At 30.7% G+C, this 71,516-nt stretch overlaps 9 protein-coding genes across 12 annotated transcripts in view; 5 read left to right on the forward strand and 4 right to left on the reverse strand.

Annotated features, from left to right (window-relative positions):
* Positions 1-11,784: 11,784 nt before the first annotated feature.
* Positions 11,785-12,633, reverse strand: LOC149498491 (uncharacterized). The gene has a single exon (XM_089717336.1). The coding sequence runs from the start codon at positions 12,631-12,633 to the stop codon at positions 11,785-11,787; it is 849 nt and encodes a 282-aa protein (XP_089573462.1).
* A 5,828-nt stretch (positions 12,634-18,461) lies between these two features.
* Positions 18,462-22,554, forward strand: LOC105646618 (auxin transporter-like protein 2). The gene is made up of 9 exons (XM_012232501.4): positions 18,462-18,971; positions 19,201-19,415; positions 19,505-19,690; positions 19,874-19,986; positions 20,104-20,287; positions 20,367-20,464; positions 20,840-21,047; positions 21,222-21,479; positions 22,191-22,554. Exons 2-9 carry the CDS (start codon positions 19,245-19,247, stop codon positions 22,425-22,427), a joined length of 1,455 nt encoding a protein of 484 aa, XP_012087891.2. The 5' UTR covers positions 18,462-18,971; positions 19,201-19,244; the 3' UTR covers positions 22,428-22,554.
* A 5,140-nt stretch (positions 22,555-27,694) lies between these two features.
* PSRP4 (plastid-specific ribosomal protein 4) lies at positions 27,695-28,455 on the forward strand. The gene is made up of 3 exons (XM_012232500.4): positions 27,695-27,952; positions 28,058-28,122; positions 28,203-28,455. Exons 1-3 carry the CDS (start codon positions 27,787-27,789, stop codon positions 28,329-28,331), a joined length of 360 nt encoding a protein of 119 aa, XP_012087890.1. The 5' UTR covers positions 27,695-27,786; the 3' UTR covers positions 28,332-28,455.
* Positions 28,456-30,815: 2,360 nt separating this feature from the next.
* On the forward strand, positions 30,816-31,744 carry LOC149498492 (uncharacterized). Its single transcript, XM_089717494.1, has one exon. The coding sequence runs from the start codon at positions 31,154-31,156 to the stop codon at positions 31,742-31,744; it is 591 nt and encodes a 196-aa protein (XP_089573620.1). The 5' UTR covers positions 30,816-31,153.
* A 237-nt stretch (positions 31,745-31,981) lies between these two features.
* LOC105646616 (uncharacterized) lies at positions 31,982-33,571 on the reverse strand. Its single transcript, XM_012232499.4, has one exon. The coding sequence runs from the start codon at positions 33,326-33,328 to the stop codon at positions 32,048-32,050; it is 1,281 nt and encodes a 426-aa protein (XP_012087889.1). The 5' UTR covers positions 33,329-33,571; the 3' UTR covers positions 31,982-32,047.
* Positions 33,572-42,888: 9,317 nt separating this feature from the next.
* On the reverse strand, positions 42,889-45,705 carry LOC105646615 (actin-7). The gene is made up of 5 exons (XM_012232498.4): positions 45,569-45,705; positions 44,691-44,760; positions 44,214-44,607; positions 43,512-44,125; positions 42,889-43,425 (listed from the first exon to the last, which is right to left on the reverse strand). The coding sequence occupies exons 2-5, from the start codon at positions 44,748-44,750 to the stop codon at positions 43,360-43,362; spliced, it is 1,134 nt and encodes a 377-aa protein (XP_012087888.1). The 5' UTR covers positions 44,751-44,760; positions 45,569-45,705; the 3' UTR covers positions 42,889-43,359.
* Positions 45,706-58,375: 12,670 nt separating this feature from the next.
* On the forward strand, positions 58,376-61,890 carry LOC105646614 (uncharacterized). The gene is made up of 2 exons (XM_012232497.4): positions 58,376-61,177; positions 61,358-61,890. The coding sequence occupies exons 1-2, from the start codon at positions 58,471-58,473 to the stop codon at positions 61,795-61,797; spliced, it is 3,147 nt and encodes a 1,048-aa protein (XP_012087887.1). The 5' UTR covers positions 58,376-58,470; the 3' UTR covers positions 61,798-61,890.
* Positions 61,891-64,965: 3,075 nt separating this feature from the next.
* LOC149498493 (uncharacterized) lies at positions 64,966-67,014 on the forward strand. Its single transcript, XM_089717817.1, has 5 exons — positions 64,966-65,301; positions 65,376-65,415; positions 65,484-65,644; positions 65,726-66,343; positions 66,491-67,014. Exons 1-5 carry the CDS (start codon positions 65,095-65,097, stop codon positions 66,848-66,850), a joined length of 1,386 nt encoding a protein of 461 aa, XP_089573943.1. The 5' UTR covers positions 64,966-65,094; the 3' UTR covers positions 66,851-67,014.
* A 954-nt stretch (positions 67,015-67,968) lies between these two features.
* CPL2 (carboxyl-terminal domain (ctd) phosphatase-like 2) overlaps positions 67,969-71,516 on the reverse strand; it is a 9,070-nt gene continuing 5,522 nt past the window's right edge. For 2 of the 4 annotated variants that reach the window (XM_089717815.1, XM_089717816.1), the window contains exons 12-16: positions 71,458-71,511; positions 70,621-70,717; positions 70,190-70,350; positions 69,510-69,586; positions 67,969-68,370 (exon numbers count right to left, since the gene is read on the reverse strand). In XM_089717815.1, the coding sequence (XP_089573941.1) occupies positions 68,265-68,370; positions 69,510-69,586; positions 70,190-70,350; positions 70,621-70,717; positions 71,458-71,511 (495 nt within the window). In that variant the 3' untranslated portion in view covers positions 67,969-68,264. Of the gene's footprint in view, positions 68,371-69,509; positions 69,587-69,937; positions 70,351-70,620; positions 70,718-71,457; positions 71,512-71,516 lie in introns of all 4 variants that reach the window. The other 2 variants (XR_016319524.1, XR_016319525.1) reach the window with 2 other exon arrangements.

Raw genomic sequence — 71,516 nt, forward strand, 5'->3', positions numbered from 1 at the left:
TTATCTAAATTACAATAAATTATTGAGTAAATTGATCATATTATCCATAATTTAATATTAAGTTTTTAAAAAAATTATTAAATTGAAATAATTATTACTATTCATACAAAGGGTAAACAGAGAAAAAAAATATTTATTATTCATTAAAATCACTAATGTGACAAGTATTTTGGAACAAATAATTTTTTTAAATATGATAAATATTATAGAACTGAGGTAGTAATTTATTTTAAGGAGATAGAACACATAAGTTTGAGAATAGGCAAAGTCAAAAGGATTATTATGATTTTAAATAAAAAATTTTGACTATAGCATCATTAAATTCAATGTGCCGCCGTTATAAATGTAACAATAGTTGCTTGGTATTGGTGAAATCCAAGCATATGTAATCACGTTCAGGTGACAAAATCATAGGCGCCGCCCTTTAGGCGGTTTTGCGGCCAAGCAAGCTACCGGATCGGCCATTCTTTAAATTCCTTAACATGCATTTCACTTTCTTTACTTGTCCTAGGTGTTAACAAAGTTATATGTGGAGTTTGAATTCTACGCAACGTGCACAATTTGTCTGGAATTAGTTAAAAGTAATTTTCAAACCATTTATGTGTATAAAACATAAATTTTTTCATCAAATAATTTTAAAGGTTATCATTAATTTTGAAATTAAGAATCAGGTGAAGTTTTTATCGGTCTTTTCACTTATATCGAAAGTAAGAGATCATATTGGGAGTAAGAAATCACAGGTTCGAGATCCTTCAATTACAAAAGATTTTATAAGAGATTATTCTGTTATATAATGCATGATCATCTTTCAATCCGTTTAGGTTCTTAATTAATAAAAAAAAATCGAAGCGCAATGCTTAAAAAAAGTATTCCTAGGATCCTTCATATAGGAAAAAAAAAAAAAAAATTGCAATAATGAAAACGTTGGTTCATGCTAACAGTTGCTTTTATCATTAGTATTATTAGGGTCCAAACTCTGAAGACAGTCGGTAAATAATTGAGTAACTTAATCAAAGCCAAAAATAGTATTTGATGGCAACTACTTAATAATTTCTGAAATAGGTCCCACTAATTTCCCAATTGTATATCATTTTAATTAAATAAAAAATATTTATCAGATTTAAGAAAAAAAGAAGTCAATTAATAATTCTTTTTTCTATTTAATCATCACTATCGTGTGATAATACTAATTATCATGTTCCTAAACCATGAAAGCCCTTGTCTTCTTCCTTTTTTTTTTTAATATTATTCAGTCGCTTTTGAAATTAATTAATTAATTAATTAATCAATCAAGTAGTTCTTCCATAGAGAAGACTTGAGGAGAGTATCATGTCCTAGTCCTCTTCCTGCCCCACCAATAAAATAAATTCTAAAGAAAAAGGAATGAAAAGAAAAACCAATAACCTCAAACTTTCACTTTATTAATAATCTTATATTAAAAATTAGTTTGCAAACTATCTAAAAATAGTTTTTTTTTTCTATTTTTATTTTGCTAAGTTACTGCATCTTAATAAAATTCTTGTTTTGTAATACTGGGCATATTCCAGAAAATTAATGTTCTAGCGTTTAGCTGTTTGAATAATTTTTCATAAAACGTTAAAAATTAAAATATTATATTACTGATAATATTATCTAATGCAAAATTATAATATATCCATTGTACAAAATATATCTCACGAAAAAAAAAAAGAAATGAGAAATATAAAGCAACGAAGAGCTTTATGGAATTTGGATTAGAAAGGCACAAGTTTCACCTTTTAGGTTCCACTTATTGGCATAGCTATGATATTTCTAATAGATTAGACATCTTCCATGTTTGTATGATCACCATCATCATGATTTAGAAGAAGAAGAAGAAGAAGAAGAAGAAGAAGAGGAAATTCGTCATGCTGATGCATTCACATAATTTATTTTTATGAGAAGAAAGAATATGGAATTTCCAGAGAAGTGGCGAAGATGCTACTTTTTTATGTGGCTAGGTTTTCACATGCTTGTTTTGATTATTTTGGGACCCTTTCGGTCTTTTCCCATTTGATGCCTAGACATCCACTACTCATTTTATGCCACAAGAATTTTATACCTTCTAATTGTTTTACCGTTTTCCCCCCATTTTTTAACAAATTCTTCAAATTAAAAAAAAAAAAAAAACCATGCATATGGCAAAGCATGAAGGTTGATGATGTCCTTTTTACTTATTAATTGGACATGATGGTATCATTTCTTCAATTATTGTATGTATGTATATATAGTATGCATAAATAAGGTATCTTACATCTACACCATAATGTCTCTACATAGGCTAATTAGGTTCATAATTTATGATGCATTCATGTGTTGGCTTTCCAAAATAAAATGAGACAAAGAAGCACAAAATAATGAAGAAGTTTGGTATTCTAATTTATGGTAGAGAGATATTGTTTGCACCATTAGCTAGCTACATGAGTTAAATTTTTTATGCTACAATTCACAAATATTTAATATATACTTCCTATGTGAATATATGGTAAATGCTTTACTAAAATTGGAAAGATTATATAAATTAATGTAAAATATTTTTTTATATATTCTTAATTTGTAAGTTTTCACATGGGCTATGCTAATCATTTCACATGTTAATTGTTGTTGAAATTAAGGAAAACCATTAATTTAAAATGATATAAAAAAATAAGAAAACACATGAGGAAGTGTATTGAATTCATATAGCAGATTAACCCTAGTTTGAAATTTTGATTTTTAGAAGGATTCAATTCAATTAAAATAACTTTTATTTTTGTCATTAAACATGGAATAACTTATAAAAATAAATACTTTTGGAGTATTAAGGATTTATTTGGAAGGAGGGGAAAGAAAATATTAGAGGAAAGTAATTAAAATTTAGAATAAATTCTCTAAAAAAAAAAATTAAATTCGCTTAATTTACATAGTATTTGAAATTTTTTCATATAATAATTCTAGACGAAAGATATGTAACAACCTACCATTTTCTGTTGACTAGCTAACTGCACACATAGAGGTCATAATGGAGATGGCAAATACATATAGGAAGTGATATTGAAAACCTACCCACCCCATATTATCAAAATAAATATAGGTTTCGCTTTAATACTTATTAAAAATATTATATAATTAGTCAATCAGGTATGGTTTAATTGATCTTTTAAAGTATCAAGTTCAAAAATTACTTAATTATGAAAAGATGGATTGATTAATTAGGATGGTTTCGAATTAGAATTTAAAAGTTCAAAATTTAATTAAAAAAAGAAATGGAAAAGCAAATATGGTCCAATACTCATCATTTATGGACAGGTAGATGCAGCAATCTAAACATTAAAAACCAGAGAAAAAGAGGTGAAGTTGAAGACCTGAAGCTAATAATAGTAATTGAAATTGGAAAAGATGATTGCTGATCAAAAAAAAAAAAAAAAAAAAAAGGAAAAGATGAAGCAAAATGAAAGGACACGGTTGGTCTGAAATTGAGTGCAGGTATCTTCGGTAAGTAACCATTTAAGGGTTTGATGTTAGGATGGGGACCAAAGCCGACACTTGACTGTGAGGCTTTGGAACAAATACTATAAATAATATCAATTGTGGGGCTTTTCTCTTTCATATTTCTATTTTCTTTTTAAGGGGTCCAATGCCATTTCCACTACCACTCTTATCCGAATTCCCTTTTATACGTATGGTCATTTATCACCAATTATTAAACCCTAAAATTATATATATATATATATATATTATTTTCTCGTCTTCAAATTTTACTATCTTATCTGTAAATCGTAATTGAATATAATATTAAATATATTTTAAATATAATTATACTGAAAATGTATTTGATTACATTATAGTTTATTAAATTAACGGAAATTTATGAATTATTTTGTATTCGTGTTGAAATTAAAAATTTGGGCGAAGAAAGCAATGTGAAAGGTTTTGGGTACCAAACTTAATTTAAAGGAAAGGGAGATATGGGAATTATTGGAGATATTGAAAGGGATTGATAAATTTTATATATATATATATATAACATCAAAGTATGAATGTCCCATCTTATTATTCTCTATTCAACAATTAATATTTGTATATATGCAATAAATACATCTTCTTTTTCTAATCATTTCGTATCTTCAGCACCATATATATTGAAATGCAAATCCTCCACACATAATTTTTATTAATAATATGTGTTTTTTTTTTTAAAAATATAGTATGTAGATGCTATAAGTTTCTTAATTATGTGTGGTTTTTTTTTTTAATTTAAGAATCGAGAGAAAGATTAAAAATTTAAACAAACACAATTTAAACATCCTCAATTTGTTATGTAATTAATAAAAAGTGGTAATATCGTTCGGACACCAGTGACTTAAAAAAAATGAAACGCAGAAGAAGGTTGTTATTTTATCAGTAGTAAAATAGATAAACGGGTAAAAAAGAGACAAATGAACACAGATGTTCAGGAAGTGAAGATAAAAAAAATGATTTTTATGTTTAATATGTTATTCGCATCTGCTATTCAACAAATTACGTACTGTTATTTAAATTGATATGGGATAATTTTTATGTTATAAATTGAAGTTTAAAAATTAAAAATAATAAAGTGCAATAATGATAATTTGAGAAATATAACAACTGAAGATTAGCCTTAATTGTGAAAATTTAAATTTCAAATTTGACAGTTTAGGTATCTAATTTTCTGGAAAATGAATTCATTTATCTTTTTAATTTGAAAATGACTAATATAAATAACATATTAATTATGTGAGGTCCATAACAGCGATGATTAAATAATAAGCAATTAAAAGATATTCTCAAAAATCTGAAATCCATATAAGAATATAATATTGTTTGCAAGAAAGCATGACATGATGCATCTACCTGCCATTTTGGCATGGATTAGCTGTATGATAAGACAATAAATTATGTAGAGATTGCATGTTTAACCGTGTTTGGAAACTAAATTTACAAGAATTTTACTTTGTTATTTTTTGTTGATACCTTGTTAAGTATAAATTTTTCGATCTGCTCGTGTGTAGAGGATTGAAATCACAATTGGCATCAAAATAGCAGATTGAAAGTATTGTCTGAGAATATATGTAAACACTCATATGCTTAAGTTAATTATAATTAATTGAAAGTATTTTTGAGATAAGATTTGAGATTCTTTATATAGAAATTTAGATAATTCTATATTAATTACTAATTAGGAGTTACTATTTGGTTTTCTGACATAGTTCATACTGACCGTGGAATAGAACTTGCCTTATAAGTTATAACTTAGGCAGGTACGGAGCTGTGATTAGAAGAAAATTAAACATCACGTAGGTATGTAGGTATGTGTGTATATATATACGGTGTTTTGATTTGGATATGGTAGCCAAGTGGACCAAGGGATAAGCTAGTTATAATTATTCTCCACATCCATTTGACGATCCACCACATCACAGGAGCACAAACAGCAACACTCCACATCCATAAACTGTTCACTTCCTATCAGGCTTAACCCTACTGGACCAACCAATGGTCCTGCAATATTTGCCTTTGATTTCCTCCAATTATTTTGTAATTATATACTTTATGCATTGCTAAATTTTTACATGTCATAATTCCTAATTAGAGTTAGCATTTGGTTTGGTCAATTTGATTAATTCGATTAATTCGGTTGAAAAAAAAATTAAAATTTCGGTAATTGGTTAAAAGTTTAGTTAAAACTTAATTTAACCGAATTAATCAAATTAACCGACTCTCAAAACTACGTCGTTTTGATCAAGTAAATAATAAAATTAAAAATTAAAAATATTTCAGTTTTTACTTTGATTAAATAGTGAGTAATAACTTCGGTTAATTTTTATTTCGTTTAAAGTCGATTAATCATAAATTTCGATTAATTCGGTCGGTTAATTAAGTTTTTATTTTCTTTAACTTTGATTCGGTAATAATCAAAATTAATTCGGTTAAAACGGTTCGATTAAATTCGGTTAAGTCAAAAAAAAATTTTGGTTAAAAATTTTACTTAAACCGACTGAATTGGCCGAATGTTCATCCCTATTGCTAATTATCTGCAAAAATAAAGAAATAAATGAAAAGAATAGTACATGCTGTCTATATATATTTGAGGAGCTAGGCAATAATGAATTCTTCAAATTGCATACAAATATAAACATGTATGCCCTAAATTTAAATTATCAAAATAAATTTAGGTTCTTTTTAGAAAAAATAATGAAACTTATTTCACATTAAACAATATGATTTTCTTAATTCTTTTATCATTTTTTTTCTCCAATTTGAAGAAGTTCTAATTTTTATGGTTTCTGGAAAAAAATAGTGCATATTTTTTTTATTAGATATTCTTCTCACCCTCTCGTATAAAAGAAAATCATTTCCCTTAATATTTTTCATCTTATTTTTTTTTTCCTCTAAAAACAATCTCCTTTTTCAAACAAATGGTTAGAGATTATGATATAAAATTTACATAGGTAGAAGTACAATAATCTTGCCTATACGTAGGTATAATTTTTCCTGCTCTTCAATAGCCTATTTGCTCTTGCTTCTTAACATACCGCAGTCTCATATTCTTTCACTTTTAACTCTTTCCGGTTAAGTTGAGTGTATTGAGGATTTATTAGTTCATAGTTAGATTATGTAGCCCGTTAAGTTTTTCTTGATTTTAATAATAATAAAAAAGATTTTTTTGGCTGTTAAAAAAAATGGCCTATACAAAAAGTACATATTTGTATTAATTTACTATGAAAAATACATCCTTAAGATCCCTTGGAAAAAAAGTACAAAATAACATAAAAAAAATAGTAATTTTTTAAATGGTAATTAATTATTGTTTTGATATTTGGGTGAACTCATAGATGGTGAGTAAATAAATATTTTTCTTGCAATATAAGCACATTACTATTAAAGTATAATTCTTTACTGTATTTAGATGAAATTTATCAGCAATATTAAAATTTAAAATCTGAAGCCGCCACTATTAGAAGGATTTTACTTAAATAATATTGTCAGTCTCGACATGGAAACACGTGTAAAAAAAAAAAGCACAATTATTTAGTTTTTATCACTAGTTGAAGTAAAATTGTTTGTTTACCCTAAAATTGTGAGATTTGAATCAAGTAATTTTCTTTTTTTTTTTTTTTTTTTTTCTTTTTGAGTGAGTGGAGGCATCAAAAACACAAAAGGCAATTTCCGCCTTTGAGTTCATATATAAATGGGCCCATCCACCACTGACCCAACCGTTTCTGGCTACTTCTCCTTATCCTCTATCTACTATTATAAAATTAAGATATTTATTTTGGAAATTAACTCATTAATTTCATCCAAAAAGCATGCCCTTCCAACAAAAGTATTGTCCAAAAAGATCCACTAGCTATTTCATGATTACATTATTACCTCCCATTAATGTTGTCTTTTGTTAGGATTAGTACAAGAATTTTACTTTTAAGAAAATTTAATTCCAAAACTTTATTTAATTCATAAGTGCATTTGTTATATATATATTTTTTATCATTAAAGTTTCAATCTTGATGTTAGATCATAACAAAGATTTTTGCCTTCTTTTTTTTTTTTTTTAATTTACAAATCCCCTAATTTGAGCATGAATGTTCCACTTTTGATTGTTTTTTAATAATTTGTTACAATTGATTTATAATATTTCCGATTGCAATATTACAAATAATAATTTGTTTATTTTTTTTTATCAAGGTAATTAAGGTCATGTTGCAATACAGTAAATTAATTAATTTACTTCTCTTATTTAAATTTAAAAAATTCCCCATTTATGTTTAAATATGTAATTTCCTAAAACATGGGTTTATAACTATAAACCCTAAAGAACAAATGTGGGCTTTGTGGCTTTTTCCTTTTTCTGAAAACTTATAGCAATTCATTTAATAAAAAAAAATATTTTAAGTATATTATGATATTTCCATAGAAATAATAAATACAAATATAAAAAATTGAAATTTTTTTGTTTGAAGATGAGTATCGGCAAAGAGATTAATCTTCTTGGTACAATATTATTCTAAATTTTATCCTTTTAAAAATTTATCGCAATTGACACCCGCAAGGGAGTTTAAAACTCTATTTATAAAAGAAATTTATCTAAACTTGAAGATCTAAAATCTCTAACTATTGTTAATTTTAAGCAGAAAAACTGATTGAACAGAGAACTCAAACAATTAGATTTCCAGTCACCATTCATTGAAATCAGACCTGGCAATATATAGCCTTACAGGAATAGCACAACGATAAAAGAAAAAATACAGCAGAAAAATCCTAACAATCCCAAAGAATAAGACTTCCTAAAGAATAGGACTTTTATTTAAAAAAACCAAACAAACAGCTCCTAACATTCCCTCCCTTAAACTTCTTCTTCTCTAGACAAGAATTAGTTTAAGTCTGAAACATCACACACACCAAGTTTCTTGCGCAATCTCTGAAATGCTTCCAACTTGAGAGGCTTTGTAAATAAATCAGCAAGTTGATCATGAGTGCCACAAAACAATAAGTTAACTGTTCCTTCTTTGGTAAGATCTCTAAGAAAATGAAACCTTACTCTGATATGCTTAGAACGTCCATGTAAAACTGGGTTTTTTGACAGTTTGATAGTTGAAGCATTATCACACATAAGTTTTGTTCCTTCCGCTTGTAAATGTCCAATCTCTCTGAGTATTCTTCTCATCCAGACAGCTTGACATGCACACGCAGCGGCGGCAACAAATTCCGCTTCTATGGTTGATAAGGTGACTATAGGTTGTTTTCTGGATGACCAAGCTACTGCTCCTTCACTCATCATAAACACATAGCCCGAAGTACTTTTGCTATCTTCCATATCGCCGACATAATCACTATCAGTGAAACCAATCAATTCACTAATTCCGCCCCTTTTATAGAACACACCAAAATTAATTGTGCCTTTCAAGTACCTTAAAACTCTTTTCGCTGCTGCAAAGTGCAGTTGCATTGGGCAAGCCATAAAACGACTTATTAAGCTTACCACAAACATTAGGTTAGGACGAGTGGCAGCAAGGTACATCAGACTTCCCACAATCTGCTTGTAAAGAGTTGCATCCACCTGGACACCATTTTCATCTTTGCTGATTTTTTGTTCAGGAACAATAGGATTACAAACAGAGTTGAAATTTTCTACCTCAAATCGCTTCAAAACCTCAGCAGCATATTTCCTTTGACATATAAAAATGCCATCTGAACGTTGTATGACTTCAATTCCGAGAAAAAACCTCATTTGACCCAGATCAGTCATATCAAATTCCCTTTTCATAAAACATTTGAACTCTCCCAATAATAGTTCATCATTACTAGTAAAAAATAAATCATCAACGTACACACTTACAATAAGAATATTACCTCCCTTCCTTTTAACAAAGAGTGTGTGCTCACTAGAACTGCTTTCAAATCCTTCCTTAATGAAGTAGGCTTCAATTCGGCTAAACCAGGCTCTAGGTGCCTATTTCAACCCGTAGAGAGCCTTGTTAAGTTTGTATACCAGCTGCTCATTCCCTCTCTTGACATAGCCTTTTGGTTGTTCTACAAAAACATCTTCTTTCAGTTCTCCATGAGGCTGATTTGACATCTAACTGATAAAGTGTCCAGCCATTCTGTGCCGCAAATGCTATGATCATCCTTACAGTGTCCATTCTAGCCACGGGCGCAAAAACCTCAGTATAATCAACTCCATGCTCTTGTGTGTAGCCTTTCACCACCAACCTCGCTTTGTATTTATCAACCTCACCAAGCTCATTTAGCTTAGTTTTATAAATCCATTTAAGTCCTATTTTCTTCGCACCAGCAGGTAGAACGACTAGATGCCAAGTCTGATTCTTCTCGATGGAATTAATCTCCTCATACACGGCCAGTTTCCACTTTGAGCTCTTGACTGCTTCTTCATAGTTTACAGGATCTGAAACCAGTAAAAAAGCCATATTAATATCATCTTCCATGTTAACATCTTCTTCTTCAGACAATCCTTCACCGGACACATAATCAGTTGACCATATAGGTGGACGTCGACTTCTGCCGTCCCTTAAAGCCAATTCTGATTCGTTATTTGGTGCATTAAATTCATCAGCAGATGAGGCAGTAACAATAGGTTCGACAGTAGTTTCAGTAACATCATGTGAAGCAGAGCCTGTTTGTTTTGTGTTTTCTCCTTTTGCTGGAATTTCGATGCTTTCTTCCCAATCTAAATCAGCTTCATCCTCAAAACTCTCCCAATCCCATTTATGATCTTCATCAAAGATTACATCACGACTCACTATGATTTTCCTTTCAACTGGATTGAACAACCTGTACCCTTTTGATTCGCCGTTGATTCCGAATAAAACACAAACCATGCTTTTGTCTTTAAGTTTTTTTCTCTTAGCATCTGCGACATGAACATATCCCACACATTCGAAAATTCAAAAATGGTCCATTGCTGGTTTCACTCCACTCCAAGCCTCTTCTGGTGTCAATATCTTTTACTGTAAGTGTTGGAGATCGATTCAAGACATGATTTGCCCACATGACAGCTTCAGGCCAAAACTTCTTGGGTACCCCTTTTTCTGTTAACATAGCTCTTACCAAATTCATCACCGTGCGATTTTTGCGCTCAGCTACTCCATTTTGCTGTGGAGTATAGGCTGTGGTCAGTTGTCTCTTTACTCCATGTTGTTTGCAAAAGTCATTGAATTCTGCAGAATTGAATTCTCCTCCTCTATCTGTTCTTAAGCATTTTATGGGCATTCCAATCTCTTTCTCCACCAGAATTTTTGAAACATTTAAAAAGATAGAATGTTTCTAATTTTTCTAGAAGAAAATACATCCATGATTTTCTAGAAAAATCGTCTATAAAACACAACAAATACCTTTTTCCGCTGCTTGAAGATGGCGTAATTGGACCACATAAATCCGCATGAACAAGACTCAATTTTTCAGAAGCTCTCCACTGACTTCTTTTTGGAATGGGAGTCCGATGTTGTTTGCCCTTCATACATGCTTCGCAAGTGATGCTTGGATCAACATTTTGTGGCAGACCTACTACCATGTTTGTGTGTTTCAAAATACGGAGGCCTCTGTAACTGAGATGGCCATAACGATAGTGCCAAAGTGTTGATTGATCCGTATTTAAAACTTGTAGGCATTTTCCTTCACCTGTTGTGTTTGATGATTCTGCCAGCAAAATAAACATTCGGTTTGCACTCATAATCGATTCTGCGATTTTTCCCTTTTGTGGATGATAAATGCTACATGCTCCACCTTTGAACAGCACTGCTACCCCCTTTTCTTGAAGCTGTCCAACGCATAAAAGGTTGTTCTTGAGTTTCGGTGCCCAATACACTTCTCCAACAGTGTAACAGTTTCCCTGCAAAAACAGTTTCACAGTACCCTTTCCAGTAACTTTCATTCTGGTATTATTTCCAAGTTTGACACTGTGAGTAAAGGTTGTGTCTAAACTTGAAAACATACTTTCATCACCACACATTTGATTTGAGCAACCGGAGTCTAGGAACCATGCGTCTCTTCTCTTTGCTTCATGAAGTTCAACATAGGCCATTAACAGCAACTCATCTTGTGACATCCTGGACATCAGGAGGCATCACCTTAGGTGAGTCCCACATCGGCTACGGACGAGGTAAACGACCTGTACATAAAGAGGGGTGGTATCTGAACTGGTTAGCGCGCTTTTGGGCTGGCAGAGTGGGTGACCCCTGGCCCAAGGGACAAATCCGTGAGGTGTAGGGGCATCCGGGCCATCCGGGGACTATGCCGAAGCGGACAATACTAACCAGGGCAGAGCCATGACACATCTTCTTCATCGAGCTCAGCATAATTTGCTCCGTTATTCTTAGGACATTCATACTGAAAATGTCCTAAGTCATGACATCTATAACATTCAACAGTTGCCTTGTTGAAACTTGTTCTGCCTCTTCCACGCCCCCTTCCTCTGTAAGCTCCTATTCCTCTGTTGCTTGTGTTCGATCTACCTTCAACTTTCAAAGCTTGATCCTCATTATTGTTACTGGGTCGACGAAATTTTTGTTCATGCACCACTAATGAACTCTGTAACTCATCAATGGACATAGTATCAGTGTCCTTTGATTCTTCGATGGATACTACAACATATGTAAACTTGTCAGTTAGGGTGCGTAGAATTTTCTCCACAATTTTCTTGTCTGGCATTTCTTCTCCGTTGCTTCTCATTTTATTAGCAACTAGCATTACTCTAGCAAAATACTCTGTGATTGTTTCATCATTTCTCATCTCCAAGACTTCAAACTCTCTTCTTAATGCATTAAGAAGTGATTTCTTCACCTTTTGATTTCCACCAAACTTTCGCTTCAATGAGTCCCAAACAATCTTGGATGTGCGACGGTCCAAGATTTGTTCAAAGACGGTTCGATCAATTGCCTGGAACAGGTAATGTTTTACCTGATAATCTTTGGTTCTATCATCATCAAGCTGCGTCTGTTGAGCCTCGGTCAATCTCGTCTCTTCTAGTGGTTCCGTAAAACCTTTCTCCACCAAACTCCATAAATCTTTTGCTCTGAGCAGATTTTCCATCAATTCACTCCAATGATCATAGTGACCATCGAAGTGAGGAATTTTTGTTAAGGTTTTGTCATCTGACATTCTCTCTGTGTTTGATTACTTGAAGATTGCAATCTTCCTTCTTTTTCAGAAATTCAGTGGGAGCTCTGATACCAATTGTTAAGTTTAAGCAGAAAAACTGATTGAACAGAGAACTCAAACAATTGGATTTCCAGTCACCATTCATTGAAATCAGACCTGGCAATATATAGCCTTACAAGAATAGCACAACGATAAAAGAAAAAATACAGCAAAAAAATCCTAACAATCCCAAAGAATAGGACTTCCTAAAGAATAGGACTTTTATTTAACAAAACCAAACAAACAGCTCCTAACAACTATAAACAATCAATAATTTAAACTAAACATAGTATTAATTTATATAAAATAATTAGTAATTATTAATACATGTAATTCTGATAAAAAAATTATGTAATATTTTTAAAGAAATATTTAAATTGTTAATTTTAATTTTAATATTAAATTTATTTTTAATATATAGTGGATAAGTTGTTTTTATAAAGACATTATTTTATTGCCCATAGATCTAACAAAATTAAAGTATATTTAGGAGTAAGATTATAAAAAGAAAATATAAATTTAATTCAAACTAATATTATGTAAACATTAGCGTGTACAGACGTTAAACTTGAAGTATAAAGAAAATTTCAGAACTCGCTGTTTGACCATCTTTATATTTTTATAAATTTAAAAAAAAATTGCTATTTTCACTAATTATTAACTTTTCATTAAAACACTAAATGTAGGTAAAATTTGTTGTTTTTAGTAGATATTATTTGTCTTTAGATTTTAAATAGTTTTTCACCGCACGTTAAAGAGAATAACATTTCTTAATCCGTTTTTTTAAATTCTAAATATTAATATAAATATTATCTTACCGAATAAATAAATAATAAAAATAATGTACTGATTTTAGTCAAATGCGAAACGCGACATTAAAAATAAAAAATTAATCCGCTTTAGCTTCGTGGTTTGTTTACGTAACAACTTGACATGATAATCTTTACACTGATGTCCTAATCTTTTATCTCTTTATGCTTGTTAACCAAACATATAACTGTATACTTAAAAAATAACAGTATTTTGATATTTAACGGTATACTTTAACAATTTATTTTTAGATTTGATTTATAAAATAAAAATATAATTTAAATCAAAAAATAAAAATAAATGACTAAACCAAACACTCTCTACAAATAAAAGATAAAAATTAATATTTATTATTAACACATATTTTATTAAAATACTTCCATTCATTTTTAAATTTATTTTTATTTGAAACAAATATACAACCCAGTATTTAAAATTTATTTTTTATCCATAAATCAGTGTCAAATTACAAAAAAAAAAAAAAAACTTTTTCTTAATAACAACATAATTTACTAACAAAAACTAATTAAATAAAATCACGAGTTTACGAATATTAATCAGTTGAATAACTAATACCAGTTGCGTATCTTACCGAATTAAAATTTTACATAATTTAATATAAAAAATGAAAATGCTGATGTTAGAAATTGAGGGGCCCATGTGTAACACAACTCCGAATTTTTATCCTCGTGGAAAAGACCTGAGGCGTCAAAATCCATTCACTAATCATTACATCTGCCACTAAAAAGTTTAATTTAAAGACAAAAAAATAAAAACAAAAATAAAATTTACATTTTTTTCAGTTTGACATAATCTAAACGGCTCTCTCTCATTGGCTGTGCCACCTCACCATGTGCACTTTTTATTGGTCAAAATGTTAAGTCACCAACTCCAAATCCAAAGTCATCGACACGTGAAAAAAAAAAAATTTTTTTAAAGCATAAATTACTTTAAAATCCTAAATATTGACCAAAATTAATTTTTCATCCTTACTAGTTTGAAAATTTACCATAGAATTTATAAGTTTTACCCTGTTAAACCTGATTAGTTGTTAGCAAATAATTTTATTTTTGCTATTAAGTGAGTGACAAAATAATAATCTAATTTTAAATGACTAAATTATAACAATATATTAAGTAAAAAGGGTTAAATAATTCAATATTACAGAGATATTTAACAATAAAATTAATATCTTTTGATTTAAAAAAAATAATATCTTTGAAATAATTTAATGATGTCAAATATTAAGAGTTTCATAATAATTTTTCAAACAGAACAAATGAAATGGTAGTTAAAATAAAAAAAATTTCAGGTAACTCGCAAAATTTTAAATCAATTTATGTAACATTAAATTTAACTATTGTTTAACGATTTTAAAATAAAAAAATAAGAGTTTAATTTTAATTGTAATAATTAATAAGTAACATATTGGGATTTTTATTTTTGTGTTATTGGGTTAGAAGCGGGCCTCGATTGGAACCCTCACCAAGCCGACAAATCCCCATTTGAACGGGACAGCGTGTGCGTTTTGTAAGGGATTGTGCGGAACACATTTTCCATTTTACATGCACTTCTTTTAGCCCTGAAACCATACATGGTGGTGGTGGTGGCCACCTTCACCCACCATCGCCACCACCACCGCCACCAATACCATCTTTGTTTTGGCTGCCACCACCACTTTGTTTTGTTTCCAGATTATGTCCATCTTGTCTTTGCTTTTACTAAGTTAGTTAATTGATCCAAATAAATGCAATTATTTCTTTTCTTTACTAATAAGTTATTAATAAATGCAATTAACTAAGTTAGTTAATTGATCCAAACAACAAATTGGGTCGGGTCGGGTACTGGATATCAAAATGGCAAACTTGTAATAGAATATTTGCTTATAATGACTTAAGATTTTATTTTAATTGATGTAATATTATTTCTATTATCAATTTTACAAATGTAATTATCTTTCAATACTAAATGAAAAATAAATTTTAGTAGATCAGATTTTGTAAGTCAATCCTAACAGAAGGTATCTTTCACTTTTTCTTCAAAATTTAATTTTTATAAAATTAATAGACAATTTATCTAAAATTTTAATCTCAATGAAGAAAATTTAATTTTTTTTAGTAATATTTATCTAAATTCTTTTAAGCGAATTCAGGGAAGACAATTTGAAAATTTCAATTCATCGAATTAACTATTTTTTTTTTTAGAAAAAAAAAAAAAGATGCAATGGAATGTGAATTTGGTTTGTGTAACACATTGTGTTGACTTAAATTAGCAAATCACGTCTCTAGCTATAGTAATTATAAATTGGATCGTTGAAAAAGAACTAAATACAATTGTAATTAATTAAACATTAAATGGACTGAAATATAAAGTTTTTTGGACCGTGGATAATGGGCCATAGTAGCCGTAAAAGAAGTATATATGTTCCTATGATGAGCCGGCGGCAAGTGGGGTGTTGAATGCGCGCGTGTTTCCTTTTAAAGCGTGCGAAAAACCTTTGGCGGGGGCCATCATGGCTCGGCTCGAGCCAACTCCAGCAGTGTAGGGGAGAAAAAGAATGGACACGTGTGCAGCTTCGCTGACCTATTAGAAGTTAAAAGGCAAGCCGGTAAAATAATAATGGGCCTCCATTTAACATTTCTGTTGGGTCGGGCGGCCCGCGTTCGATTGCGAAATCCTATCGCATCTGATATTAGGGACCGGTACCGCCACTCGCGGCATCAACATCGTGTTGGAATGCACTTCTTTTTTCTTCAGTATATGGCAAATGGTGTGAAACACGTGGTATGGCATGCGGGTGGAAAAAGAAATCTACGTCGTGACTGCGGAACAGAACAGGGAGGGAGGGAGCTATATAGAATCTCGGTAAATTAAAATTATTTAGTAAATGAGAAATTAAAAATAAAAATACATAAATAAGTGAGAGACGGAATTAATTGGGAACTTAAATTCATGGAATTATTGACTGGGATTTGGATCTGAGCTTATTAAAATCCTTTTCTCAAAAAGTATTTGCATAATTTTATGCTACTGTATACTATTGCCGTAAATACAATTAACTACTGATGCAAATAGGGAGATAGGAGACAGATTCTGATTTCTGAAGTTAGAAATAAATTAGGCACTCTGCCATAGCCCCATTAACATAATAATAATAATAATATTATTATTATTATTAAACCCGGACCGACCCACCAAGTCAACTCAAAAACTGCTGAATCAGCCTTAAAATCAAATTGATTTTGCTGTTAAACCATTTAGAGAAGAGAATCAGATTGAATTGGATGATTCGTGGTTGAATTGATTGACTTGTATAAATTCGATTGATCAGGACTAGTATTTTTGATATTTAATTATTTTTATTATATATATATATATATATATATATATACTACTATTTGAATCATTAACTCATCGGTTATGTCAATATCCATCCACTCATTTTTTTAGCCAGGTTAAAAGTACGAATTGGGTTTAATAGTGCTAATTATTATTATTATTATTATTTATCCAACTTTTATACATAAGAAAAGTTAATATATTTCTTATATTTTTTTGTGATTTGTTTTCAAAATGAATTTCATATGCATACCACATAAGTGTAAAAAAAAAAAAAATGTTATTTATATTAATTCTTGACGCTTTAAGGCCATTTGGTTTAACTAATTCATATAGTTGATAGTTGATTCGTATCTAAGAGCTAGCTTGTCTAACAACTAATAGTTAATAGAAATTCTAATAGCTATTGATTAGTTTAGCTACGTTTTTAAATTTTTTCGCATAAGCTAATAAGTGATTTGAATACTTTTTTATTTGTATTCTATTAACCTCGAAAAATAATTATTAATGAAATTTTCAAATTAATATTTTTTATCATCATTTTGTTTATATTTATTTAAAAATAAGAATTTATTATTAAATATTATTTTAAAATTTTATTAATGTTTTTTATTTGTATAACACATTAGAATAAAAAAATATTATATTCACTTAAAAAATAAAAAAATGTAATTGTATATCATAATATATCATAAAAATGGTTATATTCTTATATCATAATAATTTTTTTGGGCTTATTTATGACCATGCACTTTAATATTTTATTTTAAATTATTACTGAAATGTAAATTAAATATAAAGTCACGATGGTTCCTGAAAAGTCAAGAGGGCCATAAAAAATAATCACTTAGAAAAGTCACGATGATTCCCTGAAAAGTCACGATGGTTCCCTGCAATTTTGAATTATTACTGAAATATAAAATCAAATATACATTAAACCTATTATTCATCATTAAATTACCTTAAAAGGAAAAATAGAAATAATAATGGAAGGTGTTTCAATTAATTTTCGACTTACTGAGTGAAGGTTTGATTTGTCAACATTTCCTTATAAAAATGCATTTTTTCTAAATTAGTGACAAATATTAAAAAAAAAAATTTTCAGACCTGTCCATGGCCTGATATTTTAGGGTATGTGCTACATTTTGATCCGATTGATAAAAGCACGAGTCGGTAAAACTTCCAACTCATCACAAAAAATGAATTTTTTGAATATAAAATAGAAAAGTAAAAAATGGATTGAAACTGAAGGGAAGAGGATTATTAAAGTTGTAGACGTTGAAGCAGTTCCCTCGGGCTATAAAATGCAAGGTCCATGGTTAGGTCGAGTCCCCTGGCTAACTAGTGATGAGAACGAAGTCTCTGTCGCTTAGATCTCTAAATTCTTTTGTCAAACACACCAAAAAAAACCAAAACCCAAAAGGAGGAATCGAATCAGAAGTGGAATACAGGGAACTTGGGTTTGGTCTCTCGCTTTCAACTTCCACTTTAAAAGGAACAAGAGTGAGTTAATCAGTGAGTGTGAGAAAGCAAGGAATTTCAAAGCCAAATATATGAACACTATTGCACAGTAGCAGCAGCAGCAGCAGCAATATTAGGTGTAGCGCTATTATATATATTGGCTTGTTTTAACTTGATATGGTATAATTAAATAGGTGTGAGAACAGAAAAGGGTCTTTTTCATTTCCTTCAATATATCTGCTCTTAGGTGACCATTGAAACAAGTTTGGTTTTTTTCACTTTCCTTCTTTTGAGGTCTCGCCGTCTTTGGAGTTCGGCTCTGCCTTTTGTCTGTGAAGATTAATTGGTGGCGCATTTAAAGTCAAGTCTTTACTAAGGAGATCTATAGCAGGAGAGATTTTCTTTGTTTCTTTAATTATATCGAGTTGTTTCAAGACATTTATGGTTATCTCTGCAAAATCTTGGAATTGAAAATTCTAAAAAAATTCTTTCTTTATCCATCTTCTGCTCTCGTCCAACCAACTGCACATAATTGATAGCCAGAAAACAGGGAAGCAAAAGTTGATATATCAATTCAAGCCAAAGACAAGCTTTGAAAACTTAGTCAGTGATAAGCAACGGATCTGTGATTTGGGTTTTCTTCTGCAATTCTTTTACGCGAAAGAGACATCTCAAGACCCTTTAGTTTGGTTAGTGAACTCTGCTATAGCAAGCAACCTCTTTTTGTTTTCGAAAACTGTTTGCGGTTTTTCTTTTTGTGGCTTTTCTTTTAAATTTTATACCAAGTTTAACTCTTTATAAAGTGAAGAGCGTCTGGTTTATTTGCTTGTATCTAATATATATGTTGGCTTTCGTTTTCTGGGGTTGCGTTTTAGAGTATAAGTTTTTGTCTCATTTACTGTCTTTTATATGTTTCAGATCTACCAGGATTTAGACGTTGCTTTTAGAGAAAAACGAAGACAATGTTGCCGCAAAAGCAAGCAGAAGAAGCAATTGTCCCCAACTTTAGCGAGACAGAAAATGAAGCAAGACAAGAAGAACTAGAAGATGAACACTCTATGTTTAATGTCAAAAGCTTTCTCTGGCACGGAGGCTCCGCCTGGGATGCTTGGTTCAGTTGCGCTTCTAATCAAGTATATACATCAAATGACAAAACTAATCATTTTTAACAACAAATTTTGACGATAAATAAATATTCTGTTATTGTTCTTTGTTCTTGCAGGTAGCACAAGTTTTACTGACACTGCCTTATTCGTTCTCTCAACTGGGTATGCTGTCAGGAATACTGTTCCAAATATTCTATGGACTTATGGGAAGTTGGACTGCTTACCTTATAAGTGTTCTCTACATAGAATACAGAACTAGAAAAGAAAAGGAGAATGTTAGCTTCAAGAACCATGTTATCCAGGTTTGTTTCTTGCTCTCTTGCTTAAAACTATAAATACCCACTACTGATATCTAATCCTCAAGGCCTCAAAATAAAATTTTAATCTTTTCCCCCTTTTTCTTACAATGACCCAAAATGTCTGCTATGTACTAAAATAAAAAGCACATTATACTAATTTTTAATCTTTTTTTGTTTGTGTTACAGTGGTTTGAAGTTCTTGATGGGCTACTGGGTCCGTACTGGAAGGCAGCAGGACTTGCCTTCAACTGTACTTTCTTACTCTTTGGATCTGTTATTCAGCTTATTGCTTGTGCAAGGCAAGATACATGTTTTTTTCTTTATTTTCTAGTTTTTGTCATTAATTGCTAAGAAATCCAATCTGGATTTTGCTTTTCATTGATTTTTAACTACTGTTATTTCTTTGATCAATACAGTAACATTTACTACATCAATGACCACTTGGACAAGAGGACATGGACTTATATTTTTGGAGCTTGTTGTGCTACCACAGTTTTTATCCCATCCTTTCACAACTACCGCATTTGGTCTTTTCTTGGCCTTGGCATGACCACTTACACCGCCTGGTACCTCACCATAGCCGCCGTTGTTCACGGCCAGGTAACATTTTTAAAGACAGAAGCTCCATCCATCTCTAACAATTTAGGAGCCTGTGGTATAATTTTTCACGTCCTTGCAGGTAGAAGGAGTAACCCACACGGGTCCAAAAAAGCTGGTGCTATACTTCACCGGAGCAACCAACATCCTCTACACCTTTGGTGGACACGCAGTGACTGTGTAAGCTTTTACTTTTTAACCGCACTATTATAATTTTCGCCTCTTTCACTTGCTTCTACGCGGCTTCTCTTTGCAGCTTTTGCCGGTCTCCTTGGAGTTCGAGACCCCCAGACAGTATCATGCAGATTTTATTTTTTGCTTCCACATCCATTTCTCTATGTCTAGGACAATTGAACAGTTAAATATATAGTTCCATTCTAAGTTGTTTCAAAAGTAATTAACATAATCCTGCTTGTTTGTCTTTTCTTAATCATCTTAGTTAAACAGTATTGATAATTTTGTCTAGTTGTGTAGTAACTAAGAATCCAATGGCAGTAAAAAATAATGTATATAGTTAATTTTCGTTTTTCTTTTTTTTTTTTTTTTTTCTTACAGAGAAATCATGCACGCCATGTGGAAGCCTCAAAAGTTCAAGTACATATATTTGTTAGCTACACTCTACGTTTTCACATTAACTCTTCCGTCGGCTTCCGCCGTTTATTGGGCTTTTGGAGATGAACTTCTCAACCATTCTAATGCCTTCTCTCTCCTTCCCAAAAACGGCTTCCGTGATGCTGCCGTCATCTTAATGCTTATTCATCAGGTTAAATTCCTTGAAAAGTTTCCATTGTTTTGGGAGTTACAAAGAATGAAAATATACATGCACAGAAAAACTAATATTCATAAAATTTTTTATTTTCGTTGATTTGGTATATGGGAGAGCTCATGTTATATAAATCTAATTTGACGGAGGTGAATTTTTTTTGGAACAATGCAGTTTATAACATTTGGATTTGCCTGCACACCGCTGTACTTCGTATGGGAGAAGGTAATAGGGATGCATGACACAAAGAGCATATGTCTAAGAGCACTTGCTAGGCTGCCGGTGGTTATACCAATTTGGTTCTTAGCAATTATCTTCCCTTTCTTTGGGCCCATTAATTCAGCTGTTGGAGCTCTTTTGGTCAGCTTCACCGTTTACATTATCCCTGCCTTAGCCCATATGCTTACCTACAGAAAAGCCTCCGCCAGACAGGTAAAATAAAAAAAATAAAAAAAAAAAAAGTGAAAAACTCACTTCTTTAGCTTCCCAATCCCCCATTTGCTCACTCGCTTTTAAATTTAATTCCTGATTTTTTTATATTTATTAATTATTCTTATTATGAGAAAAAAAATTCATTGATGTTAGAAAAATTGAATGAAAGTAAAAATTTGGTGTAATTGTAATTAAGTGGATTTGGAAAGGGTATGTTTGTCAAAACATAGTTAGTGGACGGTCCGCGTTTGATGGGGAATCCCAAAATGCACAGTAGTGTCCTAATAAATGAGAGCCCGAGTGCCAGTATAGCCCGCAAGTGTACAAAGAGAGCATTTAAGACTTGGATTTGGAAATATAGTGGAAGATAATATAAAACTATAAAAGTATATTTAGATAGGTGGCGAGTCCTTTTCGTTTAGTTATATATGCTACAGTTGGACAGTCCTTCTCTGTCTTTCAATTAGCTGGCTATGACTGGACCCCTTCTTGCTCTCACATTTGTCTTTCAATTAGCGGTTTAGAATTTGAAACCGCTGTTGCTGAAAGAATAAAACACGTGGTTAGTCTGGTAGCCTCGCTACATCCGTGAATGATTATAAAATATAATTAATCACAGTAGTGATTAGATTACAGAAGATCATTATCTTATCTCAATTGTTTTTTTTTAAGTTGAATTTTAACTAGGAATGGTGATTTGTGATTTTGCAGAATGCGGCAGAGAAACCTCCATTGTTCTTACCAAGCTGGACGGCGATGTACGCGTTAAACGCGTTCATAGTGGTGTGGGTATTGGTGGTTGGTTTTGGGTTTGGTGGGTGGGCTAGCATGACTAACTTTGTCAAGCAAGTTGACACTTTTGGGCTATTTGCCAAATGCTACCAATGCAAGCCTCCTCCACCTCCTACTATTACTGCTAATGCTACTATTACTACTCACCACCACTGAACTATAGTTACCCGCCTGTGACTTTTGAGAGCCAAAACTCACCAACATATTTTGTATCATACATGGGGAGGTATAGAGCAATCAAAGTATCCCTCTACTACATGTCATGTGTGCTGGATTTTGCTTATTTTTTAGTTGCTTTTCTTTTTTTTTTTTTTATTTAATTTTTTTTTTATTTTCTTAAATTAGTTCATAAAAAATAGTGTGTTTAATTGTGGTGATTCCTTTGCTACTAAAGCATAGGCTAATTAATTAAATCAGAATATCATATATAAATGTTCTTAGCCTTCTTTAATATTCTCCTTCACCTCTGCTTGTTTATTTCTTTTTGGATATCATATTATATACAAAATTTTTTAGTTCGAAGTAATGATAGCTTCCAATGTCATTATTACAAGCATGTTCCGAAGCATAAAAAAATTGTTAAAACGGTATGGGTCTCTCCATAAATGTAATAATAATTATTATGAATTATATATTTATATATATTAATATTAATATTTTAATGTAACGTGGGTTGGTCTAAGAAGGCCATGTGTGGACATGGTTGAGTGGCCCTTTTGACCCCTTAGATTCTGTTTAGTGAGTGGGCCGTGGGCCCAACTTTACAGTCACATGGGTTGCACGTTGGCTCATCTGTTAGTCACGTGCCTGGCTTTACTCCTAAATATTCTCTATCTTAAAAACTCGCTTGGGAACTCAATGATATTCATGAACCTTGTATTTATAATGATATATATAAGAAGAGTGTTAATCTTAACCAAACCTTTTAATTAATTTTATATGAGATCTTTGACCCTTCTAATTGTTAATTAATATTAATTGCACATGTACCCAATATTGAGGTGTCCGCTTGCTGTTTTCCTTAATTTATTCTTATTTTATGTACAAAGTGTGTAAATGTCTCCTTTAACAATGCTGTTGACTATCTACTCAAAAGCTTTATTAGAGATTACTCAATTTCGTTTTGAATTAAAAATTGAATTTTTAGAAAAAATTTTATCAAAACCGAAATAATTACATTAATAAAATTTCAACGTATATATTATTGGGTTTTGGTTTTATAATTATAAAAATCAATCAAACAAAATTTATCAAAACTTAAATCATTAAAATTGAATTGGGTCGATTCGATTTTTAGTTTACCAAACCGAAAAGGTATAGAAACCAGCACCAATTGCCTGCCTACCCACATTTCTATAGCTATTTGATTGTCAAGCTTTCACATTATATTGTAACAATGAGCATGAGACGCAATGTAAATATTAATAATAAAATGAAGAAAATCAAGATTGTTGGAAAATTAAAAATAAAATTTATATTTAAATAGAGTATAATTTAACCCAATCAAAGCATAATTAATAATTAAAAAAAAAATTACGTATAGAAGATTTATAAGCCTTAAAATCTTGTAGTCTTTGTTCCTTTGATTTGAAGAGGTAGATTCTCTCTCTATTCACCTCCTTTCTTACAATATTCAGATGGTTATTAGATTTAATAAATTTCAAAGATTTGTTTTAGATTAAACAAATTGAATCTTAAATCATTGAACATTTTAATTCATAAAATATGCATATTAGGTTTATTATTTTTAAATGACTTCTAATATAATTAATTTTAAGTATCAAGTCTTAATAAATAATTTCAAAGATCGATTTCTTGTTATCTCTTGCTAGTGAGATAAGAGTGCGTGACAAACAAGTGAATGAAATCACTAAAATATATCTATCAACACAAACTCATAACTTGTATTTGATTATTTTAGAAGGATCACTTTCACCTCTTAAATTAATTAAGAAGCTAATTAAAAATAAATCTCGCAATTCTAAAAATAATTTTAAAATCACTTAATCAAAATGCACTGAGTATATATATTTCTACCAAATTACATTAGTGACAATAATTACAATTAGAGATCTTAAATTAAATTCACTCCTGGCGATAGATATTATACAAGTATACATTGGAATGCAGATTTCATATTATCGATATGAGTTGAAAATGGTAATTCAACAAAAAGAAAATATTTGTTAAAATAATATGATTGCGGTGTTCTCCTGTAGATTCTATTAAATATCACCTTTTTTAGAGAGGTTAATTTTAATACAGATTGGTTTGCGATGATTAATTCATTCTCGGAAAGTTAATTTAAATGGAGAAAGATTGTTCAAATTTTACGTTTTGAATAAAGACGTTATCTCAAACCAATATAGGATAATACATGATATTACCGTTCTACTGTATAACTTTTGGACACTCCCAAATTGAATTGAAGAATATTTATTAAGAGCAACTTGTAGCTTACTCATCTCGGATTCTTTTTAACTAGAAACCTATCTTCCTCGATAAGATATGTTGGCTGGAGAGTTGATATTAATTATATTGTAAGAGATTATTGTTGCCAAAGATTCTTACAATTGCCGTTACAGGAAGTTGCATCTAGATCTGATATTCAATGTCAATTGTGCAATTTGCAAGAAACAGCAACTTGAAGGAACGGAAGCTTTCTTTTATGGTAGTAAGAAAAGGCTAACTTGTAAATGAACTATTCTATTGTTGATGAATAACTGGAAACACTTTCTGTTTTGTTACGAGAGCATGTGGAAATGTGCGTCTTGAAACTCTAAAATTTGTATTATGACATTGACATGTTACTTGTAATTATGTTTAAGATATAAATCTTGTACCTGATTCCTTGGAACTTCAGTTATTTCAACTAAGCTGTAGGCCAAAAGGAGTACACAAATTTTTTATAACCCAAAACATATAGACTTCTACGTATCCTTTTTTTAAAAAATTATATTACTTGAACCTTTTCACCAACTATTTAATAAATTGGTGAACTACTGTTTAATTAATGTGTTGTTTATTATATTATTAGAAACTTTAATTTTAAAATTAATTTAATTGACATACATGCATTCTTCCACTTTTTTAGTATGAACTAATATTTTTCTTCCAGTTATGAAGTATAAACGTTTTAGCTCTTTTAACAAATAATTTTATATAAATTGAATTTATAACTCACCTTTAATCATTGTTTTTTTTTATAATATTTTTCCATATATTCCTTTTGGTAGAATTGGTATTTGTTTTCTGTTAATCAATTAGAAAAAATAAAAAAATTAATAAATACATTTTATAGGTCTAATGCAGACAATAATGGAGCTTGGTTAAAGGGTTTTGTAGCTAGATTTGAAATTTGTTCCATTCTTTCTGCCGAACTATGGGCTCTTTAAGAAGGTTTGAAGATAGGTAGATCTTTAGGTGTTCCGAGGATTTTGATTGAATGCGATAATCTAATCGTGGTTTAATAGATCAACGATAATGATACCGCTTTTCGCGCTATTCATTAACTTGAGTTATTTGTTAGAAAGTTTTTAAACTCGATTGAGATCGTCGTATTCACCATATTTAGAAAAAAAGCTAATTTTTATGTTGACTATCTTGCTATTCTTGCCTCATCTTCTTCGTTAGGAACTCCTCTTTGATATTTAACAAAGAAAATATTACAAACATTAATTTAAAAATATCATTACATTAATTATAACTAAAATATCCCTTCCAACAACTAGTTTGAAGAGGAATTTTGCAAATCAGGCCCATAAATGGGCTTGCAGTAGATGCTCATGAAACTATATTAGATCCAAAACCAAACCCAAAATGCCCATTTATGGATCCGTTTCTAAAGGGACTATAAACTGGGTTGCCAACGTAAAACTTGAATCTTCAAATGAGTTTGAGTAAATTCCTTTTGGGTCAGATTCGTTATAAATTGGTTAACTGGATAAGGCCTTGAATGGGCCACGATCCACTCCATCACAAGAGTTTCGTGATTGCTTCTTAAACGGTCCGTGAAGTCTGAGCAAGGACCTTTCCTCCAAGCTCAGTGATGCCCTCGTTAATGGTTACTTGTTGATATTGAACTAAAAAAATGTTGTAACGGAAGGAGAAGAAAAAAGTGAATTTTCAAGAAAATAGAACACAGAATCTACTTCAAGAGCTGCTATATACTCACTTGTGTTAAACTACTAGTCTAAGAAGATTAGAAAGATTCTGTGCTAATGGAATCTCTCCAGGATCTTTGTAGCCATCCTTCTTTTCTTGGAACCATTTTCTGCTGGCGTGTTCTTGACAAGAAATGCCTAGTGAGGTTTAACTGCGGTGACTTTCTGCGACCAATCAATGGTTTCAGGATTCTATACCCTTTTTAGAATCTAAAGGTTCTGATAAAATCATTAAACATCCAAAAGGGTGAGCTTTCAACTGACTTTCAATTGCTATGAACTCTCTTCTTGTAAAAGATTTTGCAGGTGAAATCCATGTCATGTAAAATTTAACCTGACATTTCTTGTCAAAAAATTCAAGAACACGGCTGTGAAATTCTTGAATTGATCCGAGGCCTTTTCCGAAACTGTGACACTTCTGAATCAACTAATTCTTTAACTTCAATTGAAGAAGATTGCGTATGAACCCCAGAGAGCAAACAATCTGCAGAGAAAATAAAGATTATAGCAGTAATAATGATACTAGAGAGGATAATTGTCTTGGCATGGCCAAGCCTATAATCTAACATTTTATGAGAAACGTTTCTCATTCTGATATTGATGGAGAAAGAAAAAAGAAACTTTGGGTAAGAAGAAGAACTAATGTCTTCAATTAAATTCCACTACCAATCCATCCATCCAGATTCCAGAATTAGAAACTGGAACCTGGAAATCGTTACATAGACAGAGCCACTAATCACGCTCTCATCTTTTTCCTGTTTTTCATATTAAGGCTGTAGATTGGTCTAGAAAGGAAAAATTGACTATGTTCAGTTATATATCCAGCTTGCTTTCTAGTTCGAAACTACTCAACCTCAGAGGAACTGGGAGCAATTAACTACATGATTTATTTCTAGAAATCGTATCATTTCCAATAAACAAAAGAATTACTTTGTAATTGCACTTCTTTAGTTTTTAGTTTCTTTGGAAACAACTTCTTTTGTTAACCATTGTGTTGTATATCAGTGATTGATATTTTTCTTTCACCTTCTTTCTTATTGATGCTATCTTTTTATCTAATGCTTCATCCTACTTTCAATTCATTCTTTTATTATTGTGCACTTGATTCTTCTTTTTGTTTTTACAGTTTTAGAGGGTAAATTATATTTTATACTTTCTGGAGTTTCAATCTAACAGGCCCTTCACTTGAGTAAATTTCTTTTGGGCCAATTTGTTATAAATTCCGCTTATTTCATAACTGGACAAGGTCTTTTAACTGGCCCAGGATCCACTCCATCAAAAGAATTAAGCGATAGCTTCTTCATAAGCGGTCTGTAAAGTCTGAGCAAGGACCTTATCCTCGAAGCTCAGTGATGGCGTCGTTAATAGCGAGAGCTCTACCGATTATTCCTCAGTCACTGAACTCATCTTCTCGCTTATCGTCGTCTCAATCCGAAAACCTAGGCATTTCTCTTTCCTATTCAACACCAACTCTGTCCCTTTCTCTCTCTACCGCTTCCTCTTCTTCAGTCCCATTTGGTAAACTAGCTCTCTCTCTCTCTCTCTCTCTCTCTCTCTCTTTAAATTCATGTTATAATCATGCTATTTTCAGTTTTACTTCATGTTCTGATGCTTTGGTTACAGTGTATTGCGGAAGAGGAGACAGGAAGACCGCGAAGGGGAAGCGATTCAACCATTCGTTTGGGAACGTGAGTATATTAGGTTAATTTTGCTAAATTTTGTTGATAAATTATAATTAAGCATAAAATGGTGGTTAATTTTGCATTAGGCGAGGCCTCGGAACAAGAAGAAAGGTAGAGGACCGCCGAGAATACCAGTTCCTTCTTCTCCGCCTAAACCTGATCGATTTGAAGAGGACCAAGTTGTTAAGATCGATATCGATGAGTCTCTCACTTAACGTTTTGTAATTCCTAAAACCTCTAATTTGCTTCTGTTATGATTAGCATTGTATGTGTTGTGTTGTTGCCTTGCCAATTAGAATTCTATTGAGCCTTATGAATTTCCAGCAACTTATCGTTTGATTCTTTGATTTTTTTTTCTTTTAGTTGCTTATTGTGTTTGGGTTAGAACAGTTCTTTGACAAAAGAATTGTTAGAGATGGATAACCCTCTTATTATTCACCTGTTCTTCTGAAGGTTTTGTTATCTTAAAACTTGAACTGACCTGTGTTTATGCGGGTGATATGCTGGTCAAATGAATTTTTAGACATTTTATTACGGCTTATAATGAAATGTAATTACAATGGTTTTGATTACATTATATTCTATTATGACTAAACAAACCTGCCCAACTCATAATTGGCGAATTCATAGGTTGGAATCCTAAAGGACGCACACAAACGATGTCTTCCACTAGGGAAATAAACGAGCCGAGCTTGAATCTATTAGGCTTGATATAATTTAGCTCTATTCGAAATTTGATGAACTTGAAAATTTTAAGTTTGAACTCGGCTCAATGAAAGCTCGAGCTCAACATGAAGTTCAACTCGAAAGCTCAAGTTAGAGTCTCAATTTTTGAATAAATTTAATATATATATAAGAGCTTAATAATGCTTAATAATTTTTCAAGCTGAACATTAATAGATTCGAGCTAAGCTGAAACAATGAGCGAGTTCCTATCTTCTACAATGAAATAAGTGAGATATCGAGTGTTTTCAGATTATAGTACCTTGAATTATTTTCAGATTATAATACCTTGAATTTTATGTTCCAAAACGCATTAAGATTAAATTATGAATTTATGAGTGTTTAAATTGTTTTTTAAATGGATTATCAGAATGCCCAGCTGTCCCTGGTCAAAAGAATAACTTTAACCAAAGAAGCTTCATTCGTTTATCATTACAAGAGGATTTTTCTTTAGATGACATGGTTTCAAAAATTAATATACACAATTTTCAAGCTTGGCGACTAATTAAGATCGAAAAGTCCAAATTTATATATGCCTTGCAATTTTTTATATTTAGTCAATTTGGAACTTTTCTCAAATCATGTATCCAGCCGTTTCGAGTGATTTTAGACTATCAGCACGCCAGATCCAGCTGCTGCCATTATCAAATGCAGTAAGGGAAAAGAAGTTAATTAAACAAAGCTAAAAGGATTAGACAAATAACCTACTGAAATCAGGAGTTCTGAATGATAACGTTCAAGAATTAATATGATATGATAGTCTGTTCCTGCGTATCGGAAAAAGAAAGAAAGAGTTAATGCAGTAATTCTAAATAACAACACCTTATAGCATGCCTCACACAGTCATTAAACTTCAAAGAACAATATAATCATAAGGAAGGGAGTTAGGAATTCAAAGCCCTAAAGTTCCTGAAATGGCTTTCCCATATACCCAAAAAATTAAAACTATTGCACCTATCTGAAGTTGTTCACTGTGAATTGGCATCAAAACTACACAGTGAATAGTGAATACCTTCTTTGTCAATTACTCCAGAAAAGCCACATTTTATACTAAGTTTTAGACTGCAAAAAATCTGATACAAGATTGCTTTAGTAAGTTGCTTGGAACAATTTGCGGCAAGGACTAAAGGCCTAGAATATATCAGCAGTGGTTCTGAGAAATTAAGAGAACCTTACAATGGCTTGACATGCTGGGAATCCTCTTGAAAGAGAAGAGTGCCAGTTTTTTTGTAACTTTCTTTTTTTATAAACTTATTCACTAAACTAAATTCAAAAAAAAATTATAATGATTATGTGAACTTATGGATTGAGCTGTAAACAGTACATTTACTTAGAAAAAACAAACGTTTGATTAGATCAATCAAGTCAATCAAGTTAATCAAGGACCAGGCTATCGAGTGACGATTGGTCAAGGGTAGTGCCACCATGCAGCAGGGTAGATCTACGATGCTCCTTGATTAGAACCTCTTGGAGGTCCAAATGGTTCGGACTTGAGTAGGTTGAAAAAAAGACATACAACCTTGACAAGAACGCCGTTCCGTAGGATATTGATCCATTCGCTTTTAGGTTCATTGAATTTTGTAAGTGGTATAGTTACCGAGATCAATGCAGTCAATTACGTCTCTCATAGACATTGGTTAGCTACCTCTAATTTTGCTCCAGAGTTCTTTCTATTCATAGGTCATTTATAACACACGGAAAAAACTCATGCGATTTTTGAGAAATCAAGAGTTTAAATTAGACCAATTTAAAATTATTTTGAGTAACCTTATAAAAGAGATTTAATTACAAATACCTAAATAAATGCATTTTTCAAGTTTGGATTAGATTTAGATAATTGTTTGAAGTGAATTTTGACTTGTTAATTCAAGATGCCTATCAAATGTGCATTTTATGCTTCTAAATAAGTGCATTATTTAATAGTGGGACATGTTGAGTTCTGTCTTCATCCATCTTGGAGCAAGAATTTTTCGAAGCACCATTCAGTTAGAGGTGCTTGCATTTATTTGTTAGAAGGGAATCACTTTTCTTTCTTGATTCGTATATGCATTTGATTCACTGTTGGATAAACTATTTTCTTGATTTGGCTTCTTATAGGATATACACCGCGAATAAAATATCATTAAACACCTTTCAGCAGGCCAGTATTTTTCAATCTTGTCCTTTTTTACCAACCTTCCTCTGAAACAGATGCAGTAGAGAATTTTTAGGTACAGCCGGCTTTTCCCCAGTTCTGGGTTTCCTATCCTGAAAAAGAACTGTATTTTTATCTGTCAATCTGTATGATCTTGTGCGAAAGTATATCTAGAATTCAATGACACCGGAGATAAGAGAAGTCAAGGATGATGATGATGATGATGACAGAAATTGCTTCATTAACACAGAAGCTGAGAAGAAAAGGATTAGACAGATCATACAGTATCAAAAATCATTATATCGGTCTTCTTCCTCCTCACCCGTTGCTTCCTCTTCCTCGTTCTCTTCATCAAGTAGAAGTGGCAATTTGCTGCACTTGATGAAAACTGGAAACACATCTCTTAGGAGATTATTTGACATGGAACATACTTCTTTGGCATCTCATTTTCAGTGCTATAGCGGTTCTCCTGTTATACAGACTATACCTCTATGGGGCAGTGAAACTGATGATGAAATTGATGATCCATGGGCGGATATCAAACAGATTGGGACTTCCAAAGTTGCTGGAAATGACAGACCTAGTAATTTTGCCTCTGATGGTAGCTTTGTGGGTGGAGAATTCGGTTTCAAGGATAAAAAATCAATAAGAGGAAGAAGGAAGTTGACTAGAAAAAAAGCATTTAGAAGATTGCCAGGATTTTGTTTTTGGAGGTGGGGAAGATTTAGAATGAAACGGCTTAGGATTATGATCTGTGATAAAAAGTTTTGATATTTGAATGTATGCGTGCAACTTTTTAATCAGATATTGAACAAACTTACACAATTACACATAAATAGAAATGTTAAAAAGGGAAAAGAAAAACTAAAAAAGAAAACTGAAACAACATGTTTTCAAATTTTTATTTATTCCTTGTATGAATTTGTTATCAAATTGCTATATTTACATTAGGATCAAACAAAGAAACCAAGAGATTGACAAAACAGAAGAAAAAAAAAAGGATAAAGGTTGTAAACAAAAGAAAAGATAAAAGTGAATTTCAAGAAAACAGAACAGAATCTACTTCACGAGCTGCTATGAGTATTCACAAATCACACATTGATCAGAGATTAACCTGGCCATAACGCTTCCTTCTTCTATTCTAATTCTGCTGCTCTGCTTGTTCCATAAATGTACACCATAAGTATCTCCACTGAGTTGAAGCAGTTTCGCTTTTACCCATCTGGAATCTGCCTTATTTCCTGGTTTCTTGAAAAATCCTCCTATCTTATTCCAATTAACTGGATAGAACGCCATTGGTGGCAATACAGTGAAGTTAAATCCAGGTCTTCCTGATAATTTCTGAGCTACTCTGGAGACTAAGTAAGGTCCATTATGACCCCATTTATTTCCATCAAAAGTTGCAGCAAATTCCTCTATAAACTTGAATAAAACTGGATGTTCCCTGTCAAATACCAGAACTGCATTATTCAATCTTGTCCAGTTTCTAGATACTGCATCAATACTTTGTGCTCCAATTGAATTGCGCAATCCGATGAAACTTTTTAGTACAATGAAATCCGTGTCCAAATAAATACCTCCATATTTGTATAAAACAAGGAGTCTAAGAAGATTAGAAAGATTCTGTGCTAATGGAATTTCTCCAGGATCTTTGTATCCGTTCTTCATTTCTTGGAACCAAGTTTCTGCTGGTGTGTTCTTGACCAGAAAAGCCAAGTCAGGTTTAACTGCAGTAACTTTAAACCTACGATCAATCAATGGTTTCAGGATTCCATACCCTTTTTTAGAATCTAAAGACTCTGATAGAATCATTAAACATCCACAAGGGTGAGCTTTGAACAGACTTTCAATTGCTATGAACTCTCTTCTTGTAAAAGATTGAACAGGTGAAATCCATGTCATGAAAAATTTAACCTCACATTTCTTGTCGAAAAATTCAAGAACTCGATTGTGATATTCCTGACTCGAATTGTTTGACTTGAAAATCTTGATTTCCGGCAGCTTTTCTCGAAACCATTGGATTCTTTCTGCTTCTGTAACATTGAAAGGAGGAACTAAAGAATTCTGGTTTTCTGTATAAACGACTTCTTCAATTATCAATTCATGCGTAGAATGCAACTGTATGTGTTCTCTAATAGTTGACTTCATTATTCTTTCAGTTTTATGAATCTGAGACACTTCTGAATCAAACTCTTTAACTTCAATTAAAGAAGATGATATATGAACCATAGAAACCAAACAATCGGCAGAGAAAATAAAGATAATAGCAGCAATAGTAATACTAGAGAGGAAAATTGTCTTGGCATGGCCGCCAAGTAGCCTACAATCTAACATTTTACGAGAAACGTTTCTCATTCTGATACTGATGAAAGAAAGAAAGAAAGAAAGAAAAAAGAACTTTCGGTAGGAAGAGGAAGAACTAATCTGTATCTAAAAAATTTTCATGGAGTTGAGACAAAAGTTATTTGATGACGGAAATCATAGAGAAATTTTCAATGTTTGATTTTTCTGTTGTTTTGGTCTAATTAAAGCTTTGCGTTTTGGTCTGACTTTGAAACGAGGAACCTATTTCTTCTTGAGTCATACTTGGAAGGGTAAAGTGAAGCCGCCATTCACACGTAAGAAATATTTTACATATGTTTATCATTGTGAGGCGATGACGTGACAAAGCGTGGTTATTATAATAATCTATTATTAGGGCTCCCTTTGATTTCATAAAATAATTTTTAAAAAAATAATTTGCCTAAAAATATCATGAAAATATTGAAAATATTTTTCAAATAATTCATTTTCCGTTATTTGATTGTAATATTGAAATTAGTAAAAATATTAAAGTCTTCATCTCAAGACCATAAAAAATATTAATAATAATATAAATTTTATAATTTGAAAATTTATTGTTAAATACGAAAAAGAATGAAAAAGAATATATAAATTATGAAAGTCGTCGTTGGCCAATGGTGACTGGTGGTAGTGACTATGATAATTAATAAATTAAAAAATATGAATTTATAAGATTTGCTGATATCCGGAAAATGTTTTACGTTTTCGAAATGGGAAGTTGTTTTCTTTAAAAAATGACTTAATTTTCCTTTGATTAGGAAAATATTTTCTGTTGACTTATTTTTCTAAGCGCTCCCAAACAACGAAAAATTATGGGAAATATTTTCTTATAAATTATTTTACGGAAACAAACGAAGCCTAATTCCTTAATCGATATCTTAGGCATATAGTTTATTTGCCCATTAAAGGTCATTTTCTGTACCGTTCAGTTTATTTGATTTTGATAATAGTTGTTATTAGCCACTTTGCATTCTAATTCTCTTGAGTTTTCTTGGAAGGATATATGATAAAAGGCTTATGCACCAAACCAATAATTAATTGCCATATAAAAAATGTTGGTTTATATTTTTTTTATAATAAATTGACACACAAATACTTAGGTTCCGAAAAAAATACATTTCAAAAAAGTGGATAAGACATCTTATATATTTTGGCCTGTTTAGCAGCAGTGCAGTGTTTAGTGTTTTGATTACGTTAAAATATTATCTTAATTAATTGTGGTGTTAATATGAGTGTTTAGTGGTTTAATTGAGTTAAAATACTATACTAGTACAATATCTATCCCAGCACAGAGTTTGAGAGCGTTTAGAGTTGGAGAGAATGTTTTATGAAACATTATCTTTATTAACATTTAGCTTTTTATAAATTTTTTTATGATATATATAATCATCACTTATCTTTATCTTGTTTCTCACTTTTTTTTTTTTTTATCTTTTTATATAAAACAACTAATCAAATCAAATAGTTCGAACACTGATTTTCTAAACCGCTGACAGCTATTAAAACAGCTATTAGAATAGCTATAGAACATGGCTTCTATCTGTTCCAAATTTTTATCCTGTTGACTTTTACACGAAATTTAAAATACAAAATAATTATGATGCCACATTATACAAAATATCTCTACTTTTTTAAATTTATTCTACTTTAAAAAATGATTATTCCTAGAACTTAAAATTATTTATAATGAGAGGCATAAAAGGAAAAGTAAATATTAAGTCAATTGAACAAATATTTTATTGGGACATCTAAAAGGGGAAACATGGACGCTTTGGAATAGATGGAGTATTATATATAATGTTTAATGATAGAATACATAAATTTCACTTCTGAACTTTTTAACATTAACTTTGTGATACCTTTAACTTTTATTTTGACTCATCAAATATTTCAACTTATAAAAATACATTTATTAAATACTTAATTTTCAAAATTATTTTATTGAACACTTCAACTTACAAAATTAGATCAATTAAGCACTCGATAAGTAAAATTTATGGAAATTATTATTTTAAAAGTCATGCTAACTACATATAAAATTAATATTTTATAGATAAATGCTGAAAATTCTAAAAATTATTAATATTAGTGTCGAGATGTGTGTTATATCATTAAAATTTACAAATTCAAGTACATGATAAAACATTCACAAAGTTTAAAATGTCACAAAGTTAAAATTATAAAATTTAGAGGTGAATTTATGTATTTAGCGAATGTTTAATTGCTTATAATTCTCCTAAATATCCTAAACCGATCAAATGCTGCAGTTTTAAAAAGTTAATTAATCATTTAATCATAAATTAATATGAACTTTTCCTATAATATTGAAACATAAATTAATCATTTAATTAAAACGGAATAATTCAGCAGCAAATAGTACTTATAAGATTAATCACCATAGTTTAAGACGAATAAAAACTAGTCAAATTTACCGTGGACCGTTAAAATGGATAAAGAAACTTTGTGAAAGTATAAAAGAAAAAAAAAAAAAGGATAATTTTTTTTTAGAGAAGCACATAATAATGTTATTGCGGTAGTTCGATAATTGGAGCTTTCATGGAGTTGTACCACTCAAAGACCCACCATTTATTTTGCTATAAACTGCAGCCAGTAGTTATATATATGGTCTTTTCATGCCTTAAAAGATTGACAGTGGCTTTGCCTTGTCATGTGCATTCAATTGTTTTTTTGTGAATCCACACAAATTGTTTTCATGGATGTAATTTTCCTCAATTAACACTGTACACATTCATATATGTCTTCAAAATTATTAAAATGATGTATAATATTTATTTCCTGTTATAATATATATTTTGACTTTTTATTGGTTCAAAAAAGTGACTCAATATAGGAACTATTCCATCCGGCAAAAGGCCGATGTATGTACATTTTTCGTATTTTTATAGATAAATTATTTCTATCTCAAACCTGCGACCTCCAAATTATAAGTAGAGTAACTTTAACTTCATGTTTAAATTTAACTTAATTTATAAATAATTTTATTTCTTACCTTTTTTTTATTAGAAATTTTTTATAGAACACACTGTAAGGGATTTTTTTTTTTTAAAGAATTTCTAGATTTAGCATGAATATATTTTTGATTATATTGAGAAGACAAATTAAGTAGAATGCACAAAAACTGACAATGAATACCATCTTGTTACTTAAATACAACCAAGATATATATAAAAATAAAAATAACAAAGGCATATATATATATATATAGACCCATAAAGAAAGTTAATTAAAATTATTTTAACAAAATATTAACAATTAAATAATTTAATACTTATCTCTTTCCTTTTCAAAGTTTTGACACCAAAAAAAAGAAAGACATAATCTATTTTAGTTTGTAAAATTTTTATTATTTTAAAACTAAAATATTTGAGGTCAAAACTGTTTATATTGAATCAAACAATTGTATACACTGTACAACGACATAATATCCTAACAGAAGGGAAAAATTAATTTTAAGATCCCTTGATATTTTTTTAAACTAACTAATCTATTCTTAATATTTTCAAAAAAAAAAAAAAAAAAAAAACTAATCTATTCTTAAAGTAACTAATCTATTTTAAAAAATTAACAAAGTATTCCTTTATAGACAAACGACGCCTTTTCTAGTAACTAACCTATTTTTAAAGTAATTCATGTGTCTTTTCCTGTAATCTTGCAGTATCTATAGGATTATTACCTAGCTAGGTTAAGTAAAGCAACAGAATTTGGAAGCCAATGAGTTTAGGATATTTGCAGACTTTTTTATCAACCAACATATCCGTTTTCTGTTTTCATGTAAAAAATGTTGATTTTTGCCGTAACTTTGCGCTATTGATATGTTATTATAACTCCATTGGTTAAGTGAAGCAACAGAATTTGGATTCCATTAGATATTTTATTTGTTAAGAATGTTAATGATGTTTTATTTGCAGCAATTATGTCTTTCAAAAATTTCCCTTGTTATTATAATTCCATATATTATTATTATTAGAAAAAAAAAAAAAAAAAAAGAAAAAGGAAAAGAAGGGCATTGCTCCTTTCAAAGCTCTCCAAGTATCCACTTTGTATCTCGCTCTTCACGACTGTCCCCTCAAAGCCCTTCCTAGTACAGTTTAGGACCCACGTGGTCTAACTATTCATACTAATTATTCGCAGCGGATACTGTGACGGATTAGTGATAATGATTAGGCGATAAATACTAATGTTTGATAAAATTTTGACAGTAATTACTTTTAAAACATAACATGCTTATTAGGGATATAATTATTTTTTATAAATTATTTTATTAGTTTAAATATAATATAAATACAAGTTGATTGGAACTTATTCGATAAGTTAATGAGGTAATATATATCTATTTATCAAGTTATCTTACTCCCATCGGGTCGATCCAATAAGAGATAAAATGCTCTCAATGAGTATTTGCTCAATTCATGAGGATTGAATCCTTGACTTCATTTAAGGAGAAGAATACCGAATCACTCAGATTAATATTCGTTGGTAATTTAATATTTGTTTGGCTAAACAGCGGTAATATTATGATCATGAAAAATCCAATGAAAGATCCAACGGGATAAAAAGGAAGAACATGATAACTTAACCATAAAAACTTAACGATAAACTAATTGTATAATTACCTAACCAGGAATTAACTTTCAGAACAACATGTGAGATAAGTTAGTTTTGAGCTCGTTTCAACGATTTCGTACTCCTTATAGATTTTTTTTTGTTGTTGTTGTGTTTCTTAAACAAGAGTCAAAGGTGAAACCAACACGACATTAATTTAAAATCTCTTGATAATTAAGGTTCCCATTATTACTTAATCCTCTATTATTTGGCGGATGAGATGTCACTAACTAACTTGCTAAGGAATATATTTTTTTATTCAAGAAAAACAATAATTAAAAAGAAATGGAGAGAATGCACATTATTTAAATATCCAGTAAGTTGTTAATAGATATAGATATTGAAATTTAAATAATGTGGACATCTCCAAAAAATATTAGCAAGTCAGTTAGGGACATCTTTTTTTAATTATTGTTTATCTTGGTAATAGATGTCCCTACCTAAGTCCATGATTCTTTCTCTTTCTTCCTTTCTTTACCAGCTTGCGAAAATCCAATATTCCTTTCTTTACATCAAACGACTGTAAAGTCTTTTCAATTATAAAATCAATGGTAAATATAGACCACTTAAATTATTATAAAATTAAAAATAATTTGTATAGATAGTTATTATATTTAATATAAATAAGAATAAAATTGAAAAAAAATATATAATTTATTACTCTTCAAACGTCTTATATTTTGAAATAAAGCAATCACTCTAAAATGACTTATATCTTGAAATAGATGGAATAGATTGTAAAATGATTCATAAGATAATTTTATAAATAACAAATTCATAAGAAATAACTAATATTTCCATAATAGTAATAATTAATTAAATCAAAATTCAAAATTAAGAAAAGATGATACAAAATATACATTCACTCGGTCTTAAATATAGTCGTTTAAAGTTTATGCACGAGGATTAAGAAAATATTAATTCCCCTAAATTATAATAAAATCAAAGGCTAAATACATAAATTCACATTTAAACTTTACAATTTTAATCTTGTGGTACCATGAATTTTGAGAAAGGCTTATCTTTTTTTAAAAAAACTCAATAATTCATTAATAATGAATATAAGTTGAGTACATGATAATATTCTTATAGAAATAAGAAATGCAATTATAAAAAATTGAAATCTTTTGTTTGGAGATATTACTGATCTTAGCGAATGATTTATTATGCACTTGAACTTGTAAATTTTGATTATATTACAAATATTTCGGCGTCAATATCAATAATTTTTAGAAATTTTGGTTTTTATATCTAAAATACCAACTTGTTATATAGTTACCATTACTTTTGGAACAATAATTTTCTTAAATTTCAACATTAAACAAGTGTTTAATTGGTCTAATTTTGCAAGTTGAAGTGTTCAATAAAATAAATTTAAAAATTGAAATATTTAATAGGTGTAGTTTTATAAGTTGAAGTGGTTAATTGGTCAAAATAAAAATTGAGAGTGTCACAATATTAAAGTTATAAAGTTCGGGGGTGAACTTATATATTCCACAGCAAATTAAAAGTAATTTTACAAATTATCATTTATCTCACATCAGCACTCATCTCTCACATCATTACACTTTGCAAGTTGAATTTGTACAAGGTTTTGTTTTCCTAGTATACCTCCAACGTAAACTTAACTCCTACTCATGTTTTTATGTAAGACCACAAATAGATGAGAAAGAAAATGTATATATTAATTTCAGATTGCATTATTCAAGAAGTGATTTTAGCGTGTCCAACATCATTAGTTAGAAGTGGGAATTTGCCTATTGTGATTGAAGTAGACTCTGAAATTGTTAAAGAAGCAGCAAATATAGGCGTAGTCTCTGAAATTTGGACAAAAATATCACTCTAAAATGATTTATAGTTTGGAACAGAGGGAGTACCTATCCAATATTAAACACCTTGTGATATTTGAATATTTAATCTTTCACATATATATTATTGTCATTTAGCCCCTTTCACTTACTAATAAATTACTATTTAGTCCATTATTTAACAGCAAAATTAGAATTTTTTGAAAATTGAAAGACTAAATAGTTTAACAGGACTAACCCTTAGAGACTTTATGTAATTTCTCCAAAGGATGACAAAATAATTTCAATTAAATCTCAAGGAATTTATTATTTATCCTTATTTAATTATCTTTATTTAATAAAAAAAAGTATTAAAACTTCTATTGACTAAATCTTTTTTTCTTTGTAATTTATTTTATTTTCAAACAAAAAAAATTGATGGACTATAATTTTACTTTAAATTAATTTTTTAATATAGATGATTTTATTATTGAGAATCAATAGATAAAACAATCTACAATAAAAGAAGGATGATAGAAACTCTACCAGGACCTACTACAGAACAAGTGGTCATAAATTGAATTCTAAATTGGACTATCTCTTTGTATGTCAATTGTTCTGCACTAATAATTTAAAAAAAAAAAAAAAAAAGTGGTCCAAACAACAAAATAAATAAATAAATAACACGTTGTAATGTCTCTCAAATATCAGTATAAAATTGAGGATGTTTATCATCTGGAAATCATTAACAAGTATAAATTAATTGGATGGTGATAGGGAGTGGTATTTGTAAATATATTCTTAAATTATTTTAAAATTGTCAAAAGCATATATATATAAATATTTATAAATTAATTCAGTTAACATGTTTTTATACGTAATATATTCTTATACACAAGTTGTACTATTTATTATGCTGTCTCAATTTAATTTGATTGAGCCAACTAGACCCAGATCATGCCTTCCTTCCATCCCTTTAGAATGATCTAATGTCATTAATTAGCATTGAATTAATATAATATAAAAAGTCTTATCTCAAAAAAAAAAAAAATATATATATATATATATATAATATAAAAAGTCCAAGAGATCAAAGGCTAATATGATATTTAGACTATTTGATGGTAGTTAGTTAGTGGTCTAATGATATTTTCGAAAATATTATATAATAGAATGCTGATACAACATGAAAGAAAATGATAATTTAATAAAAATAAATACCATTTTGAAAGATAAAAAAACTAAAACAATTATGACAAATTTAATGGGAGCTTATAATTGAGAAATGAGGATTAGAACTTGTTTGGAGATAGTTAACTATTTTCAATTTTTTAAAATTTTTTAATTTCTTTAATAAATGTCTTATTTTATTTTATTTATTTAGGTGATATGATATCATTATTCCATTGTATAATTATTTTGATATTTTCATATTCTAAGATGATTAAGCGGAGCTAGCTTTATTTATGACTCATCTGGTTTAGTTGTTCATACCGATTGATAGCTTAGAATAGTTGCTTGTTAGTTGATAAATATTAGTATTTAGTAAAATTTTAATAGTGATTACTGATAAAATGTAAATTACCATTTAAGGCCATAATTATTTTTATATATTATGATATATAATTACACAATTTTTTTAATTTTTTAAGGTGAATATATTATTTTTTATTATATTATATAAATAAATAATCTAATTAAAATTTTAAAATAATATTTAATAAGAATTATTATTTTTAAATAAATATAAATAAAATGATCATTAAAAATATTTCTTTAAAAAATTATTAATAATTATTTTTTGGGGTCAATATAATCTAAATAAAATATAACTATAAATCAATTAACGGTTGATAAAAAAAAAAAATATAAAACGTAACTGTTGGCATCGTTGATTAAAAGGTTCATCAAACGTCCTTTTAACGGTTTTACTCCACCTTAATAAACAAGAAACCTATAAATTTTTTAATTCAATAAAACCAGAGAAGAAAGAAATTAATACCGTCAATAGAAGACGCTAAGCGTGTCAATTTGTTCAAAACCAAATTACAAGTCATCCATAATTCATCATCGATGTTAAAGTTTACAAGACTACGCCTCCAAAAGAAATCAACTAAATTTTTGTTAAAATGTTTCCATTTGAATTTGATAGTTGAAATTAAATGTTATTTTATCCTTGAAAAACATAGGTATCTTAGAATTTATTAGGCGCATGATTCGAAATAACGTTGTGATAATAACTTTTATGGTAGAGAGGATTTGAATATTCTCTACATTTTCTACGAGAAGTAGGAAAACCAATCAGATAACAGATAATTGACGGTAAAAAGAGATTTTGAAACTTGTAATTTGAGAGTTTTTATTGAGAAATGGAATAAGGTTTAATTTAGGAAGTAATACATAATTTGTATAAAAAGCAATTTTTTTATACAATTTATCTCCTGAACTTGCGAAGAAAAAATCAGTTTTTTTAAACAACAATTTTTCAGTTGCACTTTTTAAAATTGAAAAAACAAAATTGTGTCTTAATTTTGTCTATTTTTTAAAGATTTTTGTAATTTACATATATAGAATTCGACAGTTTGGATTTATGGAATGAGTAGAAAACAGTGGAGAGAGACGGTCGAAAGGTTTTTGGCTGTTGTTGATTACTAGAATCCAAAGGAAGGGCGGCGAAAAATAAAAGGATACATCATGAATTTTCATTAGCATTTCCATGTTGGATCCGTGTATCGGCTGATGTGGCACAATGTGGGGCCAAATTGGATGCCAGCAAAGCAATTGTACGACTCACTTCGCCCATTCAATTTTTCAATTGTCAATCAGCCAAAAACTCACTCAATTGCAAATTTTAAAAGTCCAAGCACTCGATTGTATTTTTCCGATCAAACAGCCAAATAAAAAAATAAAATAAAATTTATATACCAAATACAGCATTATCCCATAAAATAATAATTTTCCCAAATTAAAACGCATAAACCACAATTGTAGGAACAAAAGTTATGCTGAACAAGGCACAAAATTTAATGTCTAGCTCTAGTTAACTATACTTCCGAATGACCCAGTGCAGGTTATCTCCAAAATCACCTAAAAAACCAAAATTCAGTATCCATAAAATAAGCAGATCCTTTCAAACATAGTACTAAGAATAAGTTCCATAAGTTTTTGACCGCAAACTGACACTAGATAAAATTTCTCATACAATAACTATTAACATTAATGTTCTCAAGGGAGGAAAACCCTTCAATTTTGAAGAAAATTGAAACCAAATGAAAAAAAAGAAAAGGGAAAAAAAAAAACATCACAATCACTCTCCAGCTACAAACATCCTACTAAAGAAGACATGGTTGAACCATAAGAGATAGCGAGGAAAGTAACGACTTGAGTACCAAAGTGTCTAATATCACATCCGGAGGCGCCATTCCATTAAACCTCTCACTTCTGGCATTAACATACATGAATAGCAACAGATGGAAAGCTATTTTGATACATCAAGATCAGGATATACCCTCCTTCAATGATTCCATCTCAACACTTCTTCACATCAACCATAATTTAGTTCACATGACACCTTGACACGAAAAAAGCCAACTAAATGCAAAAAATAACTCGCCAGCAAAGCACTTGTAAAGCTTAGAAGCACTTCCTGTGGACAATGGATGGACCAGACTCATCATACTCACCCTTGGAAATCCACATCTGATACAAGATAAAGTGATCATGTCAGTCTTAATTCACAACCTATATAAGTAGAACTAAGAAGCGTGGGAGAAAAGAAAATTCACCTGCTGGAAAGTGCTAAGGGATGCAAGGATAGATCCTCCAATCCAGACGCTGTATTTTCTTTCGGGTGGTGCAACCACCTTAATCTTCATGCTGCTTGGAGCAAGGGCGGTGATCTCCTTGCTCATACGGTCAGCAATACCAGGGAACATAGTGGAACCACCACTGAGCACAATGTTACCATAAAGATCCTTCCTTATATCCACATCACACTTCATAATTGAGTTATAAGTAGTCTCGTGGATGCCTGCAGCTTCCATTCCGATGAGAGATGGCTGGAAAAGGACCTCTGGGCATCGGAATCTCTCAGCTCCAATCGTGATGACTTGGCCATCAGGAAGCTCATAGTTCTTTTCAACTGAGGAGCTGCTCTTGGCAGTCTCAAGTTCCTGCTCATAGTCAAGTGCAACATATGCAAGTTTCTCTTTCATGTCACGGACAATTTCCCGTTCAGCAGTGGTGGTGAACATGTACCCTCTCTCAGTGAGAATCTTCATCAAAGCATCAGTGAGATCACGACCGGCAAGGTCAAGACGGAGGATAGCATGTGGAAGAGCGTATCCTTCATAGATTGGCACAGTGTGGCTCACACCATCACCAGAATCCAGCACGATACCTGTCATAGGTAAATGATAATTCAGTAAAAAATCATTTATGGAACAATGGATCTAGAGTCCACATCATTAGAGTTAACTGATACGAACCAGTTGTACGACCACTGGCATACAAAGATAGAACGGCCTGGATGGCAACATACATTGCAGGCACATTAAAGGTCTCAAACATGATTTGAGTCATCTTTTCTCTGTTGGCTTTAGGGTTTAGTGGAGCCTCGGTGAGAAGCACTGGGTGTTCCTCAGGGGCAACACGAAGCTCATTGTAGAAAGTGTGATGCCAGATCTTTTCCATATCATCCCAGTTGCTGACGATACCATGCTCAATTGGGTATTTCAAGGTCAGAATACCTCTTTTAGATTGTGCTTCATCACCGACATAGGCATCCTTCTGACCCATCCCAACCATGACACCGGTGTGTCTAGGTCTTCCAACAATACTGGGAAATACTGCCCTGGGCGCATCATCACCAGCAAACCCAGCCTGCACAAATAACCTAGCTATTCAGAAAATGACACAACAAAAGCACATACTCTATTTCACTTCTAGGAATATAATTAACTGACCTTGACCATCCCAGTTCCATTATCACATACAAGGGGCTGGATATCCTCAGCATCAGCCATTTTTTAAAACCTGCATAATCATGGAGAGAAATGAGTACAAACATAAAATCAAAATGCTAACACACAAGAACGTTTGCAAACTCTTTTCATGCATTTCAAACCCGCACAATCCATGTTCCAAACCAGTCAATTTACAAATAGGATTTTAAATCCACATAAAGCTCCAATGGTTCAGAATCAAATGCATTATAAAAAATGTGCATGAAAATAGGGTTCCTTACTCTACAACCACAAGCAAGTTCCAAAATAATGTTATTATAACAATGCAGTAAGCCAACATCAACTCACAATTACCAAAAGAAAATCTTGTTTCAGTAAAAATTTTTATAATTTCAGATCCAGTATAGCTAAATCTCAAATTCAGATCAGTATAATAGCTTCTTTCATACAACTAGTCATCTACACTTATCATTTACAGTTCAAATATTAGATCAAATGACAAAAAAAAGGACGATTTCTACAAATCGGAAAGGAAAATCAAAACCAAATTGGATAAACAGATCAAATAATCTAAACACAGATCCAGATATGATAAAATCAGATCAGGCAACAAAATCAAACAATCATTAATTTAAACTTCAGCTTCAGATCTCAACAAATTTGATACCTACAAACTCACATGCTATACCTAACTCCAGATCTCACCTTCAACAACAACAAAAAAGCACAAAAAACCCAGATCGGCAACATGTAATCGAAAGACAAACCGATCAAGGCAACCAATTTCGCATCTAACTCGACGCAGTATAGAATCACGATCTACGCAAACTACAAGCAAAATAATTGAAATTAAAGAGATAACACAGATCGATGCTTACCTTTAAATTGCAGATAAAAGATCGGAAACAGATAGAAATGAACCAAGCTAATCTGCTTGGGCTTGGCTCTTTCGCTTCAGAAGAAGTTGAGAGAGTGATGGATGTGAAAATGGCGAATCAAAGAGGTTTGAGAAGAAGGGTGTGTATATATAGTCGTGGATTTTTGTAATGCAAATGAAATTTGGACCAAATTAAGAACGGACAAAGATACAATTTGGCCCAAAAGTTTTAAAATCGTTAAACATAGATCCAAAATCAAGTCTGGAACTAAATTAGGAATTTTTTTTTTAACAAATTCTTAAAATTAATTTTTTTTTTTTACTTTTGAATAATAGAAAAAATGTAAAATTGAATAGAAATAAATATAAAAAAAGTTTAAAAATATTTTTAATTTTAGAAGGGTAAAATGAATAATTCTTCGAAATTTCAACAGTAATTATTTTTCAGTAATGAAATATATATGTATATGGTTTTACAAAAGCAATTGTGTCACTTTATTCACTTTTAGTATTTTATTTTACACATACTTTACTTTATTTCATTTAATTATTTTTTTAAAATTTTCCTTACTTGAGTTATATTATTATAATATATATTTAAGAAGTACTTTTTTAAGAATAAGAATGTAGTTAAAATTATTAAAATAAATAAAAGTAATTTATAAGAAAGAAATGAAAGATTTTTATCAAGTTAAAAAAATATTTATCGAAAAGAAATTGAAACAATGTATAATTAAAAACAACGATATGTAATTTTTTTTTCTAAATAGTGATTTGAAAAGAAATGTTTTCTACTAAAAGAAGAAAAAAGAAATTTGCAGAGAATAAAAGAAAAATTATGTATAACTAGTCATGTATTTGTACAGTAGGTTAGTATGCCAAATAGTACTATTTTCACTAATTTGGTCTGTAAGTAGAAACATAAATGGTTGTAGATAAATCTAATCCCAGCAACAATATAGTTAATTTTGCTGGAGATGTTTTCACTATGGGTTTGATTTCAGAAGTCATGACAAGGCTTTTATCGTTGTTACGTACAAAGTGAAAGCATCCGATGCTGCAAGTCAATTAGGTGAATTATCTTGGTTTTGGAGGCTTGACATGATTATGCTGTTTGTTGTGGTTATTTGGAGTTTTATTTGTATGTCTAAGATTTAAGTTTCGGCCAATTTGATTAATTTATTTAATTTAGTCAATTCGGTTTGGTAAATATTTTTGGATTTATTATAAATACCTCATTTCATTTACAATCTCCTCACACAAAATTATCTTTACTCTCTCTACTCTATATTATTCTTCTCTACTCTATAATTTTTCTAATTTCCATTCACAAATTATTGTCAAAACTATTGCAAGATAATTTCTTCAAAGTCAAATCTCCAATTATTTGTCCAAATTATTGTGAATTACTTTATTCAAATTCCAATCTCTAATTATTGTCTCTAATTTTTTTATTAAATTTTTCAAATTACATATTATTTTCATATAATGGCAAGTAGAGAAAACTCAAGTTTCGCTAAAGGCAAGGAAAAGATCGGAGAAACACAATATTCATCTATCCCTACAAATGACATTTTCGATTTCACTCCGACCAATATAATCTTGAGGGATATCCAAATGAAAATTTGAAAATTTCAACTCAAGAATCTGAATTTAATGATGAGCAATTACAATAAGAGGAAGAGGAAGAGCAATAGCAAGGTACACAACTTCTTCGAAGAGCAAGACAAAGTTTCGACATATTCGCCATTCATTTCACAAAGAAATTCAAAGGCAACAAAATGTTCGGTGAAATTTGCAATTATTATCGAAAATCTTATAAATTCAAACAATTGGGCGGTTATGGATCATTTTGGAAACATTTGGAGGCAAAACATCTAACAAAAATAGGAGTTGATCGGTCTCAAACACAAATTTTCGGGTACGCATCTTCTAACATTTCTTTACTTCAATATTCTGAAAAACAACAAAAAGAAGAATTAGTAAAATGATTTCTATGGAACATTTATCTTTTAGTTTTGGTGAAAAAGTAGGTTTTAATCAATATTGTCAAAAAGTTTTAAATCATTCTGCTAAAAGAGTGCTAAGAAATATTGTAAAATGAAATATTATTTCTTTATATAAAAAAGGAAAAAAATAGTTAAAACTTTTATTTTCTGAAATGAAAATTCGTGGGTCAATTTATTGTGATATTTGGAGTGATCATTGGCAAATGCATTATTATATGGCATTACATGTCATTAGATTAATGATGATTGGAAAATTTAAAAAAAAATTATTGCATTTCGTGCTTTTGATGATAAACATACTGCAAACAATATTTATAGAATAATTGTTTCAATTTTAGATGAATATAAGTTGACAAAAATTTTTTTTTTCAATTTCATTTGATAATGCTTCTGTTAACACTAAATCAATTACTAAACTTAAAAATATTTGTGAACCAAATATTAGTGGAAAATTTTTTCATATAAGATGTTCTTGCCATGTTTTAAATTTATGTGTATAAGATGGTTTAAAAGTTCTTAAATCTTATATTTCTCCAATTAGAAAAACTATTTCATATTTATGGGGACATCCCCAAGTGATGAAAAGTTGAGTTAAATTTTGTAAGGAAAATAATAAAAGACCAAAACGTTTTCCAATGGATGTCCCAACTCGTTGAAATTCAACATATGAATTATTAAACAAATCTTTTTTGTATAAATAATTATTGTGCATTTTTGTATAAAGAATTATTGTGCATTTTTGTTACTAACAAAATTGAAGAAATTAATTTATATTCAGAAAATTGAGATATTTGTACAAAAATTTTAGATATTTTAAAATTTTTTAATAATATTACCTATAAATTTAGTGGGGTTTATTATCCCACATCTCATTTATTTTTGTTTATATGCATTAATATTGTTAGTGCACTCTAAGAATTTGAAAATGATTTTATATTACAAGATTGTGTTTTTTCAATAAAAAAATGGTTATCTTATTTTAAAAATGTATCACCCCTTTATCTTGTTGCTTGTGTATTTGATCCTAGATGTAAAATTGAAGTTTTATTTGAATATTTGACTCTTTATTATGAATTAAATCTTGTTATGAATTAAATCTTGATATAGAAGATAGTGTCGCATGAAGTTAGACAAAATATTATAGAATTATATAGTGAATTTGTTCAATTTTATAGTTCATCTTCTTCTAATTCTTCTCAATTCAATAATCAATCATTTCCAACTGAAAGGGTAAGTGTTGCTGTTGCCGAACGTATTTTACTACAAAGACAAAAAAACCCTAGGGAATCTGGTTCTTTTTCTGAATTTGATAATTATCTAACCACTTCTTTCGAGTTTGGTAATAATTATGCATATAATAAATTTTCAAATTTAGATTGGTGGAGTCATTACCCTTATACATTTTCAATACTTTCTCTAATTGCAAAACAAGTTTTAGCAGCTCCGGTCTCCACTGTTGCGCTTGAACAAGCTTTTAGTCAAGGAAGAAACATACTTGATGAAACACGATCTCGTATGGCACCCGATTCACTAGAAGCACAATCATGCGTGGATGGTTGGAGCAAGTCCGAAATAAGAGCAAAAGAAAATTTCAAAAAAAAAAAAAATGAAGATTTATATGATCTTTACAATGGGTCCTCAATGGGAACATCAACCGGTAGTGGAAATAGCGAATAAGGTAAAAGGGGTGAAATTAGTATAAGGTAAGTAAGAACTATGTAGGCTTTGATTCCTCTAAACCCTAAGAGGATATGTAGTCAACTTAATTAAAAAAATTAGGTTCAAGCCCTTTTTTTTAAAAAAAAAATTAAGTTCCAAATTTTTTAAACAAAAAATAAATTCAGTTGAAGGCTTTTTTTTTTTTTTTTAAAAAAATTTAATTCAAGCATTTTTTTAATTTTTTAAGTGTTTTTTTTTTAGAAATTATTTCACAAATTTTTGAATTTTGAATTTTGAAAACCGATCATAAAAAATTTAAAATTTAAAATTATGCGATTCGCCGAAAAACCGGTCAAAGAACCGGCTAGAACCGTTGGTTTTGGAACTGTTAAGGAATCGGATCCGGCGGTTTCGGAACAGTGGCCATGTCTAGCTATCAGTGGTTAGCTATTTATAAAGCGGTTTCGAATAAAAGTATTCTGTATAAATAACTATTTAATTAGCTGTTTAATATAAAAAGACATAAAATAGGTATGAAAGTAGAGAAAAAAGTAAATAACAAGTGATAGATATAGGTGTCATAACAAAATTAGAGAATGCTAAACGATAATGAAGATAACATTTCATGAAACACTGTTTCAAACTCTAAACGCTATGATAGATATTATATTACCGAACGCTAAAATTAATTAAGATAGTGTTTTGACAAAATCAAAACACTAAACACTATTTCAAATTCTGCTGCCGAACATGGACTAATTTATGTAACGTTTAACTTTTAGTTTTTTATGAAAACTACTAAAATTGCTAACAACTAAACGTTATTAAAACAATCAATAACTACCAAAACAACTAATTTTGTTAAATAAAACATTGGAAGTAAGCCAAGCAGTTAATGGTAAGCATGAAGATTTTATAGAGTGGGGTTGCTTATCAAAGATTCTAAACTTCTTTTAAGCAAATTAATGATGTTTTATTGGCTTGGGTTAGGAGACAACCCAATAAGTATGCTCATGTTCTTATGCTAGCTCCTATGATTCTATTTCTCAATAATAAAAATTCATTTCCCTTCAAAAAAAAAAAAAAAAAAAGAAGCTATTATCATTAGCTAATATATATTTTTCTTCTACCTATATTTCAATTTTATTTTTTTAATTGAAGAATTATTTGAGTCTTGATTTAAATTTTTCATATTTACAGCTTTTACCTTGCAAAAAAATCTATACTTTTATATCTATCTACCTATTTGTACTATATATAAATATAAGAATAAGGGAAAGAATATCCTAAAATAGCTTTAGTCGTAACCAATTTAAAAATTACATTTTTATATCAACGAGTATTTGAATGAGTGGTTCGACACTCTTTTCCCTTAGGTGAGGTCGCGGATTGATTAGGTCGAGGATTAATTCATCCTCATGAATAGAGCAAATAATCGCTGGGAGCACTTTATCCTTTCTTGAGCCGACTTGGTACGAGTAGGATTTAGTTCTAGCTCAGTGAACTTGGGATACCTCTGGGGATACTTATGGTTAAGATGAAAAAAAGAAAAATTATATTTTATTATTTGATTAGATAAAATTTTTAAAAATCATTTTAAATAAATAAACATATATAATAAAAAAGAAAAAAGGTATGCTATTCTTTTGTTTATATGGTTGTAGAAAAAAATTGTGGGTTTATTTGGAGAGATGTAACATTTCTTTTATGTAAGCTTTTTTTTATTACTTAATTAACTTATTTATTTTTTTATTTTTATTTTACAACTTAGAATAATAGAAAAACAAAATACTTGAATAAACTTATTAACTGACCAATATTGGATCTTAGCATGATTTGTGTTGTGCTTTTTATTTATTGAGTTGGCTTTTTTTTTGTCCATCAAAACTAAATTTAATTAAATTATAGCATTTCCAGAGTTATTTTTGAAATTGAAATTAGTAATTTTTTAATATAATTTATTTATTGTTATCTGTTAAGTTCTTAAACGAGTTTAATTCTTAATAAAAATTTGTTATTTTTATTTTATTTTTCGTTATTGAATTAATTTGTAACCACTATCACTTTAATTTAGTAAGATATTTATAGCAATTTAAGCATTTTTTTAATTTTTTTGATATTTTTTCTTTTATATCCTAAATATATTCGACTTGAAAGAAAATAATGTTTATGAAATTGAAAAAAAATTAGAACTATATATTTCTGTTTTAGGTCTTTTTTGGGTTTCAAGAGTTTGTGTGTATGTTCATAAATTCCTTTCTCTAATGCATTAGGTAAGTAATATTATCAATATAGCCAAAATGTTTGTCATTATTAATTCAGATTATCTTCTCATTTCTTTTGTTTTACCTACCAGTAAAAAAATTTATCATTATTTTTCATTATAGCTATATATATAGATATTAATTTGGGATTAATGGCAAGGATTGGAATGATGACTTAATTTTCTTTTTGAGCACCTATAATAGTTTTAAGAATCTGTATTTAAAAATTAGGGACTGAATGATTAGGTATAAGGATTGGATTAAACTTTATTTTGAGACCACTTCATTATATAAAATACAATCAAGTACATAAGAAATAACATTGCAAGTAACCAATTGTATTTATTGTAATCTAAAGAAAAACTTATGGTTTAATATTATATAGATAAAAAATTAAAAAAGTATAAAAAATGAAATATAACGAGTATTGTCAACGTGCAACACATATCATAAAAAAGACTAGTGAAAGGTAAATGTGCAATTGAAAAAACAATAAGGGGATAAAAGAAATAAAAATATTTTTAATTATAATTAATTTAAAAATATTTATATAATCAATTTTCAATTGTATATAATAAACCAAAGATAAAAGATATTTTCCAAACCAGAAATATGTTCGGTAACGATATTAATAAAAAGATATTTATATTGTATACTTTTAAGGCTAATTAATGTTTCCTCTGCACTGTTAGTTAAATATTTAAAATTAGAATTAATTCCTAACTCATCTATAGCATGTTTGTCAAAACAGGTTCAAAACTAATATCTAAGAACGAGTCAAATCGCGCCAATATTAATCCATTTTATCTCATTTATTCTAGGACAAAGATTAAACAATCACTTAAACAAAATCAAGGAACAATTAGTACGTAGCTGAATAGAAATAAGGTGACGCGGAACCCTATGGAAATTTATTTCAAGAACTCTATGACAAGATTTGGAAGAGATCCAAGATCAAACTAAACTCCCCTCTATGGCACCCAAAGCTTAAAGAAGCAAGAACACCAATAATAGAGTAAAAGAATAAGATAAACGCCACAAGTAAATTGATAAGTTTACCTTGATTCTTGATGCAATTAGAAAAATGCAATCTCACACCCTCTCTAAAGCAAGAAACACGCCTAAGCATGAAGTTGAAGAAATTCTATTTCATTGATTGAGTGATTACAATATAACAAGTTATTTATACTAATCTAAGAGGTCCAGATCCTTAAAGGATTTAGAATAATTAATCTAAATCAGCTAAGGATTAGGATTCAGCAAATCTAAACCAACTAAAGATATGACTAACAAATCTTAACAACTTAAGGATTTAGGAATAACAAATCCTAACTAACTAAAGATTAGCTAAATCTAAACAAATCTAGGATAAAATCTAAAGGGGGGGGGGGCGAATTATAGGAGGCCCAACCCATTATTATTGATACAACTCAAAATAAGCAAAATTAGACTAATTAATCTTGCTAGAGGCAGACGCTAGCACGGCCTGGGCGTGCCACCTTGCACGGGCGTGCTATCCTAGCACGGTCTAGGCATGCCATATGTTGGAAATTCAGGTTCCAACTCAACATGTGCTTCCATTAATGTGAGAAACTTAGGTATTCCTTCAAGTTCTTCATAGCACTTGTTGAAAGCAAGGTTATGGAGCTCTTGTGTGACTTGTTCTTGAATGTATAAGGACATGGTTGCTCCATATTTCTTTGCACGGCTCTTGTAATTGGTCCACTAGGAAGTACTAATGGATTGCCATTGTTGTGGTCCTTGCTCCCTAGAGCTCCATAGGTGGTTGGTGATAGTGAATCCGTATCATAAGGGATATCAATCTTTAAAAATTTTATTATCATTTAATTATTTTCAAATGGATCCATTCATCGATGCAATTGTTCAATTGCATTGTAGTTTCTTATCTAAAACTTTTATCATTTGATAATGCTATGTGAATTGTGAGAAACATGTAAAATGTATGGTTAATCCAATAACGAAAATTCGTAAGGAGACTGAAGTATGCAACTGTGAAATAAAAGATCATTTTTTTAAAGAGATTCGATTCAGAATTAATATATATCTAAAGTCTAACATTAGAATAATTTCAGAGGTTTTTCTTGACTTTATCCGCATTAATGAACTATTCGAAATTCCTTCGTTTCACCGTCAAGGCATCTTGAAAGTGAATCATAATGAATATGATTTCTATCTAGTGTGTCATATGAAATATATGATAAAGTTTGAGTGCTGGAGTATTTTTATTGATCGGTCATGTCATATAAGTTTAATTGGGACATCTAATTGCTTCAATTTAAATTATCCGTAAGATGACTTATATATTATATAAAAAAATAGACAATCAAACTCATTTCTCGATTCAATTTTATGGAACAAAATAAAATTTTTTTTCTCACATAGATATTTTTATTTGATCAGTTGATTTATAATCATTTAGAATTGGAAAAAATTACAGCACGATCTATATGGTTTGCAAAATATAACTAGTTTATCCATATCTTTTAGGAAATAGACTAAAATATCCTTACAGTTTATTTCCATCAGACTATGAAGTTCTTTCGTTCAATTTTTACACCTTTTTCGTTAAGTACTTTGTGAAATGATGAAAATACATTTTTTTTATTTTTAAAAACAGAAGGACAGATTAGTTGTATTTTTTCAAACCATAAGGACTGCACTATAATTTTTTTGGTATAATATTTTAGTATCTTTCCTTTAACCTTTATGTTTTCTTGTTGACTTAGTAGAAAAAATGCAAAAATTGGACAGAAAGACCTAATAGTCAACAGAAGCAAAATATGGGGACAAATTAGTATATTTTAACAAAGACAAGGACGGATTAGTTGTATTTTTCAAACCATAGGGACTGCATTGTAATTTTTTGGTTATAATATTTTAGTATCTCTCTTTTAACCTCTGTGTTTTCTTGTTGACTTAATCGAAAAGATACAAAAATTGGACAAAAGGACCTAATAGTGCAACGGAAGCAAAATATAAAGACAAATTAGTATATTTAAAAAAAAAAGGGACAGACTAATTATATTTCGTAAATCACAGGGATCATATTATAATTTTCCCTTTAGAATTAATAAATAACTATCAAATATTTTGAAACTAATAAGTGAGAATTAAATATTGTTATAAAAAATTATATTCTTTCATTAATAACTAACTATATTCATTATAATGGTTTTTTTTTTCAATTTGATATTTTTATAAAAAAATTATAAAAAATTCTCTTATGGAACTGAATTTCATTTTTAAATCATTTACCTATGGATTATAGCTTAGTTGGCAGTGCAACTTGACAATATGAAAATAGCTTTTGGGTTCGATTCCTACTAAACACATCTGTTGGGAGGAACAAAAAATCTTAACTGTGACTAAGTCTCGAGCCGGATTAGACGATCCCTAATAATAGCCGGCAAAGTGTGATTTGTATATCTTAAAAAAAAAAGTTTTGAACGCAGAAAGCATTAATAAAGAGTGTCACAATCTAATTATTTTGGTTGCTAATCTTAATTAATTAGGTGTCATTATATTTTGGAAAAATAACAAGCTTCAACTTGTCCAACTCGATCTGATCTGGCTGTAAACATTTATCAGATTTCGTTGTCTAAAGTTCTTATCAGATTTCGTTGTCTAGAGTAGAACTTTGGCTTTATTTATTTCTGCGAAAAAGGTATCGGTAGCTGCGCGACGCTGGCCATAAAGGACTTTCGCACTCTCTAATCTCTAGTGTCTAGTTTCAACTCTCAACCTCCAAGTTGCAAAACGTTGGACCATTTTCTCTTAATTCATCTAAATTCAAACCCATAAAAAATTCTATCTCATAGGTATAGTTCTGAAAATGAACAAAGAATAATATAGATAAAGAGTAATAAGAGCTGAATCATATTATTATCATTATAAATATGAATAAATTTAAGTATTCATGCGTAGAGAATGGTGTGTGTTTTTATAAAGAATGCATATATCCTTTGTTTCGAGCCAAAAATATAAATTTAATGGCCAAACGGCTAACTCGGACATTTAATACATTCTTAACCGAGCATTACAAAATCTTTTGGGTACATGACGCTCAATATCATTTTTTTATATATGGCAAAAATTTTAGTATATTCACGTATAAGCTCCTAGAATATTTATTACAGTATATCACTACCCATTTAACTTTTCATGTATTCTATTAGTCATCGTGTTTCTTGATTATTGGGTAGGGACAAGAATTGTTTACACTTAGTTGTATAGATCATGCTATTGAATGGTAAGGAATCAATCTTTAACTACTAAAACCGCAGTCAAACCGGAATTCCTTCCGGAAACTGTTGAATAATTTTTATATATGGCAAATTTTTTCATGTTTTTTTTTTTTAAGTAGCAGTACCCCTTGTAATTTTTTTTTTTCAAAAAAAAAAAAAAAAAACTCTTGAACTGCATGTTTAACCAGCTGGTTCATTGCAATTACTATGTCATCGTCATAATCCTTTGCTATATTAAAACAACCAATTGAATTGGCAATTTCACTTATACTCAAAATATCTCTCCACCTTAGACATTCGATTTTTAAAATATTCAAAATCGATATGAGATTGAGAAATTATTTTCTAAACTGTATTTTTTACTCTTCAAACCACAAAATCTATGATGTAAATTTAATGTATTAAAACTAAGTTGATTATGTATTTGTAGCTATTATTTTTATGTTGTAAATTGTCAAATTTAGTTTCAAACTGGTAGTCTCCACGAAAAGCTAAGATCAAATAATTAACAATCAATTACACACGCAATCAATTAATTACTATAATTTAATAGATTAAAAATCAAGACTCAAGAGTCAGTAAAATTACAGTTCCCAGAAAACAACTAAACAGTAATTAACTGTGGCCAAAATGATCCCATCGAACCACCTCTTGCACAGGAACCAGAGAAGTGGTGAAGATACTGACCCGTTGAGAAGCTTCTACAGCCATATTAGTTAAGCTATAAGCCACCCTGTTTGCTTCCCTGTAACAGTGTCTCAACTTCACCTAAGGGTGTAACTTGGACCAAAATATTTCAATTCAAATCAAAATTTCAAACCAAATATTAATTTGGAATGGAATTTCGGAATACCGAATTTAAAATGGAATGTAATTTTAAAATATTGATATATGGAATATGAAATGAAAATAAAAAATAAAATTTCATATTCCAATCCATATACCGAATTTTTATTTCATTATTCTTTAGTTTGTAATTATATGTTTTAAAATAAAATATCTTTCATTTTTGTATTGTTTAAGAAAACTTCTATATAAAATATTTTAACCCTAACCCTAATTAGTAATTAATATATACTATGTGCTCGAATACTCATATATACTTTTTTGGGTCAAAAAGTATGATTTTAGTTATAATATCTTACTTTTTTTTTATTAAACTATATGGTTTGAAATATTTTAAAATGCTTAGACTCATAGTATATATTTTTGTGGATTTAACGCTTTTTAATGGATTTAGTGAGTACATATAATGATATATCCTAATAATAATGATATTATCTTTTGTTGATTTTATAATATTATTATTAATTATTAAGTTGTTAATTATATGAACTGAATTATTAAATATTAAGGGTGAAATATACTTATTATCTATATTAAATATTTTAAGTTTTAGTTATATCTGATACTCCTTAATTTATTATTTTTAAAAATTTAATTATGTCTTTTTTTTTTTTAACTTATTGGAGACTTTTATGAGCCGAAATAATTATGTCTTTTTAGTATGTATATATAAAAATATGGTGATTATTCCTTATTAAATTTAAAAATTGACATGTTAAAAAATATTATTATGTTAGATTTGTATTATGGTTAAAAAATTTCAAACTATTGAATTCCAAACTGAAATTCAATGAAATGATATAAAGTAAAAATTTAAATTCTAAAAAATATTTGAAATGTAATGAAATGCAATTTTAAATTTCATGGAATGAAATGAGAGCCATTCTATTCGTGGTCATTGTACTGGCGTATTAATTATGATAGGTCTCATTTATTGTCTAATGCCAAGTGGACCCATCTGTGAAGTGATAATTTTTTTAATTTTTTTAAAAAATGAATTACTCAATTCTACAAAAAAATAAAAATCATCAATTAAATTACCCTTGAATTAAATCTAGATATTTAAACAAAGATAAAGTTAAATCAAATAAATAATGCTATTTTAATTTTTTTATAAAAGTATCATCTAAATAGAGAAAAATATTTTCTATAAAAATATGATATAAATAGAGAAAAATAAAAGTTGAGAAACTGTGAAGTATAAACTAAGGAGAGAGTAATAGCTATCATAATTTTCAAAAAATAAAATAAAATAAAATAAAATAGCTAAAATAATATCTAAGTGGCCATAAAAGACATTGGAACTATTAATGTCTACCCTGACTCTCAACCTCCAACTTGCAATTACACAATTGGAACACTTTGTTTTAATTGATTTAATAAATTGAAAACCATAAAAAAAAAAAAAAAAAAAAAAAAAAAAAAAAAAGCCTCTCCTTTCCAGTTTGGTAGTATTTTTCATCATCTCTGAAAACATGTATTCCACTGTAAGTCAGTTTCTTGATTATTCAACAGGGAGCTCAATTTTCTTTTTCTTTTTTTCATATTAAAACTTCAGAGCAATACTAATCTTTATTCGGTGAACTGTAATTAAATATAATACAATGTATTTTTTTAAGTACAGCTGTTAAAGGAAGTTTAATATTTTTACTCTAGCTATTATTGGTATAACTTAATCTGGAAATATCTTTGATCTTAAATAGCTATAAGTACGTATCCTAACAAGTAACAGCTCCAATTATTATTACAGGTGCGACCTAACTCTCTGTCTGATTCTTTATTATTTCCTCTTTGGAATATTATTTTTAAATGTCACTTATCACATATATTTGATCGAAGTAGTCTTCATTTTGTAAGAAAATGAACAGCTTTTTGTTGAATTCCAGAGGGCTTCTAAAGAATCTTCTCCATTGGATTCTTGTTTTATGCATAAGCTCTAGCTTACAATCATCCACAATGGCAGCTGCTACAGATAACCATGGAAATGTCACTGACAGACTCGCTTTACTCGACTTCAAGAACCTAATAACTGAAGATCCTCTTCATATCATGAGTTCTTGGAATGATTCAGTCCATTTCTGCAATTGGTTTGGAGTTTCTTGCAACACTTCAAATGACAGAGTGATATCTTTGAAGTTAGAAACTAAAAAATTAGCAGGCTCGATACCGCCTTCTATAGGGAATCTCACATTCCTTACAGCGATCAGTTTATTTGACAACATCTTTTCTGGTGATCTTCCTCAAGAAATGGGGCGTTTATGGCGGTTGCAGATTTTAAACTTGACTTACAATTCCTTTAGTGGGAAAATTCCATCTAATCTCACTCATTGTAAAGAACTTACGGTATTTGAAGCATCAGGCAACAATTTTATAGGAGAGATTCCAATACAGCTTAACGTATTATCTAAATTGGTTGTTCTTGGTCTTGGAAGAAACAACTTGACAGGAACAATTCCAACTTGGATAGGGAACTTTTCTTCTCTATTTGCTCTAGTACTTGCAGTAAACAATTTTCATGGAAAGATTCCTGATGAGATTGGCCGGTGTTCAGGATTAGGGTTTTTTCAACTTTATGGAAATTATCTTTCTGGTATAGTCCCTTCTTCAATTTACAATATTTCTTCTATTTACTTTTTCTCTGTTGCTTCAAACATGCTTCATGGGCAATTACCACAAGATGTTGGCTCGAAATTTCCTAGTCTTCAAATATTTGCTGGTGGTGCTAACAATTTTACAGGAACTATTCCTATTTCATTGCCAAATGCTTCTAATCTTCAGGTTATTGATTTTGCTCAAAATGGTCTAGTTGGGAAGATCCCCAGTTCTTTACAAATGTTGCAGAGGTTAGTTAGACTTAATTTTGATGGTAACAATTTGGGATATGGAGAAATTGATGACTTGAATTTTTTTAGTTCTTTATCTAATTGCACTAATTTAGAAGTGTTGGGTTTGGGAAGAAATCATTTTGGAGGTGAATTGCCTAGCTCCATAGCCAATCTTTCTCAGCAGTTACAAATTTTTACTTTAGGAGAGAATTTGATTCGTGGAAATATCCCTATTGGGATTGCAAACCTAATTAACTTGGACACACTTGGATTGGAAGGCAACAAGTTAAGTGGAAATTTACCTACTGTAATTGGGAAACTGCAGAAATTACAGGGTTTGGATTTGAATTCTAACAGACTGTCTGGATCAATCCCATCTTCCATAGGCAACTTGACTAGACTGGCATGGCTTTTCATGGAGGAAAATAGATTTGAAGGAAGCATACCTAAAAGTTTAGGGAAATGTCAAAATCTTCAAAAGCTAAACTTGTCAAGTAATAATCTTAATGGAAGCATACCCAAAGAAGTCATTGGTCTTTCTTCCTTGTCAATATCATTGGTCTTGTCTAATAATTTCTTGATTGGTTCCATACCAATAGAAGTAGGTAATTTACATAATGTCATGGAGTTGGATTTGTCAGAGAACAAATTGTCTGGTGAAATTCCTAGCTCTCTTGGAAGTTGCACAAGCTTGGAACACCTCCGTTTGAGGAGAAATAAATTTGGAGGAAAAATTCCTGATTCTTTGAGAAATTTAAGAGGTATAGTTGAACTTGATCTATCCTGCAACAACTTCTCAGGAAAGGTTCCTGAATTTCTTAGCAAGTTATTGTCTCTCAAGAATCTCAATCTATCTTACAATGACTTTGATGGCAAGTTGTCAACAGAAGGTGTATTTGCAAATGCAAGTGCCATTTCTGTAATTGGAAATGATAGGCTCTGTGGTGGTATTCCTAATTTACTTTTGCCTAAATGCTCAAAAGAACAGAGAGGAAAACGAGTTACCCTACAAGTGGTAATCTTTTCAACAATCGCAGCAATCTTTGCCTTCCTTGTATTATGTTTTGCTTCTATGTTCTGCATGGTGAGAAATTCGAGAAAGAAACGTTTAGCTTCACCTCCTATAGAGGAATGGCAAGTTGGTATGTCTTATTCAGAAGTTATAAAATCAACTGATGGCTTCTCTGCTGAAAATTTTATAGGTTCAGGAAGTTTTGGTTCTGTATATAAAGGAGTTTTATCTGGTGATGGAGAAATTGTTGCTATTAAGGTTTTAAACCTTCAACAAGAAGGAGCTTCGAGGAGTTTCATTGATGAATGCAATGCTTTGCGAAGCATAAGGCACCGAAATCTTCTCAGAATCATCACCATTTGCTCAACTATTGACCATCAAGGCAATGATTTTAAAGCGCTTGTTTTTGAGTTTATGCCTAAGGGAAGTTTGGATGAGTGGTTGCATTCCAGAGGAGATGAACAAGCTAGAACAAAGAGATTGAGCTTTATTCAAAGATTGAATATAGCAATTGATGTTGCTTCTGCACTGGATTATCTGCATCACCAGTGTGAAACTACAATCGTTCACTGTGATCTAAAGCCAAGCAATATACTTCTCGATGAAGATATGACAGCTCATGTTGGAGATTTTGGATTGGCGAGGTTTCTACTTGAAGCATCAAAAAACCCCTTCAAATTTGAAGCAATTTCAGTTAGCTTAAAGGGTTCAATTGGCTACATTGCTCCAGGTATTTTTATCTTTTAAGTCCTAATCATAAAAGTTTTAGAACAGTAAACATTATATTTTTTCTGAAATGGGGTGCTTTGGAAAAAGCATTTTCAGACCTCATTATCGATCAGATTTTTAGTTTCTAAATATAAACTACATATGAATTATATAATATCACCCGCATGTTATTGTACTGCAGAGTATGGATTAGCTGGAGAGGTCTCTGTGCTTGGAGATGTTTACAGTTATGGAATACTATTGCTGGAGATGTTTACAGGAAAGAGGCCTACCGATGACATGTTCAAAGATGGTCTAAGCATTGACAAGTTTGTGGAAATGGCTTTGCCAGGACATGCCATGGATGTTATTGACCCAACAATGCTTGTCGAAGAAGAAGATGATGACGATGAGACAAATGAAGATGGCAGAGACGAAAAGGCAATAATTAAAGACATTGATGCGCAGAACAGTACAATTAAAATAGAGGAATGTCTGACCTCAACACTCAGAATTGGACTCGCATGTTCTTCGACATCTCCTACAGAGCGAATGGCTATGAACTTTGTTGTCCATAAATTGCATGATATTAGAAATTCATTTCTTGGATCCAAGAGAAAAAGCAGAAAGATGATGAGATAAATGTTAACCAGACACATCTCTGGTTTGACATCTGCTGTATACAGCTGCTGTATAATACTCTAAATAATTGAAATTTTTCCTTCCTTCTTCCAACATTATCACAATTAAAAGCTACCTGGTGCTGCATAAACTGTAGTTCCCTTTAGTACAATAGAACTACTTTGATTTGGATGAGACCAAGTCATAATTAAAAATTGACTATATAATATAATTGTATTTTCAACGAAAAAGGGCTCATTTTGGCCATTCAACTTGGTCCCCCGAAATCAATTCACCCATATTTTAATTTTAAAGCCAAATTTCTCTATTAGCTAGCTTATTATAGCCAAATAGCTCAGACATTCAGCTAGTCAGAGCGCGTGTAATATAATCAAAACCCAAATAGAGTGAGAGAACAAATTCAAAGCTGAATCTTAATACCAATGATTCAGTTATCAAGTATTATCGTTGGGAGGGAAAAATAAGCCGAGCTACCTCCTTTTGTAATATGAAGTTTGCACATGCAGAGCAACGAAGGAGCAGTGTCTTTCAATTGAGATAAAAATCAAATTGGGGAAAAAATAAATTTTTCTTTGATATTTAAAAGCAAAACCGAAATTGACAGTGATTCTTTTCAATATCGAAGGTAAGTAGTTTCTTTGTTTTATTTCTTTGTTAACGAAAAGTAACTAAAAAAACGTTTTTTTGTTTCTTTGTAACTAAAAGAACTCAACAAAATTGTTTATTTGTTTGTTTGTGGTGTGATGGACATTGTTTCATTGGATTGTTTTATGTCTCATGTACTGTAGCCCATATTTTATGCTTTGATATCGATCTTCCTAGTGCTAACTGAAGAGTTGTTCTTTGTACTCTTTGCTGGTTTTTTTTTTTTTTTTTTGTAAAATCTTTTAAGTTTGTGATACACGGACACGCTTGCAGGTTATAGTATAACAAGGCTTCTGATAGAGCTATACTTCTGATTCTTTAATCCGTGTGTTGGTAGAGGTTGTTATTTAACCTTGTAGGCTCTGAACAGTACTCTTTGCTATTTCTTTTATATTGTATGCTTTAATATTGATCTTCCTAGTGATAAATGAAGAATTGTTCCCTGTACTCCTTGCTAGTTTGTTTTGTAAAGCCTTTTAAGATTGTGATACATATACCCACTTGCGAGTAAGGGTGTAATAAGGCTTCAAACCACATATGCAGTATCGAGTCACTCCCTCATAATCATACTCTAAATGAAAACCTCCATTACTGCGAATGTTAGATGAGCTTGAATATCGACCTCCAGAAACTGAGCTTCCTTGATCTCTTATCCTCATTCTCTCGTTGATTAAGGATTTCTTTTAGTGTTAGTGGTTTTAGTTTCTAATAATTTAGGGATTTTGAAAAACAAAGGTAGCATTTGAACTATAGTTACGTTAAAAGAATGTTTTTATCTTTAATATTTTTTTTTTAAAAAAAAATATTATTTGACCGCGTATGAATCATGCTCTTGTACAAGTTGAATGTATGAGCTATTTGACTGTAATATGCTAATTAATGGAAAATTTTGGCTTAAAAGTTAAAATATGGGTCATTGATTTTGGGGACCAAGTTGAAGGACCAAAATGAGCCTTTTTCCTATTTTCAACAGCTAAGTCACTAATTATATATTGATTTATTAATCACCAATCGTTATTTAGTTGCTAAGAAATAATGTAATGCATTATTAGTTTGAGGTAGTTGGGAGCCACAGAATGAGCTTGCTTTTGGTGCCTCCTGGTTAGCATTTGAGCTCTCAATTATATATTTTTTTGCCTTAATCACATGTATCCCAGCTCACTGAGCTAGAACTAATTCATGCTTGCACCAGATCCACCCATTTAAAGTAAAATAGTAATATTTTTAAATCCAGTAGATAATTGTTTTAAATTATTTTGGAAGGTAAAATATGGTATTTCTAATAAATTGCATTTGGAGAACCAAACAGTTTTATTTCCCACCGTTCGACTAAACCAGTCCTATAATTCAATAGGTAACTTTTCAACAAAGGATTAAAAAGAAAAAGCACATTATAATAAATGTCATGTTTTAAAATTTTGTTATAAAAAATGTCACTTTGATTTAAAATATTAAAATAATATCATTTTCATTATTCATTTATTATTTTATTATTTTATTACCGCCTTTATTATCGTCGCTCTCACTTTTACTGCCGCCATCGTTTTTATTACCATCACCTTTGTCACTGTCGCTATTACTTTGCCGCCTTTATCGCTATTTTTATTGCTTTCGCTGTCGCAGATCAGTGTGGTTGATTTACAAAAGTTTTTTTTTTTAAATTACTTTTGATATTACTTAATTTCTTTGAACAAAATTAATATTATGTTAATTTTTAAATATTTTTAAGATTTATTTAATTTGAAATCTTATTTCTAACGTTTGTTGAGTATCCTTTAAAAAAAAAAAAAAAAAAAAACAAACAAACCTAATCATTTAAAAGCCCAAAGGCCCTCAATTCTGCTGTATGGGAAGCATATCTCGTGTCGTGGATGACCTCAAATTTATAATCGGGCAACTTAACAAATGTCGGACTTTTTATTTCTTGAAAAGGAAAAAGTAATAATAATTCTTGACCACCAGGAGAAGAAACATTTGGTTTGGAGTTTGGACAACCCAAAGCAAGAAACAAAAGGCTAGGAATTAGGATTGAAGCAGTGTTAACTCACAGTTATATCATAAAATTTAGGAATGAGCTTAATCTTTAAGCTTTGGCTGATAAAAATTAATTCTTTTGAATTCATCCAATAAATTTATCAGTTTAACAAGCTATTGTCAAACTCGTTCACCTACAACTTAAATATACTTAATGAATCCAACTCGAACTCAACAGTCAACTAAGCTTGACTCAGTACAACTCAGAGACCTAGTGCCTGCCTAACATTGCAAATATCATCTTCTTTGGCAGCGTCCTCGAGAAATACTACTAGTTAGTTTGGATTCTCAAGTTGACTCCAAACCCAAAAAGAGTTCTTTTTATATATATATATATATAAAAGATGTCACACGTGTCATCGCGCCATGTTGATTTAGATACCTTCATTTATCCGCTCAAGAACCGTCACCGTCAATTAAATAATAGCACACAACCTGATAAATTAAATTGTTTTTAAAAATAAAAAATAAAATGATAATCACCACAACAAGATTGCCTAACGCCAACCAATAGAAAATACACACGGAAACAAACTGTCTTTTCTTGCATTTCTGCAAATAATAATCAGATCACATCGACTCTCTCTTCCTTTGCTTCTGCTACTCGGAGAGTCAGTGATGAAAGCCATAACGAGCATTTCCTCCTCTTTGTCCAAGATTTTGTTAGAGAGAAATGGAGACAGATGTTATTGTTATTGGAGAGAGTTTAATTCAATTAGATATGCCAAAAATGGATTTTTCCCATCCAAGAAGCTTTTGATTTGCCTTAGACAAAAGGGTCTCCGTCCGATTTATGCTTCTTCTTTCTCAACAAAGTCCCAGCAGGCATGCATTCTTTTACTGAGCTCTTTTTTTTTTCTTCTTCAAGAGTCCAACTTTTTTTGATTTCTTCTCTGTAGACGGATTTGGAGACAGTGGAAACCCAAAACCAAGAAACAGGTAATCCTTGCCTTTTGCCTTTTCTTCAGTTCTTTAGGAATTTAAAAATCTGAGTTTTTAATATGCAGATCAATCAAAGACAGTTCATGTGAAAGTGCAACTGAAAAAAGAGTGTTCGTTTGGTGAGCAATTTGCAATGGTAGGGAATGATCCAATTTTTGGTGTGTGGGACCCTGAAAATGCAATACCATTGAACTGGTCTGATGGCCATGTTTGGACTCTTGATCTTGTAAGCAGAAAGTCACTAACAACTTTTGAATTTGATTATTAGGTTCCTAATCTGATAACGCCTTTCTGTTTCTATTTTTAGGATATACCCATTGGAAAATCTATCGAGTTCAAGTTCATACTAAAACAAATTACTGGCGAGGTTTTATGGCAACCAGGACCGGATCGAATTCTCAAAACTTGGGAGACTAAGAATACTATTGTTCTATTGGAAGATTGGGAAGATTATGCATTACAGGAATTACTAGAGGACGAGCCAATTACAAGTGGAAATGAAGATCCTATTTTCGGCACAGAAATGCTTATTGTTGCTGAGAACTTGACTCAAGAAAATGATGTTGATTCTTACACAGAAAGCGAATCAACTTACAAGGAAACAACCATTGCTGATAATAATCCTCCTTTGGAACAGAAGCACATAGCTCTGCCCATTTTTGCAGATAATATCAGCTTCTCAAAGGACGAATCTGCTGTGAGTGAAAGTTATCAATTGCCAGGTGAAAATGAAAAGGAGGCTATTGGAAACAATGGAAGAGTTCCATTGGTTACTAGTAATGAAAATGAACCAGTTCTGGTACCTGGATTACCTCCCTTATCTATGGTTTCAAATGAATCATTGATTCAGGAGGAAGCTCAGAAAAGTAGAGAATTTGAGGCATCAGTAGGAGTTGATCAAGTTAAGAATCACAATTTTACAGAGGTAACTGCTTATTTTGCATTCCCTTAAATTTATTTTGCTTTTCCTTCAATTTTTCCCAAGTTTCAGAGATCCATACCACTGAAAAAATTTTCTCTCACACAATTGTATTAGTCTTTTTGTACATTGACTATGCCTAATAATATTCAGTTAGATGACGAGTGTGAAATTGATGGCAATCCACATGAAGCAGAAATGACTCAAGTGAGGCCTGATAATATTCAGTTAGATGACAAGTGTGAAATTGATGGCAATCCACACGCAGCAGAAACGACTCAAGTGAGGCCTGATAATATTCAGTTAGATGAGAAGAGTGAAATTGTTGAAGATCCACATGGAGAAGAAATGACGGATGTTTTAAATGATGAACAGCAGATTCACATGGGGGTCGAGCAAAACCCATCGGCTAACAACCAGAAGCAGCAAATAGAAAATGGTGCTTTGCGAAATGACCTTCAATGGGGTCGTAAAACAATAAAAAAGCTGTTAGTTAATTTAGGATTTCTGTAGCATGTACAGTGGTTTGCAACTCATCCGTGATATTTTGATGTAGCCATTTCTTTTAAAGATTGTTGCAGTTTTTGGTGTTTCCTTATGTTGCCTATGTTTATGTATACAATGAGAGAATTTTAGTTTGCGATATATGTGGAGTTGAGATTTTGGAATTGTTTCAATTGTATGAGCGTTCAATAGAATTCTGTCTTTACTATAAAATGCTTATTCTTATTTCCAATTAAGAATAGCCAATCCAACTAGTTACGATACTTTTTGTTTGGTATTTGTGGAGTTATGGGAGATCTGAGCAGGGATAAGAAAGTCGTTATGTTCTTAGCAAAAGCTAAGTGATAGAAATAGAATTTCTTCAAAAAAAAAAATGTGAGAAATAGGATCAAAATAAAATAAAATTGAAAGATATTACCTCTAGAGCCCATGTCAATAATTAATGCAGAATTGCAGATACCAGAGGCAAGGGGCAGAACTGATAGAGGAAGTGACAATCGATGACTGTATCTCCATTTGCATTTATCATCTTGAATTAGTTTTATAATGTTCCGATCTGGTAAAGAAGACATGATAATCAGTCTTATAATGAAAATGCAATTTGTGTATTGGAATATGGAGATTGTAAAAATTGAGGGTTGCCCTAATCAAGGCCAAGAACAACGGCGTACGTTGGGGTAACTGACATTTTTTACTATTCAATGCAGGCAATATACTGGAAAGTGGAAGCAATGAACCAATCCCGACCACTCCTGGCCGTTATGCTGCAGTACCTGCATCATGCTTAGAAATTTGAGAGCCGCAGCAAAATAAATAAATAAATTAAGGGTAAAGGTCTGGACAATTTCACAAACTTGGGCCGTGCCCTTGGGCTCCCCAAATCTTCACTCAAGCTCTAATACAGCTCAAGATGCCACGCTAATGGCAGGGAATATTAAGTTAAATACTTTAATGCTTAGCAAGGATCAAATTTACAGTATTTACCGAACTTCGGGGAAAAGTTAATTTTTACGTTTCTATTGTCAAATATGTCAAATCACAAGAGATTTATAATTACCATGCTCTACGGTTATTACTGGCGACGACCAGGAAAAAGCAAACCACAAGAAAATATTGTAACATGTAGATTGGACGAAGAAACTAAAGCTTCAAGGAAACCATATATATTTATACACTTTGAAGGACAAGCTCCGCCCCCCATCTAATAAGTGAACCAGAAAGATGGGGACGAAATGAAAAATGAAAAAATAATTTTCTAACCGAAAAAAAAAAAGGTACAAATCTTTTCAGAAGATGAACAAAATTGAACAAGGGAAGAGATATCTGCCTCGATCACTGCTAGAATCTGCATGATACAATACGCAGAATTTGATATCTCGAAAAACCTTCTGTTTGTCATCACTTACATCTTTATATATAGCCTTCATGAAACATGATGCCCTTTCTTCTGTTGCCGCGAAAATGGTGTACTTTGTGAACCTCGCACTAGTTCTTCCTTCGTCCTTTTACTTGGAATCGATTGCGGCAATCTGGAATTAAAAATAAAAAAGTAACTGTTTTTAAGAAATTAACCATGATTAATTTTACATTGAATTTGTTGGCCAGTAAACTATATGGGAAGCAACATGCTTCGAGAAGTACTTCCAGGGAGCCAATTAGACCAAAATCATCGCATAAAATTATGCAATTTGCATCATTACTGATAAATCCAAAGATAAGCCAAACAAATATAACATGAGATAATAGTTGCACCCACAACTGAACAAACAAAATAAGGTGTGACAAATAAAGTGCACAACAATCTCATATCCAAAGAAATTCAACAATGTATCTAAAAGAAAATCTAAATGAAGGCTTCAAAATGTTAAATAACTTGTCAAACAATATGCAAAAGAAGCAACTCACCCTTCTATTTCCTTTTTGCTTGACAGCACATGAAGCAAAATCAATATTTCCAGCTTGGATGATACTAATTGTTCAAGGCTTATAATGACATCCATTAAGCACATACCAGCTATGATCCAATATGCCACATTGCATACATGGGGTACTCTATATCAGTTACGCCAGGCCTTGCCTTGGGATCTCACCTAACAGCTAAAGTTTAGGGGTGAGTTCTCCTTAGGTATTTAAAAATTGGTATTAGAACTGGCTCAATGTCCACAGGTCAACATTTGGAAAAGGTCGACTTCTCTCCTAAGGTTAAGCATAAGCTCAGGAGCCTACAAAATCCTTCAAATACAAGACAGAGAACCCTCTTGAGCACAGCATTAGAGGAAGAAAAGTGTGTATAGATTGTCAGATTCTGAACTATGCAGCCACATATTTCACCATGCAAATAATTAAGAATAAAAAACATCAAGAAGGATTTGCTTAGATATCCTTCAAATAAGACAGAAAGGAATGGTGCATCTGTGTGGCAATTAAATGAATTTCTTGGTCTTCAAAGACCCAAATAAATGAGCCATCCACAAAGCTCACAACAGAAGACCAAATTTCCCATAGTAAATCACACATCAAGGTTTGGTTGAGTCAAAAATAAAAACAAAGCATAATTTAGAAAGTGTAAGAACCTCTGATTCAGACACGTTAAAAAGCAAGCAGAAACACTCGAGTAATTTTAAGACTCTTAGAAGCCAAAAAGAAAAGAAACTTTCTTTTATGTTACCTAGGAGAGTTGGCACGCTTCTGCTGCTGCTGATTCACAAAATTAGATGAAGTGATCCCAGGTTCAACTTCAGTATCCTGTAAATGATTTTTCAATCAAATAGATTAAATCTGCATTCCAGACGGTACTTATATCAAGTGATAGGAACTCCTATCGGATTTTACAGATCTATAATAGACTGTGTTTAATCAATTATTCCAAATGCAAATGTTTAATATAGTCCTCAAGGTTTAGCCAATTCAAGAAAGAAAAATATTTTCACTTTCTTGGAGAGAGCATTTTCAAAACCAACTTAATTTGTCATGTATTGAACACAAGTATGGTAAATCAACTATTAAAAAATAACAATTAATAAACAATTTTGCTGATACAACATGGGAGTACTTGGATAATGGGTAGAAACTAGGGTCTGACCACCAAGTCCTTACCTTTTAAACAGGAATAATTGGAGCCTGCATAAGACAGCAATAGCAGACATGGAGCCAGCCCACTCCCTTCACTGTTTTAGCGCCCACATCTTGGTGCATTGCTAAATCCAAAAAAGGAGTGGTTTCTCTCCAGATAACCACTATACCTCGTCTGGAGTTTTCTTGCCTACATACCCTTTATCCAAGCATCACCTATGTTTTTGAGCAAATAAATCAAATCAACTACTGAGAGGATCATCAAAAAACCCCCACCTCAGATGTACGTTCTTTAGGTAAACCATCTTCTGGCTCCACTTCACTTGATCCAGGATTAACAATGTCCCACAGAAATCCATTCTCTTTTCCAAGAGACAGCTTATCAAAATCATGGTCCACAGCTCCAGACTGAGGTGTGATGTATGCAACATATTTTTCTGCGAACAAAATACATTCAGCACTAGATACATCATTGACTGTGAACTGAAATCAACCAGAAGAAGAACTAGAAAGAAAAAGCATTTACAGCTAATGCATGTTAAACTCAGAAATATCTTCATAAAAGACCACTAAATATACACATTAACAACCTATCACCACATCAACCCGTCAACATTTGATGAATTACATCCTTACAGTTTACAGAATAATGGCTTAACAAGGAAACCGTGTTTAAAAAAAAAAATTGAATCGACTAATTAACATACCTGCCAAGCTGTGAAGGGCATTCTCAGCAGCTTGCTGATGTGCATCCTTCCTTGTCTTACCCATCCCAACACCTATCTTCTCACCAGTGAACAAAACCTGAATTATTTAATTCAATAAAATGAGTTTTTTGGAATCCAAAAAAGTATGATAAGTATAGCTACAGGCCAAAGGAGGAGAGAAAACAAATAAAATGAATACTACATCTTTTTCAGAGCCTCTACGGAGAGAAATAAACAGTTGGGAAAAACACTTGTTCTGCAGAAACACATCCTCAATAAATTAAATATTAATCAAAATTTTATGATCCTATCACATCCTACATATCACAATCATTCAAACATAGAAATATAAAGAAACAGGGTCTATTTTTTATTTTTTATTTTTTTGCCACACCCCACTTTGATTCTGCAATAACCAAAAAAAATATATGGAACAAACAAAGGAAAATAACAAATTGGCAAAAAGAACTTATTACGTAATATATTTCAAGTATTTATCTCATTCCAATTACAGAAGTGAGAAATTTTGTCTACCCAATGAACCCTTGATGCAAGCTCATGGACATAATTATCAAACAAGTAGACATAAATGGATTAAATACTGTTAGCACAAAACATGAAATCAGTGTTCATAAGTTTCCAGTACTGCTATCCATTAATTATAAAGAGGTTAGTACACTTCAAGAACAGATTAAGATGTATAAACCGCTCACCAAACAACATGAAATTTGTGTTTCACAACTTCAGTACCAAACTAATGATACCCATTTACTTCATAAAAAAAACAGTGACTTTAGCAGAAAATGTGAAGTAGCAGGCAACACTTTCTTAACTGACCTCAACAGAAAATTGCAAATCCTTACTGGTGCTCACAACAGATCTGAACTCAACCTGCA

Source organism: Jatropha curcas, chromosome 2, assembly GCF_041381405.1.
Source record: "Jatropha curcas cultivar XTBG-Jc1 chromosome 2, XTBG_Jcur_1.0, whole genome shotgun sequence".
NCBI classification, from domain to species: domain Eukaryota; kingdom Viridiplantae; phylum Streptophyta; class Magnoliopsida; order Malpighiales; family Euphorbiaceae; genus Jatropha; species Jatropha curcas.

Bases quoted from the DNA above. Each gene is read 5' to 3' on its own strand.
- LOC149498493 (XM_089717817.1), top strand. From the start codon at position 65,095: ATGAAAGCCATAACGAGCATTTCCTCCTCTTTGTCCAAGATTTTGTTA. The intron at 65,416-65,483 runs GTAATCCTTGCC...TTTAATATGCAG, and splicing joins AACCCAAAACCAAGAAACAG to ATCAATCAAAGACAGTTCAT. The intron at 66,344-66,490 runs GTAACTGCTTAT...AATAATATTCAG, and splicing joins AGAATCACAATTTTACAGAG to TTAGATGACGAGTGTGAAAT.
- LOC149498492 (XM_089717494.1), top strand. From the start codon at position 31,154: ATGACACCGGAGATAAGAGAAGTCAAGGATGATGATGATGATGATGAC.
- LOC105646616 (XM_012232499.4), bottom strand. From the start codon at position 33,328: ATGAGAAACGTTTCTCGTAAAATGTTAGATTGTAGGCTACTTGGCGGC.
- LOC149498491 (XM_089717336.1), bottom strand. From the start codon at position 12,633: ATGTCAGATGACAAAACCTTAACAAAAATTCCTCACTTCGATGGTCAC.
- LOC105646615 (XM_012232498.4), bottom strand. From the start codon at position 44,750: ATGGCTGATGCTGAGGATATCCAGCCCCTTGTATGTGATAATGGAACT. The intron at 44,126-44,213 runs GTTCGTATCAGT...TACCTATGACAG, and splicing joins TGCCAGTGGTCGTACAACTG to GTATCGTGCTGGATTCTGGT. The intron at 43,426-43,511 runs GTGAATTTTCTT...ATCTTGTATCAG, and splicing joins CCCTTAGCACTTTCCAGCAG to ATGTGGATTTCCAAGGGTGA.
- PSRP4 (XM_012232500.4), top strand. From the start codon at position 27,787: ATGGCGTCGTTAATAGCGAGAGCTCTACCGATTATTCCTCAGTCACTG. The intron at 27,953-28,057 runs GTAAACTAGCTC...CTTTGGTTACAG, and splicing joins CTCTTCTTCAGTCCCATTTG to TGTATTGCGGAAGAGGAGAC. The intron at 28,123-28,202 runs GTGAGTATATTA...ATTTTGCATTAG, and splicing joins TCAACCATTCGTTTGGGAAC to GCGAGGCCTCGGAACAAGAA.
- LOC105646614 (XM_012232497.4), top strand. From the start codon at position 58,471: ATGAACAGCTTTTTGTTGAATTCCAGAGGGCTTCTAAAGAATCTTCTC. The intron at 61,178-61,357 runs GTATTTTTATCT...ATTGTACTGCAG, and splicing joins AATTGGCTACATTGCTCCAG to AGTATGGATTAGCTGGAGAG.
- LOC105646618 (XM_012232501.4), top strand. From the start codon at position 19,245: ATGTTGCCGCAAAAGCAAGCAGAAGAAGCAATTGTCCCCAACTTTAGC. The intron at 20,288-20,366 runs GTAACATTTTTA...ACGTCCTTGCAG, and splicing joins CCGCCGTTGTTCACGGCCAG to GTAGAAGGAGTAACCCACAC. The intron at 21,048-21,221 runs GTTAAATTCCTT...GGAACAATGCAG, and splicing joins TCTTAATGCTTATTCATCAG to TTTATAACATTTGGATTTGC.